The 72,089-nt window shown below is 32.9% G+C and overlaps 1 protein-coding gene and 1 pseudogene across 1 annotated transcript; one reads left to right on the top strand and one right to left on the bottom strand.

Moving 5' to 3' along the window:
- Positions 1–6,148: 6,148 nt before the first annotated feature.
- LOC130941359 (1-aminocyclopropane-1-carboxylate oxidase homolog 1-like) lies at positions 6,149–9,253 on the bottom strand. Its single transcript, XM_057869836.1, has 3 exons — positions 8,652–9,253; positions 7,446–7,773; positions 6,149–6,546 (listed from the first exon to the last, which is right to left on the bottom strand). The coding sequence occupies exons 1-3, from the start codon at positions 9,188–9,190 to the stop codon at positions 6,295–6,297; spliced, it is 1,119 nt and encodes a 372-aa protein (XP_057725819.1). The 5' UTR covers positions 9,191–9,253; the 3' UTR covers positions 6,149–6,294.
- A 27,139-nt stretch (positions 9,254–36,392) lies between these two features.
- LOC130941248 (myrcene synthase, chloroplastic-like) lies at positions 36,393–58,618 on the top strand (annotated as a pseudogene).
- The last annotated feature ends 13,471 nt before the right edge of the window (positions 58,619–72,089 follow it).

The raw sequence follows: 72,089 nt of genomic DNA, 5'->3' as shown, positions 1-72,089 counted from the left end.
AAGAGTTTTCAAGCATAATTTGAATATTAGTTCTGTCGAAGCAATAAACAAATTCAAGATGAGATTAGTATACCTTTAGATACTACTAATCCTTTATGGATGAAGAATGAATAACTCAATCATGAAATAAATTAATGTAATACTTTAAAATAAAAGAAAACTTAGATTAATAATCCATAGGAACATAAACAAAGCTCCTAACCCTTTGACAAAAGAACTAGTTACTCATAGAGTAAACAACAATGAAAAGAAACTGTGGAGAAAACTCGATGTCCTCTCTATGAATATCATTCATTTATTTATACCTAGGGTTTCTTGTAATTCAAATACAAAAACTAAATCTTATCTAAATCAAAATAAGATAACTTCTAATAATTCAAATCCTAGAATTAAATCAAATTCAAATCTAATTATAACAAAATCTTCTTCAATCCTCAAATGGGAATAAAAAATATGAGATTGGACTTTGTTGAAATCCTTATTGGCATTGCACTGGACTTGGTGGCATATAACTGGGCTAAATTCTTTGGGCGTAGGCATGTAACGCCAAGCAGTAGCATTACACACCACTTTCATTGGGTAGGCAGGGTGTTGCACACCTCATCAGTGGCATTACACGCCAGGCTTGGGCTGCTCTCAAGGATTTAGGTGTAACAGCCCAGACCATCCGCTAGCACGATATTGTCCGCTTTGGCACACAAGGCCTCACGGTTTTGCTTTTGATGATAGGGATGATAGCTGAAGCCCCCTCACACTCACTCGTCAAAACACGTCATGCTAGGGAGAGGTATCCACACCCTTATAAGACATGCTTCGTTCCCCTCTTCAACCGATGTGGGACCTTAATATCCACCCCCTAAGGGAGCCCAGTGCCCTCGCTGGCACATCGATCTGGGCTCCAACTCTGATACCATCTGTAACAGCCCAGACCACCCGCTAGCACGATATTGTCCGCTTTGGCACACAAGGCCTCACGATTTTGCCTTTGACGATAGAGATGATAGCCGAAGCCCCCCACACTCACTCGTCAAAACGCGTTATGCTAGGGAGAGGTATCCACACCCTTATAAGGCATGCTTCGTTCCCTCTCCAACCGATGTGGGATCTTACAATGTTACATTGGGTGTCCTCCAAGGCGTGGCAATCCCTTCATGGTGTGACAAGGCCATGCCTTAAATCGTCCAGGATGTTGCACGCCTTCCTTCCCGTGGCACACCAACACCGAAATGTTCCAGGGCGTGCCATTTCCTGCGTGGCATTGGACGCCCTCCTTGCTTCTCTCCAGGGTGTTGCACACGCTATGTATAGCGTTGTACGCCCCTGCTTCTTGCTCCAAGGCTTGCTTGGGCGTGCATTGGACGTTACACGCCAGCTGTGCAGCTAGTTTTCATGGCTTTTATCCTTACATGCTTTGATTGCATGCCTTTCCCTATGTCTTGCTCTTTGATTATACTTTTTTTGCTACTTAATTTTCCTCTCTTAATTATGTATTTCCTTGAAAAACACTTATAAAATACCTTAGTAGAAAATGATACTTAAAGATGATGAGAATAGAAGAAGAAACTATGATTAAACTTAAGAAAACAAGAAATTAAAGAAAGAAAAACTACTAAGATGTGAAAGCATCAAGTCACAAGGTCCCCATCAGAACCCATGTTGTTCTGAATAAAATTTGATACGGATGCTGAGTCAAAATTAATATCAAAAGTATATTCAGGACAATTGGTGGACCATGACACAAACTCCCCATCAGTGCATAAACCAGTCAGGGTAGATACCTCCATTAAAGTAAGACCCATCATTCTATAAGGGAAATACAAATTGTTGGTGGCAAGACACCAAAAATATAAGCTTTTCCCCAGTAAGGGAGCCATGTATGGTAGGTCAAAGATGGCAAGTTTCAAAGCAAAAATAATACCTAACGACTTCCATCCTGATTTATAGGTTTGAGCAAGTCGAGAGATCCAGGTTAAAAAAAGGAAACTTGACTCTCTAGAAGGAGTAATTCCAAAGAAACGACTAGTAAAATAAGAGATTTTGATATCTGCACAAAAAATTAAAGGCAGATGCTCAGAAAGTGATCAAAAGAAAGACGAAACTAAAGAAATTTGATCCTGAGTTCCTTCCCAGAGGTCCTAAAAATGTATAATATTCCATCAACTTTGAAGGTCAAGAATACCTGGCTTCTCCAAAACTCGGTAGTTGCCATGTCTGTATAAGGAGCCCGTAGAGTTCCATCCTCATTAAAAAACTGAGCCACATTAGTTACCAAAGGAGGAGGGGTTATAATCTGAACATCATCTTCTTCTTCACAAAGTTTTTCATAGGATTGAATCACCATATTCTGGACATGAGTAGTGCTAGAAATAGAAGCTGGGAGAGAGGAAAATAAAGCAGTAGTAGTGGTTGGCACAATAGTTATTGAAGAAGTGGTGGCTGCAATGGTTGTGGAAGATGAAGACACAGCAGTAATACTTGGAGTAGTACTAGAGTGGAGAACTGATTGAGAATCCATGAAAAATAATTGAAAGAAATTTCGAAGGAGAAAGAAATTGTTCTCATAAGAGAATGAGGAGTGATGAAAATGATTGAAATGAATCAGGTTAATAAAGTAATGGTACCTTTAAAGGGAGGTAAAAAGGTTTTAAATTGAAAGCCCATTAAAGCTCGAGGAAACATTACATATTCCTAGGAAAATATGCGAACCGTTTCAGAAACTGTGTAACTGTCTTTTCAAAATTCTTAATTTAAAATATGGCACATGACTAGCATGTGATCAAGTAAAACTGATAATTTCATTTTCTAAAAAATGAGTTTTAAAGGGAAATTTGTTAGTATAAAAGTTCGACTAATTTTAAAATTCAACTATGATAAAGTTAGGTGTCAACTGCACCATACATGATATGAGTCAAGTCGAGAAATTGCTAGGGTTAAAATGTGTTGATTGAACGAGGTGTAATTTGATAGAATGTAAAGCCTCAAGATCAAGGTAAACACCAGGACGTGGAGTGTTTACCTTAGAGAAAAAGATCCTTCACAGTCAAGGCAAGGTTGTGGGTCGTGTGGCCCTGAGAAAAAGGGGGAAGATAGATCGTGGGAAGAGATAAACATTCTACAAGTCTATCCTTGTGGTCTATAAATAAGAGAAGTTCAGAAGAAATCTGGGACTTCAATCTGAACACTTCATCATCACACAAAATTCTGTCCAAAAAATTCAAGTCACACTGACGCCAAGGAGAACTGATGAGCGGATAATTTATACGCTTTTTGGCATTGTTTTTAGTATGTTTTTAGTATGTTTTAATTAGTTTTTATTATATTTTCATTAGTTTTTAGTTAAAATTCACTTTTCTGGACTTTACTATGAGTTTGTGTGTTTTTCTGTGATTTCAGGTATTTTCTGGCTGAAATTGAGGGTCCTGAGCAAAAATCTGATTCAGAGGCTGAAAAGGACTGCAGATGCTGTTGGATTGTGACCTCCCTGCACTCAAAGTGGATTTTCTGGAGCTACAGAAGCCCAATTGGCGCGCTCTCAACGGCGTTGGAAAGTAGACATCCTGAGCTTTCCAGCAATGTATAATAGTCCATACTTTGCCCGAGATTTGATGGCCCAAACCGGCATTGCAAATCAGCTTCAGAATTTCCAGCGTTTAACGCTGGAACTGGCATAAAAATTGGAGTTAAACGCCCAAACTGGCATAAAAGCTGGCGTTTAACTCCAGAAAAAGTTTCTACACATGAAAGCTTCAATGCTCAGCCCAAGCACACACTAAGTGGACCCAGAAGTGGATTTTTACGTCATTTACTCATTTCTGTATACCCTAGGTTACTAGTTCACTATTAATAGGATCTTTTGACATTGTATCTACACCTCATGACACTTTACACGTTTCTCATTGTATATTCTACAGCATGAGTCTCTAAACCTCATGGTTGGGGGTGAGGAGCTCTGCTGTGTCTTGATGGATTAATGCAATTATTACTGTTTTTCATTCAATCATGCTTGCTTCCATTCTAAGATATCACTTGTTCTTAAACCTGATGAATGTGATGATCCGTGACACTCATCATCATTCTCAACTATGAACGTGTGTCTGACAACCACCTCCGTTCTACCATAGATTGAGTAGATATCTCTTGAATTCTTTAATCGGAATCTTCGTGGTATAAGCTAGAATTGATGGCGGCATTCAAGAGAATCCGGAAGGTCTAAACCTTGTCTGTGGTATTCTGAGTAGGATTCAAGGATTGAATGACTGTGACGAGCTTCAAACTCCTGAGGGCTGGGCGTTAGTAACAGACGCAAAAGAATCACTGGATTCTATTCCAACCCGATTGAGAACCGACAGATGATTAGCCGTACTGTGACAGAACGCGTTGAACATTTTCACTGAGAGGATGGGAGGTAGCCATTGACAACGGTGAAACCCTACATATAGCTTGCCATGGAAGGAGCCTTGCGTGCTTGAAGAAGAAGACAGTAGGAAAGCAGAGGTTCAGAAGATAGAGCATCTCCAAAACCTCAACCTGTTCTCCATTACTGCAAAATAAGTACATATTTCATGTTCTTTTGCTTTTCACAATCAAACCTGATAATTATTGATATCCTGACTAAGAGTTACAAGATAACCATAGCTTGCTTCAAGCCGACAATCTCCGTGGGATCGACCCTTACTCACGTAAGGTATTACTTGGACGACCCAGTGCACTTGCTGGTTAGTTGTGCGGGATTGCAAAAGTGTGATTGCAATTTCGTGCACCAAGAACCATGGAGTGCAAGTGCATGTGAGTGTCTAGAGCCCACTTTTCATTTATTTCCTTTACTTTCCTTTTATTTTCAATTTATTATTATTTCTTTTCTTTATTTTATATTTCCTTTTATTCCAATTCTTTATATTATTTACCACAGTTTAATACCATTGAGTATTTCGTACATGTTTTCGACACAAACACTAAGGAAATCACGAGTCGAGCCCACTCTTTTTTAGAAGAGTTGTACATATCTGTTCTTCAAACTGAGATCTTGATACAAACTTGATTCAACATTCTGTCAAAATTACCAAAAATCAAGTGAAACAATATGAAATAATGAAAACATAAAAATAAATAAAATATTAAAGAAAAGACATAGCCACTATTTTGACTATTTTTTTTGTGAAATATATATATATATATATATATATATATATATATATATATATATATATATATATGGATTAATCTCCATATACAAGCGTTTTTTTATACAAGTCTTTACAAGTCATTTGTATTAACGCGCTTCGAACCGTTACTGCACGTTTTCACTGCATCTTCTTCTTCTTCTTGCTGCACGTTCTTCTTCCTCTTCCTCTTCTTCTTCTTTTCTTTCATTTCTTGCCTTCTCTTTCTCCTTCTTCATTTACGTGCTTTTCTCTCTGTTTTCTTTCTTCGTTATTCTCAATTTCCATTGTTTTTTGACATCAAGCTATGAAATCATTTTTGAAGAAGAAGAAGCAGCAGAAGATGAGGAGGAGAAAGAGAAAGAGTTCTGAATTATGCATAAGGTGTACTTCAACGAATTTTGGGTGTATTTCTTAAATCCTTTGGGTGTAGTTTTGTAATCCTTTGGGTGTATTTCTGTAATCCTTTGGGTGTATTTCTATAATCGTTTGGATGAATTCTTGTAACCGTTTGGGTGTATTTCTATAATCCTTTGGGTGTATTTCTGAAGTTCTATTATCTTCAAATTTGGCAAGAAACTCGTTTTCATGGAAGAAGAAGAAGAAGAGTCGTTCATAATGCATGGTGAGTAGCGCGCTTTGGAAACAAGAAGTGGTTGAATAACATGCGTTTATTTACTCTTGAATGTGGGAGTGTAATGCGTGTGTTTTGTTGGGCTTGTGCCAACTTGTAAGACTTGTACGTGTAGTAGGCATATATATATATATATATATATATATCATATTAGGAATATATAAGAATAGTTATAATATATCTAAATGTTACTTGTTGGGATGGTGAGCAATAAAATCAAACTCTTTTATGCTTATGTAATAATTTATCAGACAAATATACAATGCTTATTATATTATATAATAACCAAGGAAATTTTCAACTAAAAATTATACCTCTAATAGAATAGATGTAGTTGTGAGATACGATAAATCTGTAGTCCAAGAACAGAATTCATATTCATATAATTTTTTGTTTTTTAAATATAATGAATACTTCCAACATATATATCAGTTTATTCAATTTCAATTACATTGCTAAGTGCTAACCAAACCAAGGCACCTCTATTAAAAAATTCTCAACTTAAATCCTAAAGTCTTCAAGAGGACTATTTCCAAGGCCTTTTGCCGTAAAATAGGCTGAATACTCTGCAATTGTGGTACTTTTAAATTTTGGAGGATTGTTTTTAGATAATAATTCTTTTATTGGGCTGACAAGCTTTGTTGATGCAGTGAGATTGTTGTAGCCAAAAAAACACGCAATTGATACTCTTGGACCACTTCTATTTGCCAGCACTCTATGTTGAACACTTTTAAATCTGTCATTCGTTAGTAGCTACAGTTGAAGGAAAATACCAATTAGCTTAAGTACTTGTGCAATAGCAAATTGTGCAAGTCTTTTCATGCATTTTGAGCTTTTAATTGGTATAAAGTAATAACTAATGTTAGAACTTAGAACTGGAATCATGGAGAGAATTGTTTATTGATAAATGCAAGACTAACATCAAGAATTAATTACTAACTCGGTATTTAAAAGATTTAGACATTAATAAAATAATATCTAAAAAAACGTTATTAATAAAAAGGATCTTAGATAATTTTAGAATCTGACAAAAAGTAATCAAATGTCAATTACTATCATTTCTATTAATAAAAAATATTAAAGTGGCTAACGAAATAGATGTCATTTGATTATTTTTGTCAGAATTTTTGTAAATAAGAATTTAGGGATCTTTTCATCAATAACTTCTTTGAAATTTTATTTTGTTAGCGTCTGAAACTTTTGAAGATCAATTTCGTAGTTAACTCTTAATAATAAATATAAGGGAAATATAAAGCACAAACAACACATACAAGTGCATTAAAATATCTTCTACGGTAGACATTCTTAGTTTAATACTATGTCTTAATAACAATGTTAATGCCTTTTTTCTACCATACATATGTAAGTAACGAGGCAATAAATGTAAACAGCATCCACAATAACTTTTACTTGAAGATGAAGCATGAACACACTAAATAGAGTATGATATTCGTATTTTTGAAACGAGTTCATTTTGAGAATTAACTTTTTTTTATCAGTCAAATTTTTTAATTTTAAATTTTAAATTTTAAATTTTATATTTCAAATTCTAATCCAAAATTTTACGCTAAATATCATATCGAATATATGTATTGGTTAATGTATTTTACGCTATAATTTATCATATGCAAAAATAACAACAAAAAACTTGCCTGTAGAAGATCACCAATATTAACCACTAAAGTTCCAGGTACAGGGCGTATATCGATCCATTTGTCATTATGAAGAATTTGGAGGCCACCAATATGGTCTTGGAGAAGCACAGTAATAAAAGTGCCATCAGAATGTTTGGTGGTTCCCATAGTGAGTTCTGGCTCAGGACAAGGAGGATAGTAATGGCCAGCACAAATAATTTGATCAGTACAACCCAATTCCATGTCTCTTAAATAGTTTGAATGTAGATTTAGAGATTCTGAGAGTAATTCAAAGAGTGTGATCCCCAATTTCATGACATTATTCCCATATTCTAGAAGTATATCCCTACAAAAAATTGACATGATCAATCAGCAAGTAAATAGATATAGGATTTAAATTGGTATCTTTGTTTCTGTGTAACTCTGCAACAGAATAAAATAGAACACTATAAATAAGACAAACGATAAACACATAAAAATTAATATTTTTGTATTTTATTTAATGATAAAATAAACATAAAAAAATAAATTAAAAAATTTTAATTTATTTTTATTATATTTAAAAAAAATATAATAATAAAAAATATAATTATAAAAATTTAATATAATAATGAAAAAAATAAAAAAATTGTATCCTTTATTAGTATCACTGTGTTCTCTCTGTCAATAAAACTATCAAAAAAATTATTTTAGTAATTATTTATTTTGCTTTTAGTGACAACAAAAATAGCTGTTAATATATTTAATGTTAATTAGACATTAGCCATCTTATACTTCATCCTTAAAAATTTTAGCGACAATTATATAATTATCGGTATACACTTTTTTAATGTCCGCAAAAAATATATAATTATCATTATAACATATAATAATAGCTGCAAATATATAATTGTCACAAAAACATAAGTTAAATAAGAGATATAATTGTGATTATGTTATTATATTATTACTACTAAAAATTTGTCAAATAAAATATTTTTTGTATTAGTACAAAAACACAAATATATCAATTCAATATCTGAAAACACAATTATCTATGTTTATATGTCTCCATCTCCGTATACTCTCACAGAACATATATATATGTTTGTATTGGATTCTATTGCTGTATGTATAACTTCATTTTTAGTTCCAAACACATCCTAATTAAACATACCAAGATCTCAAGGGTAAAAAATTTGAAACAGTATGCATATAAATTAAAGAATATGAACATAAATATACCTGCATACTTGTGGCAAGTCTTGAGGTTTGCCAATGAGAGGAACTAATTGGCATCCAAAAGTATCTCTCCAATTGAGTGCTGATGAACTATAAAGATCAAAATTACTATTATAAAAAAATGGCTTCGTATTATCACGGCTATATACCTCTTTCTTAACCTCAACATCTTGTTCAAAGAACCTTTTAATCCCCTCTTTCATCTCCTCAAGAACACTCCCAGGGATACCATGATTTACCACTTGGAAGAAACCCCATGTCTCAGATGCTTCCCTTATTCTTGAAACAATTTGTTGGCGTATGATTGGATCTTTGGCAACACCTTCAAGATCTATGACAGGAATCAGGCTGTGCTCTGTATTGGAGGAATTTGGGAATTTATCAAGTGGATGATAAAACATAGTTGGAATCTTTGTAACACCTCCATCAACAAGACCCTTAACACCGCCTTTTGTGTCATCAAATGCCTTCAGTTCACTCATCCTATCATCACAATTATTCATCATCTTCACTATTGTGCCTTCTGCTTCTTCACTCTCCATCTTCCTTAATGACCTATAATTTTTTTTTGGTGTCTTCTTAGTGGCATATAATGTTCAACATGTTATATATCCTGCTAGATAAGGTTATAAAAAATAATCAAGGAAATAATAATTTTTAAATAGTTATTTTACTAAGATATTAATTTCATATCAATTTTTTAGTTTATGTAAAGAAATTGATATGAGAATTTTAATTTTTTTAATATCTGGTGTTTTTATTAAATAATATTAAAATTAAAATTAATTTATTTAAATTTTTAAAAAAGATAAAAAATAGAGTTAATTTACCAAAAAAAATTAAAAAATAAAATCAATTTAATAATTATGAGAAATTAAAAACTGTTCGACTAAATTATTGTGTGGTGCATGTATAATGCATAAACTCATTAAGCTGACAAGTTTTCAATTATTGGTGGCGGCTCGTTTTTTTTTTTTTATGGTGGTCTTTTTTTGGCAGACCTCCCAATGTCACATCACTATACCGACTAAATTATTGTGTTGGATCATGGATGCATCATAAGGATAAACTACAAATATAATTAAAAAACTCAAAAGTGATACTATAAACTATCAATATAAATAAGTTTTGATTAGTCTTTTAATTACATAAAACTTAATTTTAAATTTACTTAATATATATAATATATAATATTAGATACTTTATTTATTATTACAAAATTTTAAACTCTCATATTCTACATACTGCTGTTTATCATTGAATTATTTGTTATACTTTTAATAATTAAATAGAATTTAATTTTAATATATTAAAAATTTAAAATATTTTGCATAATCATCTAATTATATTTATTATTTTAAATGATCATTCACGTGATTAATATAAAAGATACTTATTTTAATTATGTAGCATTATATAATTAAATGCAACGTATAAAATTATTTTACATTGTCAAAACATCAAAATTTAATTTTAATTAATTAAATTTATAATTATCCGAATCTCAAGGTTTTTAATAAAATTGCATTTAACTAGAATAACAAATAAAGTGTAATGAGTAATGGAGTATATTTTTCAAAATTTTCAAAGATAAACTTTTCGTGTTTTTTAACAGTGCATTTAATTTATATTATTACAATTGTTTATTTTTAAATTTTGTACTGATTTTTTAATATTATATAAATGAAATAAGTGACTATGGATATCTCAAAAGTACATGTTGTATACTCCATAGACTTTGCCTTTTGTAGAAATAATTTTTTATCTATATTTAAAATAGTAAAAGTAATGTTTATTTTTTATTTCTATTTTTTAAGAGTTTAAGTAAAGAAATAAAAAATATTTGTTTAAAATATAAAAAACAAAAAAAATCAACATTTTCATGTATTATATATCATATTTGAAATAAAATATATGTTTATAAATATTTGGATAAAATAATTTTTTATATAATAATATATTTTTTACAAAATTAACTACTACGATCTTTTTAATTTTTTTTAACGAATAATCTAAATATTTTTAAGTAATATAAAATAATTAAATTACTCATTTTATATTTTATAATAAAAATTAATACTGCATAACAAATTAATAACTAATATTAATAAATAAAAAATATTTTTGTATGTATTTATATATTTTATATTTATTTATTTTAAAGAAAGAAAATATAATTGTCATTATTTAAAATATATTTATTTATGTATGCACTAATATATTTTATATTTATAAAATTTATCAATATTCTTTTTTAATAATATTTTTTATTTTTAGTTAATAAAATCTAATGTTTATAAAGTCCGATTTGCGTACTGGAAGCCGCGCATCTTTTATGCAGCATTTTCCAGCCCCAGATTGTTGACCCTCCCTACTTGCATTGTATCTCCGTAATACACTCCTCCAGCCATCTCTTTCTTCTCACTTGTTGCTGCATAAATTCAGCATAGGAAAAAAAATCGCCACAATCAAAATTTCAACAATGTCAAAGAGATGGAAAATAAAAGAAATTAATTGTCTAAAATTTCACATTACTAATTATTTTTATCATCTTAATTGTGTAAATTTTTATTATCAAATATTTTAATTTAATAAAAATAATAATGATAATATTAGAGATTAGTAGAAATATTATAGTAATACTTATTAAGATTATATATATAATATTATTAATTGTTAGAAATAGTCAGTAAAATAAAATAAATTAAAAGATATTTGAAAAATTATTGAATTAATTATTATTATTATTATGAATATATTATTTAGATATTTAATTAAAGATTAATGACTTGTGGTTGTGTGTTGTTTGTTAAATATTTACTTAATATGTTTGTTTATTATGTTGTACTCGAAGTGGGAATTTTAAAATTGTTTAAATATAAATTCTTGATTCTTAGTTAGTGAATTAATTAAGGTATATTATTATTATTATTGTTATGGTACCATGAAAAATGAAAACCAAATAAATTTAGTGTAATTTAAGTAATGAATTATGTTAGTAACACTAAATTTTAAATATGAATTTAATAAATTATATATGATTATTGATAAATTTAGTGATATAAAATATATATATGTATAATAATAATATTGAGGTGTTTAATACTTTTTAAAATTATTCTAGTTATATAAATAGAAAATAACGAATAAGAATTATTATTATTATAAAATAAATAGGTTTTAGGCATTAGAAAATATAGTTTTAATGTATCTAATAATAATTAGATTTATATTTTACATTTATTTAAGGTTTATTAGTTATTATTAGAAGCTAATAAATATAAATATGGATATTTTATAAAATAGATTTAGTATATTTCGAGTAGTTAATAATATAGTTATTAATATGATTATGTTTCACTGGTCATGTAATAGTGAAAATGAGATATTATTAATTTAATTTGTTAATTAAATATAGTTATTTTGTTTAATGTGATATATGGCTACGTTTTGTAGGGTTTATAGATGTTGACATGTAACCACTTAATACCGCCGGATCTATACAGTCAAAGTGTAGATGGACATTTACAGGAGACTAATCTTTATCAGATTTTTCAGATTGGAGTAATTCAATGTCAGTCAGTATTAGTTAATGCTCTGATCGAGAGATGGCACCCTGAGACTCACACATTCTATTTTCCAGTTGGTGAGTGTACTGTGACATTAGAGGACGTAGCAATAATTCTTGGTCTTCCGACAAATGGTCTTCCAGTTACAGGACTGACCTTTAGTAATTATGAGGACTTAGAGGCTGAATGCTTGCACCAGTTCGGTGTTGCACCTAGGAAGACAGATTATAGAGGAAGCTTCATAAAGTTGACGTGGTTTTGAGGACTGAAAGATCGTTTAGTGTTGACTGATGATATTTACATTTAGAGGTACGTCAAGTGCCACATATTGTTATTTTTTTGGACCATTCTGTTTGGAGACAAGTCTGGAGCAGCGGTGCACTGAAAGTTTATGCTTTGCTCTGTGACTTCGCTGGGATCATACAATTTAGTTGGGGATCGGTATGCCTGGCACACCTGTATAGAGCATTGTGTAGGGGCATCTCGTGTTGATTGTAAAAAGATTGATGGTCCATTGACACTTTTGCTTACCTGGGCTTGGATCTGTCTACCATTTCTTACGCCTATTCCTAGCAATCCTCGTCTCTTTCCGATTGCAAATAGGTAAAATTAATTACTATCTGCTTTGAAAAAGTGTAGCACATTGTATTTTAAATTTGATCAATAAAATTTAATTAACGGATTGTTTAATGTCAGGTGGCATAACTGGGAGCGTACTTATCAGCTTTACAGATTTCATTCTCTTGCTCATCTTAGGAGGTCATTGGATGATTTGCAAGAAGGACAGATACGTTGTAATAAATAAGTATCTATTTTTGTTTATCCATATTATTATTTGATGTGTAATCCTTTTTTACTTTCAATGTATCCAGTTTATTTGGGAGGCTTATGCAATCATTCGTATTGAGCCAGACGTGATTCCTATTGACATCCATCAACATTCAGTTATATGAAGTGCCACGGTGCCGGTGATATCTTTCAAATGCGCTGAGTAGCATGTATTCGATAGATTGAAGAGACAATTTGGTTTAATCCAGGGCATTCCTCATCAAGAGCGGGATCTAAGTGAAGCACACGGCAAAGTACTGACAGGACCGAAGAATCAAGATTGGTCCAGAACCTATTCTTTTTGGGTGACGGAATGGATGAATATGTATAGTCATGTTCTTGCAAAGCCCCTAGTGCCTTTACAGCATCCTTTGGAAATTTACATGCATTGGTATCGAGGTACATATGATGCCCACTTGCATTTGTCAGACCTCGTATTTCAAGAGAATCAGGAGAGCAATCCAGTGCATAATTAGGAGAATCAACAAGAGCAACCACCGCCATTAGTGTGGGAATTCGAGATTCCCATAGCTTAACCGGCAAGTGCACCGGGTCATCCAAGTAATACCTCAGGTGAATAAGGGTTAATCCCATGAGAATTGTTGGACTGAGAAAACAATGGCTATCCAGTTGAACTTAGTTAGGCGAATAAAAAAGGGGTTTTGAAGGTTTCAATTCGCATGAAACAATAAATATGCAAATAGAGAAAGCAAATAAGGGTTTGGTGTGAAAACAGTATGAGAAAACAGTTAAAGTTTCGGAGTTATTTACTTTTTTGGATTAAAAGTTCTTACCAACTATTTTAACAATGTATGATTCATTCCATGGCAAATTGTAAATGTCTAAACCCTAATCTCTTAGTTATTTAGCCTCCTCTAACCTTCATTAACCACCACTCTCATGGTCACTTAATTTCGATTAGAGGGTTAAGTTCAAAAACTAGTTTATGGTCACAAAAACCCTAATTACCCAAAGCTAAAAAGATTATATGTCACATAATCCAATTAGTTCATGTAATTAGCAATTTAGGAGGAATTTGTTTTCAAGCTGTAGTTCAAGCGAGATAATTCTCTCAAGAATCACAAGAACTCATGTAAAATAAGGGTCATACTCTCGTTCCACCTAAATTCATAATATTAAGAACGAAAACAATCCTTGAAATTGATTCAGTACATTAATTGAAATAGGAGAATAATAGTTCTTAATCCATAGAAATAAACAGAGCTCCTAACCTTAACCAATAAGTTTAGTTTCTCATGACTTACAAAGAAACTTTGGTTTTGAAAACTGAGGAAGATTGATCCAAGATGCGATGCCCTCTAACGGGTGGATCTTATTCCTTATATACTAACCTAATTTGATTAGAAAATAAAATAAAATAATAAATCCTAACACTAAAAGATATTGTTTGTAATTAAAAATTACAAAAAATAAAATAAAATATAATATAATTAATAGATGCTAAATCCACTTGAGAAGCCCAATGAGAGAAAATTCCGACTGCTTGTTGGCGTTAGACACCATATTGGGCGTTTAACGCCGTAAGGGGAGTGATGGCGTGCATGCTGGTGCCCTTTGGGCGTTTAACACCCAGGGGGTGCTGCCAGCTTTTCTGTTTTTAGTTCCAAACCTACCATACTGCTTCGAATTTCACTGAAATCATATAAATACTAAAACAACTCAAAGTAGCATCAAAAGAGGATTTTTACACTAAAATCAAGTAAAACTAAACAAAATCTAACTAAAAACAACTAGAAAATGATAGGAAAAAGGGTACAAGATGCTCACTCATCACAACACCAAACTTAAACTATTGCTTGTCCTCAAGCAACCAAAAATAGTATAGGACCAAGAAGAGAAATTTCTCAAGACTTGAGTTGTCATTTAAGCTCAGGTCTAGTTACTGAATAGGGCTTATGACACTCTAATTTTGAATAGCTTCGGCATCTCACTATCCTTTGACGCTCAGAAATATTAGTCTCCTTCAAAACTAGAACTCGGAAGATATTATAGATTCTCTTCTTTAGGCTCTAATTGATTCTCGAACACAGCTCTTTTTCCCTTGGTGCCTTGCACTTTGAGCCTAGCCGTGACTCTAAGTGTTTTGTTTTCAAGCTTAATTGAAACAAGAACACCACAAGCACCTGAACTGGGAACTCCTTGGGTTTGAATGTTTCTTTTCTTTTTCTCCTATACAGTGGTGCTCAGAGCCTTAGCCATACTCAGTAACAACAATAGGTCACGACTTTAGGTGTTCAGTCTCAAGAGTTACTTGACACTTTCACACCACAAGCATATGGTTAGGAAAAACCACTCATTTGATCTTTAGATCAGTTTTTACCCTCCTAACCATTGATGCTCAAAGCCTTAGACCTTTTTCTTTTGATTTTTCTTTTCTTTTCAATTCTTTTTGCTGTTTGTTTTGCTTCAAGAATCAATCTTTTTCTTATTTCAGAGAATCAATAATACTTTTCTAAGTTTCTGTTCCTTAAGAACCAATATTCTTAACTCCAATATCAAATATGCACAGTTAATTCATACATTCAAAATTAAAGATAATGCCACCATATCAAAATACTAGAACATCCCAATATATAAAACTCAAAATCTCATGCATTTTACTGCTTCTTTTCCTTTTATTTTTGGTTAAGCTCAGTGCACAATATATGAGACATCTTCTTTTTTTTAAATGAACATAAAATACTAAAATAAACAACTAAACTAGAAAGCAAGAAAATCCTACTAGTGATCATACAAACTTAGATTAGAAAACAGAAAATAGATTGAATTACTGAAAAACAGAAATAAGATAAAGGAAGGGAGAATGAAACTCAACCACCTTAGTAATGGTGGCTGTTGCTTCCTCCGAAGAATCCTCTCTGGCACTTTAGCTCCTCTATGTCGCACCCCTGCCTTCTCTGCTCTTCTATCATCTGATGGAGGAGTGTAGTGTGATCCTAATGCTCTCTCCTCTTTGGGTCTCTCAAGTGGATTTAGCACTTATTAGCTTATTTTATTTTTATTTTGTAATTTATAATTAAAAAATTAATATCTTTTAGGTTTAGTCTTAGAGGTTTTTACTATAAATAAGAGACTTCCTTTCTCCTGAGGATCATGCCTTCCGAAAGGGGAGACATTCAGATCCAAGCAGATCTTCTTTATTTTTATTTTGTTTTCTATGTAAAGTATGAGTAACTAAACCTCCTGGTTAAGGTAAGGAGCTTTGCTTATTTCTATGGATTAATATTATTATTCTTCTATTTTAATATGTGTTTGATTCAGCTCTAAGGTGTGTTTTCATTCTTCATCTAAATGAAACTGGGTGGAACGGATGTATGACCCCTTTTTCTACATGAGTTCCTGTGATACTCTGACTAAGGTCGCTTGAGCTACAGCTTGAAACACTCCTCCTAAACTGCAATTTATCTGGGCTAATTAGATATGTGACATATAATCCGGTTAGCTTTGGGTAATTGAGGTTTCTGTGGCACTAAACTAGTTTTCTGAACTTCACACGCTAATTCGAAAGGACTACCCTTGTCTGTGGCATTTTAGTAGGATTGGAGGAAATTAAATCACTAGGGAAATAAGGTTTACTCACTTATAGTTTGCCATAGAATGAATCATTCATTGTTAAAGTAGTTAGTAAGAAATATTAATCCAGAAAGGTAAACATCTCCGAGACCTCAACGGTTTTCTTTATATTGATCTTACATCAACCTTTAATTGTTTTTTTTATTATCTTGTTTTATACGCTTTTAACAACTACTCTCTTTACTTTTCGCCTGACTAAGTCCAGCAAGATAACTATTACTTGCTCAATCCAACAATCCTCGTGTGATCAACCCTCACTCACCTGAGGTATTACTTGGACGACCTGGTGCACTTGCCGGTGAAGTTATGCGAGTTCAAAATTCGTGCACCAAGTAATATGCACTAAACCATGAATTGATTATTTAAAATACAAAGAATCATTAGCTTATGGACTGAAATTAAGAAGAAAAAATTACTAAAGATGCAGATGCATCAGAATGTCTACCGATTCTATTTTAATTTGTTAGGGAGGTGCATAAATTTGGTAGATCACACACCTGTTTAGCCCTACCATGTCTCAAGATTATTAACAGTTGGACATGAACCTCATTTATAGTGTCATTATGCCCCCTTATACAATTGGTGCGTGAAAATTGAACTCGCACAACTGAACCGACAAGTGCACCGGGGCATCCAAGTAATACCTCAGGTGAGTGAGGATCGATCCCACGAGGGTTGTTGGATTAAGCAAGTTGTGGTTATCTTGCAGATCTTAGTCAGGCAAATAGAAAAGGTAATTATTGTTGTAGGCGCACAAAATAAAGCAATAAAGAAAACAATACTGAATTTGTGTAAAAACAATGATGGGGAATCAGTTAAAGCCTTGGAGATGCTTGTTCTTATGGATTAATACTTCTTAATAACTACTTTAACAATGAGTGATTCATTTAATAGCAAGGTCGTAGGTGATTAAAGCCGAGGCTAGTGGTGATTAATCTCCTTTGATCCAGATCACACGCCAGTACTAATGGTCATCCAATCTGAACGAGGGTGAAGCTTACGCAATTTAGTCTCTGGTAATCCTACTTAAAACGTCACAGATAAGATCAGATCTTTTGGATCTTAGAATGATGCTCTATATTCTAGCCTTAACACTACAGAGACCTTAATTACCCATGACTATCAAGATTTTCTGTCACGTATCCCAATTAGCCCAGATACTCTCTTGAAACCTGTGATGTATTCTCAAGCTGTAGCTCAATACTATCCGGCTAAGGCTTCGCAAGAGCTCATGTAGAATAAGGGGTCATACTCTCGTTACACCCCAGATTCATAAAGATGAAGAACGAAAATACATCACAGAATGGAATCAAACAAGTATTAAAGTAGAAAAGTGAAAATATTAATCCATAGGAATGAGCAGAGCTCCTATCCTTAACTTAGAAGGTTTAGCTGCTTATACATTACAGAAATAATGTGTGATAAGTTCTAAGAGGTTGAAGATCCTAAACATGGGTGATCTTCTCCTATATATATTAATATGATCATTAAAAATTTCAAAAACGAGATAATCTAAGCAAAAGGTGCGAAAATCCACTTCTGGGTCCACTTGGTGAGTGTTTGGGATGAGCTTAGCGTTCAACTTGGATGAGTGGGTGTTGAATGCCCACTAGAGGGTGTCTACGCTGCCTTGTGCTTCCTTGGTGGAGTTTAATGCCAGTTTTGGGCGTTGAACACCAAAAAGGGGGTAAGTTGGGTGTTCAACGCCCGACAATCCTTTACAAATAAAAGTATAAACTAGTATATATAGATGGAAAGCTCTAGAAGTTAGCTTTTCAATGCTGTTGCGAGCGCGTCAATTGGACCTCTGTAGCCCAAGATATGCTCATTAGAATGCACAGAGGTCAAGATTTGACAGCGTCTAGTATCCTTTCTTTGCCTCTAAATCAGACTTTGCCATAATTTTCCATTTTCACCCAAAAATCACCTGAAATCATAATAAAAACACAAAAACTTAAACTAGCATCCAAAAGGTGAATTTTGCACTAAAACCTACTAAAACTTGATAAAATGTAACTGAAAACACTAAGAAAATGATACTAAAAAGGTATAAAATATCCACTCATCATAACAGCAAACTTAAACTATTGCTTGTCCTCAAGCAACCAAAAAAAAGATAGGAAAATAGAAAGAGAAAAATACAATAGGTCTCAGAGTTGTCAATGAAGCTCAGTTCCAAATATTGAATTGGGCTATTAGCTCTTTACTTCTGAATAGTTTTGGCATCTTACTTTTCTTTGAAGCTCAGCAATATTGACATCCCTTGGAACTAGAATCCGGATGATATTATTGATTCTCTTATTTTAGCTTTTCTTGATTCTTGAACACAAATTCTTTTGGTGCTTTGCACCTTTTTTTAGCCTAGCCGTAACTCTAAGCGTTTTGTTTTCAAGTATTACCACCGGATATATAGACGCCACATGCACTTAACTGGGGAAACTCTTTGGATTCGAATTTAGCTTTGCTTAAATTCCCAGACAGTGGTGCCCAGAGTTCTTAAGCATACTCTTTTATTGCTTTGGATCACGACTTTAACTGCTCAGTCTCAATCTTTTTACTTGACACCTTTACACCACAAGCATATAGTTAGGGATAGCAACTCATTTGTGCTTTTTAGGCCAATTTTGACCCTCCTAACTATTGATGCTCAAAGCCTTGGCCTTGCTCTTTTGATTTTTCTTTTGAGCTTTCTTTTTCTTTTTATATTTTTTTCTCTTTTTACTGCTTTTTCTTGATTCAAGAATCAATATTTTTTATTTTTCAGAGAACCAATAATACTTCTCTAAATTTACTGTTCTTCAAGAGCCAACATGCTTAACTTCAATGTCAATTATGCACAGTTAGTTCATACATTCAGAAAGTAAAAGCAAGGCCATCACATCAAAGTAATTGGAATAACTCATGATATAACTCAAGATCTTATGTATTTTGCTACTTCTTTTTCAAAAATTTTCTTTTTAAGCTTTAGTGAGTAATGCATGAAACATCTTCTATCCATAAATTTTTTTAAAAATTTTCAAAATTGAACTACTAGACTAGAAAGCAAATGAAATCCAAATAGTGATCATGCAAAAGCTAGAATTGAAATAAAAAATAGAATAAAATACTGAAAAATAGACAGAAAGGGTAGATAAAACTCAACCACCTTAGTGCTGATGGTTACTTAGGCTGTGCACTTTTGTGAAGATGAGTCACCTCCCTTTGGTGCCATTGATGATAATATACACCTAGAGCTTGCTCTTGCAACACCAAACTTAAAAAGTTTGTTTATGGGCATTGAACGCCCAGCCTTGCTCCATTACTAGCGTTCAACACCAGTGCATGCTCCTTATTGGGTGTTAAATGCCCAAAGGGGACCGGGGAATAGTCCTTCTCAGCTTCTTAATGGGCGTTGAACGCCCAAATTACTCCTATTCTGGCGTTCAACGCTAGTGATGCTCTCTCCTTGTTGGGCTTTGAACGCCTAGCTTTCTCCTTGTCTGGCATTCAACACCAACAAGGGGCTCTTCCCAGGGTGTTCTCTTTTTCATCTCAAGCGTCTCTGTCTCTGTTTTAAGTGTTGCACATGATCACAAACATTAAAAAGCAAGAAAAAACTATGGAAATCAACTAAAATGAAAGCAAATGGAGAAAAACAAAAGAAATAAAAATAATAGTACTCTACTGATGGTTGCGTGAAATTTGAACTCGCACAACTGAACCGGAAAGTATACCGGGTCGTACAAGTAATACCTCAGGTGAGTGATGGTCGATCCCACGAGGATTGTTGGATTGAGCAAGCTGTGGTTATCTTGCAGATCTTAGTCAGGCGAATAGAAAATGTAATTGTTGTTGTGGGCGAATAAAATAAAGCAATAAAGAAAACAATACTGAATTGGTGTAGAAACAATGATGGGGAATCAGTTAAGGCTTTGGAGATGCTTGTCCTTCTGGATTAATACTTCTTACCAACTACTTTAACAATGAGTGGTTCATTTAATGGCAAGGTTGTAAGTGATTAAAGCTAAGGCTAGTGGTCATTAATCTCCTCTTATCTAGATCACATGCCGGTGCTAATGGTCATCCAATCTGAAAAAGGGTGAAGCTTACACAATTCAATCTCTGGTGATCCTACTCAAAATACCACAGACAAGGTCAGATCTTCCGAATCAGAGAATGATCCTCTGTATTCTAGCCTTAATGCCACAGAGACCTCAATTACCCATGACTAACAAGATTTCAAGTCACGTATCCCAATTAGCCCAAATATTCTCTTGGAACCTGTCATGTATTCTCAAGCTGTAGCTCAATACTATCCGGCTAAGGTTTCGCAAGAGCTCATGTAGAATAAGGGATCATACTCTCGTTCCATCCTAGATTCATAAAGATGAAGAACGAAAATACATCATAGAATAGAATTAAACATGTATTAAAGTAGAAAATTAATAATATAAATTCGTAGGAATGAGCAGAACTCCTATCCTTAACTCAGAAGGTTTAGCTGCTCATACGATACAGAAATAATGTGATAAGTTTTGAGAGGATAAAGATCCTAAACATGGGTGATCTTCTCCTATAGAAACTAATTTAATAATTAAAAATTACAAAAATGAGATAATCTAAGCAAAAGGTGCAAAAATTTACTTCTGAGCCCACTTGGTGAGTGTTTGGGCTGAGCTTGGTGTCCAACTTGGATGAGTGGGCATTGAACGCCCACTAGGGGGTGTCCACACTACCATGTGCTCTCTTGGTGGCGTTGAATGCCAGTTTTGGGTGTTCAACACTGGCCTTGGTCCTTCTTGGGCATTGAACGCCAGAAAGGGGGTAAGTTGGGCGTTTAATGCCCGTTTTGGGTAGTCTTTTCCAAAGAAAGTATGGACTATTATATATTTCTGAAAATCTCTGGAAGTTAGCTTTCCAATGCCATTGAGAGTGTGCCAATTGGACCTTTATAGCCTAAGATATGCTTGTTGGAATGCACGAAGGTGAGGATTTAACAGCATCTGCTATCCTTTCTTTGTCTCTGAATCAGACTTTGTCATAACTTTCCATTTTCACCCAAAAATCACCTAAAACCATAATAAAAACACAAAAACTCAAAGTACCATCCAAAAGGTTAATTTTGCTCTAAAATCTACTAAAACTTATTAAAATGTAACTAAAAACACATAGAAAATGATACTAAAAAAGGTATAAAATATCATCTCATCGACAATCCAGTCCATCAGTTACTATCCCTATTCTACAAGGTGTAGTTAGGCAAATCTATCACTTCAAACTTTCATACAGAAAAAGTTTGGAATGTGAAGCAAAAAAAATCGGGCAGATTGATAGTGTTTAGAAGGAGTCATATAATAAGGTGTTCAGGTTGCTGCAAGCATTGCAGAGTTGTTGTCCCATAACGATATATGATTTCAATGCAGTACCGTACTATGATTGGCACTTGTTAGTCAGTGACTACAGCCAATTTGATAAGATATTCTGTGCTTTTTCTTTGTGTGTTGAGGATTTCGAGCATTGCAAGCCCCTTGTCTATGTCGATGGCACGTACCTATATGGAAAATATGGTAGTGTGTTACTAATTGTAGTGGCATAAGATGGTAATAGTAACATCCTCCTTGTGGCTTTTATAATTGTAGAGTCTGAGGCTATAGAGTCCTAGCCATTTTTTCTTACCAATCTAAGACGATATGTGACACCGCAAGAAGGGATTCTGATTATATCTAATAGATCCCAGGAGATTTGGTTTGGCTTTGGTAGATTGGAGCTTGGTGAAAGCTTGTTGGAATTAAGTTTTAGTGTTTGAGCATATTGAGAATCGGCCAAGGTATGGTTTCAATTTTCTTTATGTAATATGTAATGTTTCGTGAAACATAGGTTAGTTGACCTTAAGATAGGATTGAATTGAATAAATGGTTGATTGGACTATGTATGTGACATTGTGACGAGTTTGTATGAGATGCATGTGGTTAGATGTGAGGATGATAATTGTGATATGATGATTGTGGCATTATGATTGTGATATGATAATGATTGATGAATTATAATGATAAATGGTGTTAATTATGATTTGTTGATGTTGATGATTAATTATGTGGAAGAAAATTGATGGTATTCATGAATGATTAATGATGAGTATTGATGATATGTTAGGATTGATATGGATTGAGGATAATGGGATTAATTGGATGAAAATTGATGGTATTCATGAATGATTAATGATGAGTATTGATGATATGTTAGGATTGATATGGATTGATATGGATTGAGGATAATGGGATTTGATACATGTAATATTGATGATTGTTGGAGATATCGAATGGTAATATTATAGAGCTTTACTATGTTTTAGGTTGAATTTTGAGTTGGTTGAGGTATTTATTAAATGGTGTAAATGATTGAATGATTGAAAAAAAGGTTGGAGAGTTCACATTATGGATTTTGGGTTGTTTTGATGTATATTTAAGTTGGTTTGGTTTTAAGTTTTAGGAAAATAGAGAACCTTGTGAAATTTAGTAAGCTTTTTTTGACCAACTTCAATGGATTATAACATGAGCCTTGAACTTTGAAATTTAATGATTTTTTTAAAATTAAAGATGACTTTAAGGGCTTCAAAATAATATAAAGTTTGAGGAAAATGGAGTTTTGTAGAGGAAGTTATAAATGTTGGAAGTTAGGGCCAAAAATTTGATTTCTGAAGTTTTAAAATTTTCTAAGCCTAATACAGCATGCGTACACAAACCAGTGCACGCAACGCGAGCATTCTTTTCTGCTTGGGGTATCTCGCATACGCGGGCACTAGCATTCGTACGCGATCATGTGTTTTGAGGCATGCGCACGCGAGTTTTTAACACGCGATGCGACTATTCCATTCTGTTTTGGATATTTGCGTACACGAGATCGCTGTTTTGCTGAAAGCTTGTTTTCTTCATTTTTAAAGGCTCCTCTAGCTTTCCAACCTTTCTTAACTTTTAATTAAGACTCTTAGCTAATAATTAGACCCTAAGACTAGTAAAGATAGGTTAGTGATTGAGATTGGTGATTTCTGTATGAGTTAGAAGTCGGAGACTTAGGTTTCTGAAGTTATGGATGGACTGACGAAGTGCTTTATTGGTGATAGTTTTGAGAACTTGAGAGTGATAATAACTTATGAAATTAAGAACTGATGATGGATATGGTGAGTGTGGAACTCAGAGATGAATGAGGGACTTGTTGGTTATTGAAAGAGTGTGAAGGGCAATATATCCCTATCGTGGCAGTTTGCTTATGTGCTTATTTTCTTTGATTACTTGCAGCAGTTTTCCTAAATGTATAATATGCCTACTTGCTTCTTAAATTACTTGCTATACATGATATTACCTGTGTATTACTTGTTTGCATATACTTGTGATTGTCTGGTGCTGAAGAGGTCAGGTAGGTGGCGGCAATGGGATCGCGTGGATGGTAAGTTGGCGAAGGCTGGGGGATGCAGCAGTGTGATTGGTATTAGTTAGAAATCTCCTAAGATAGATTAACCTTGTTATGGTTTAAGTCATATATTTTATTAAGCTTGAATAATTGTATCGACGTGAAGTTCTAGGATTGCCTTTAGCATCCTGGAACCTTATATCTTACATATTGGGCACTGTTATCATACTGAGAACCTCCGATTCTTATACCATATGTTGTTGTTGTTTATCAGCTACAGGTCGCAACCCACCTCGGTAAGTTTGCAGAATGGTGCCAGAGCAAAGGATTATTTGATATCTTTTATATTTTGTTTATTTCAATGTAATTATTCTCTCATCTTTTGTATATCTATAACTTTGTTGCCTTAGAGGCCTTGCTTTAAACTTTGAGATATAGGAAGTAAACCTTTTGTAAAACTCTGTTGTATATCTTGACTAGTCGACCTAAATTTCGCAGGTTGTGACTAGTTCCTTCTGTATATCATATATATTTACTTTGTTTATCTACTAGCTACTACCTTGTATATTGGGGCTTTAATGCAAGGTTGTATATCTAAATGTTATGTTCTTATCTTGCATACACGTTTAGTTATCGTGTGTGAACACTTCAGATTTTGTAATTCCGCTTTATGTAACTTTGAGCTTATTTCCTTTATCAAGCTTCTAGTTATATAAATTCTTGAAAATATATTTCATAATAAGAGCTTTGAAACTGTCGTGGCACTTTGTTATCCTTTACTTTACCGCATGAGGTAAGGCTTACGGTAATAGAGTGTTACATGATCTCTCTCCATTATTTTTCTTAGCACAAAGCACAAAACCGAATCAAATATACCATGTGGTAAAAAGAGAGGAAAAGAAGATAGAATAAAAATAAATATTATTTATTTTTTTACTTTTTTCATTTTTTGTGTGTGAAGAGAAAACAGAAAAAAGAAAAAGTGTCTAATCTAGGTAATCAATCAACAGGTAGTTTGTTAATCACAATTAATCCCCGACAATGGCGCCAAAAACTTGGTGTGGAATTTATAATCCACACCTTACTGGCAAGTGCTCAGGTCATACCAAGTAATAAAGTCAGGTTTCTGAGTACGATCCCATGAGGAATAACGAATTAAGCAAACAATGGTTAATTGATTATTCTAGTCAGACAATCAAAATTTAGTGTTTCAATAGTAAAGAGCATGAAAACAGAGAAATAAATAAAAACAAACTAAATTTGATTAAGAAAATAATATGATAAAGATAGTTAAGGTGTCAGAGATATTTAAATTTCTAGATTAACATTCAAAGTCAATTGCCTTGATCATACAAAGAAATAGTTCATGGAAATCCTAGGTGATTGAATTCCTATTCTTAGACAATTCAATCTCTTCTAATCCAATCAACCATCAATTCCTTGACCAATCAATTGTATTAGAGGATTAATTTTAAATTCTGATTTATAAGCCACACAAACCCTATGAACCCAAAAACATGATGCAGTTATATGTCACGTACCATATTAAGCCCAGATAATTAAGGAGTTGTGGAAAATTGGTTTCAAGTTGTAATTCTAATAATATAACTTTTTCAAAATTCAAATAGAATTCAAGTGAGATTAGAGTTATTTTCCAATAATCACTAATCTTTGGGATGAGAACGAAACCAATTCTTAGACTATAATCAAAGCATTAATCAAGAGTAGAAGAACAAATAATTATTAATACATCAAAGTAAATAGAGCTCCTAACCTTAACAATGGAGGATTAGTTGCCCATAGTGCATAAAATTCCAAATCCTAATCTAATTTAAAACCTAAAACTAATGAAGAATAAAAGACAGAAGAGAGAATGAGTCGTCCCCCTTGATGTCTGTGGACTAGGACTCCTTAAAAATCTTTAGAATTCAAATTCAAACTAAATTAAAACAAAATCTAATCTAATCAAATAAAATCTTTTCTCAATGACTCTTTGACTAACTAATGATCTTCCTTGTAATTTAAGCTTGGTGTCTTTAAATCTTCATTAATTATGAAGACTTCTCTGATCCATGGTTGTTGTAGGCATTCGGCACCACTTTGGTGGCGTTTGGCACCGCTTTTTACGCAATTATGTACTTCCTAGCTACCTGTCTAGGGCGTTTAGCACCAGGAATCCCGAGAAGAATTGATGTTGGACACGATTTGGCGCTAAATGCCAATGTCGCAGCATTTAATGCCATGATGTTAGAGAAAAAATATTAACTATTATATAAGGTTGGAAAGCTCTGAAAATTGGTTTTCTAATACCGTGAAAACCACTCAATTGGACCTCTATAGCTCAAGTTATGCCCGTTGGAGTGTGAGGAGGTCAACGTTGATAACATCCATGAATTATCTTTGCACTTGTCTTCATGTCTTGGTTCCTCCTTGTTCTTTTGCTTCTCTTTTCCTAACATTTCCCTACAAAGAACCATGAAACCAAAGAAATTAAAGTACTAATAGTATAGCCTTGAAAATCATATAATTATTAAGCAAAAGTCACAACTTTTCTATAAAAAATGTTAATGAAAAGTGCTTAAGATGCTCACGCATCAAATAGTAGTAGAAACTTCTTCATATTATGGTGAAATTTTCAACAGATCAATATGATCTTCCTTCTCCAAACATTGAATCATGAGAAAAGAACTGTACTTCCATCTTATATAATTGTGTTCTTCGAGTTTGTCTTGGATTGATACCAGTGCATTTTTGAAAGTGATTGATGAATTTGCAAGAGCTAAGACCATTGTGTTCAAGGAAGAAGAAATGAATGAACAAAAGAAAGAAAGAAAGAAAGAAAATGGTGAATCAAGAATTGGCTCTAGATTCCATATTAGAGTCTTGGATTCTTAAGAGAAGAGAAAGCCAAGAAAAAAGGTCACGAACTCAGAGAAGACAAAGTGTATTGTATTGAAATGTATCAGTCATATGTACAATAAGAATCCAATATATATAAAAGTTATACACTTAGACTAAGTTAGCAATAACAAAAAATATCTTAGCTACCTAACTGACTTACTAACAATCATTAACTAACTTCTAGCAGACTTACACTTTAACAAGTGTAAACGAGATATGCTCAATCTCAATTCATTTATACTATAAATGAGATAAGTAAGGTTTGTGCCTATATAAGAAAGTCGTTTACAGCGTGATTATTGTCACTTTAACACCATTTTTTACTCCCTCTCTCCGTTATTTGGATACTTTTGTTGATATTATTGAGATACTCATACATTATGGCTCATGCAGATGCACGAGATGATGACATTAACTGCCTGAAAGCGACGTGGCATATCGCTAGAGCGATCGACTTCCAAGTTAGCGTTGTTGTTTTTCTCATTTAGTTAAATAAACATATAATTATAATTAGGGTACCTTTATAGATTTAGTATCTGTTATAAACGACTGTAATGGATGTTGTTTTAGTAACACAAAATAGGTTGGTTGGCATGTTATTAGCATTTGTTAGGTAGTGAAATGTATTCTTAATAAATGTTAATTAATTAATTTAATTTATTTAGTAAATGTTTATTACATTTTCTTATTTTTTAATTCAAATTTTATATTTTTAATTTTAATTTTGAATATGATAGATAACTTGTTTTACTGAATATTTGTTGCAATGTTGTTGGATAAATTTTTTAAATATTTAATTTTTAAAGTTAATTATTCTGAATCCAACTAAATTATGAAATGTAAAATAATTGTTTATTATCATTTTTATCTATTTATTTCGAAATATAAATTTTTACTTTTAAAATAGATTTGTTATTGAAATATTTTATATTTTAACAGGGGTTTCACCTACTACTCCCTAGGCGAGTGAGTCACACTCTCGCATCACCGGACGGCATTCTCCTTACTTGAGGGAGGTTGGGTTTGGACTTTGGCGACATGGTACAGCTCAAGAACTTTGTGTTTGACAATCCCTTATTACTGCATTTGTGGAACGTTGGTGTCCAGAAACCCACACTTTTCACCTGACTTGGGATGAATGAACCATTACCTTGTAGAATATTGCATACCATCTTGGGTTACGCACGCATGGAGAGTTAGTGGGTGGGTTATTACGTGACTTTCAGATCTTTTGCTACTCCATCCAGACCTTTCTGTATGAGGGTTTGAAGTGATAGTTTTGTCTAACTGTACCTTGTAGAAGAGGGATAGTAACTGATGAGTTGGACTATATGAGGGGCAGGATGACACTACAAATAAGGTTGTTGTCCAACTATCAATGGTCCTAAGACATGGTAGGGAGTAAACAGGTGTGCGGACTGCCGAATTTACGCACCTCCTTAATGAATTAAAATATAATCAGTAGGCATTCAAAACCAAAATAGTCATGATAAATAAAAATATACATTACAATAGAAAGTAAGGCTTACCAATATTTAATATTCTGTCTGAAGACAACACGGAGATTCCAAAAATATCCTGCTGCAAATTGCCTGCAATGCACATGGTACTTTGATTGATCCGATTCCACAAATCGGCACTCAGCACTTCTCCGAATACTGTAATTTTTCACACCTTGCATGATTGCCTCTTTATTTTTGAATATGTGATCAATGCGAAACTCCACACCACCGTCTATATTGTAATAGTCCCCACATATATTGAAAAATAGAGTTTTCTCTTGCATTCCATCCAGATCCAATGTATGATAGTGATTGGGTACAGCTGATAACTCTGGATATAGTTGCGGGACAAGGAGAAAATACCGAACTGAAGCACTGATCGGAGTCCCTGGTACAAACTCCTCCTTGTCATCATCCTCAAAAGAACCACAGTCGTTGCTATCAGCAATATACTCTTCATCGGACTCCTCACTATCTACGTCCATGTCTACCACTGGACTAGCACAATGCAGTAGTAGTGATGCAAGAGGTGGGTCATCCTAGACAAAATTCGACTGGCTAGAACCACCACCACCAACATCACTAACCTCCGCAGAAAACTTCATCACTTGTTCCACCATGATTCTCCCGTGCACATCAAACATGAGGCATACATGCTCATTTCCTGATGAGCAGATATTTTATACGCTTTTTGACATCATTTTCATATAGTTTTTAGTGTGTTTTATTTAGTTTTTATTATATTTTTATAGGTTTTAGTGTTAAAATTACATTTTTGGATTCTACTATGAGTTTTTGTATTTTTGTACAATTTCAGGTAATTTCTGGCTGTAATTGAGGAGTTGGAGCAAAAGTCTAATTCAGAGACAGAGAAAGCACTGCAGATGTTGTCCGGATCTGACCTGCATGCACTCAGAAGAGCTTTTCTGGAGCTACAGAAGACCAAATAGAGCACTCTCAACCGATATGAAAATCTAACTTCCAGAGCTTTCCAGCACGTGGATCTTATCAAAACTCAGTCCAAATACTCACCAAGTGGACTCCAGAAGTGGATTTTAACACTAAATAGACTATTTTACCCTTACTAGTAATCTGTTTAGTATTTAAGGGATTAAATTTATGTAATTCAGACCTTTAATCATCATCTTCGCACATCATTGTCGTCAGGCCAAAATAGACAAAACTGAAATACTCTATTTTTCATCGATACTAGCAGCCTATACCCAACTCTTTCAACCTCTTTTATCGTGTTAACATTGAGGTTCGTCAATATTAGAATCTTTAAATCAAACAAAAAATTTACTCTCCGAGTGTGCAATAGAATAGGATTATCACACTCAAATATAACTATAGTGCCATTATTTCTCATATGACAATTGGGATACACATTTACAACATCATATCTACTACCACTAGACATTTTTACTACATTTATTGAAGAAACGGAGGAGAAGAAGAAGTAAAATATTTGTAGAGAATACAAATAATTGCAGATCTTTTTATAAATGTTCAAAATTTGTTATACTTTATCTCATTTATAGTGCAAATGAGTTAATTTCTCTAATATCTCGTTTATACTGTAAATGAATTGAGGTTGAGCATATTTTGTTTACAGTGTAAACAAGATACGTGTTGGTCGCTCTTTTCCATGTATCACGTGTGCAAACGTGATACATGTAACGTAAAATGTATCTTATTTCGTTTACTTAATCTCAATTTGTTTACACCATAAACGAAATAAGTAAAAACATAAAAATTCGTATATACGCTACAAATTATCTATATCCGTAAATAAAATATTTAAATTATTTATTTAAAAAGTTCCAACATTAACTACTATAATATTTTTTTCTTTTTTAACGAATAATCTAATTATTTTCAAGTAATATAAAATAATTGAATTAATTATTTGTATTTTATAATTAAAAAAATAATGCATAATAATTAATATTAATGAATAAAAATATTTTTATATGTATTTATATACTTTTTATTTATTTATTTATTTAAAAAAAATATACTTGTTATTTTAAAATATTATGTATTAAAATGTATTTATTTATGTATGCACTAATATGTTTTATATTTATAAAGTCTATCAATACTTTTTTTTATAACATCTTTGATTTTTATTTAATAAAATCTAATAATTCATATAAAGTATAATTAAGTAATGAATTAGATACATATAAAATTGTTAGGCTCATCTTAGACGCTTTTTATTTTTATTATTGGGCTTACAACGGTGTTTTCAAATAATGTGGACAATTTATGTATTTTTTTTTATGTGGAGATAATAAATTTAAAGGTTAGATTTGTGACTTTCAAATTTTTTTTAAAGGTTAAATTACATAGTTAGTCTCTACATTTTCAGTAAAATTACAAATTGGTTCCTATAGTTTAAAAATTTGTAATTGGGTCCCTGAAGTAAATTAAAATTTGTAATTGGGTCCTTACCATTCAAACTCTGTTTGATTTAACGGAATATTCGACAGCATATTCGCCCTTGAGCATGTGAGTTGCACATGCAGAAGCTGGACTGAGAAAAGGCTCGTTATTTCTTAGTTCCAAATTTTTGTAATGACCAAAAACCCCACTAAGACCCTTCATTATCGTTACGCTTCATCTCCAGTAGAATTTGTCTCTGCTCATGCTTCCCTTCCATCGTTGGAATTGATCGTCGAGTGTGGTTCGGACTATGTGGAGTTGCTTTCTGCTTGATATTGTTGGCAGCTGAAGAGTGAAGTGTGCAAGAGAGCAACACTAAATCAGGTAAGAGTTCATAACCTTTAGTCCCTTCACAGCTGTGACTTGAATGTTATGGTTTGGTTTGGTTTTTTTTTCAGTGGAGGTTAGAGTATCTAATGTAGTTAGGGTTTCTCTAATGAACTTATTTTTTTTTGTTTTTTTTTTGTAGTGATGGAAGATTCTATGTTTACCCTTGATCTCTACCATGGTGGTCAGATGGTTAGCAGGAAAGGAGAAAAAGAATACCTTGGTGGAATGGTAGTGGAAGGGTTGTAGTTTGAGTTAGATGAGTGGTCGTTACAAGAAATTGTTGCAGCGCTGAAAGAAGTTGGATACACAGGCAATGCTAAAATCTGGTGGAACGAACCTGGAGTTGTATTGAAGGATGGTCTTAGGAAGTTGAAGTCTGATATAGATGCAATGAGAATGGGTAAGCATGTAGTGGAACAAGAGATTAAACACTGCCATGTGTATGCAGTTAGTGGATGTAGACAAGGAAATGGTGTTGAGATAACCTCAAATGATGAGGACTATATACCCTCTGATGGTGAGTACAGTGGTAATGATTTAGTTGAAGTAGAAGTGGTAAGTCAATCAAAGTCTTCAAGTGAAGATAACAGATTTGATGACAGTGCTGACGATGGTGATCATGAGGATCATTTTGGCTTTAATGTTGAAGAAGAAAACCAACAAGGTCAGCATCCAAATGCCTTCGGAGGTAACAGTGGCTCATTACGAACAGATGATAATAATGTTGATGTGGGAGTTGGTGTTGAAAATAACACAGGAAGGGTGACTAAAGATGGAGCAGAAATTGATGTTGGAGATATTTCTTCGGGTTATGATACAGAGTCATTGGACAGCTATGATGGAGATTCTAATGAGCTCGTAAAAAGAAAGAGGTATCCTAGATATAATGAAACTGGGGACTGTAATTCAAACAATTCAAGATAAATACATGGAAAATATATCTGTGTGGAAGGCTTATTGGACAAGAAGAAAGGCAAGGAAGGTGGTGCATGGGAAGGCAGTTCAGCAATATGGGAGGATCAGAGACTACTGTGCAGAGGTCTTAAGAGCAAACCCAGGATCGACATTGAAGCTGAAGTTGGATAGACCTGTCTAACAATCCAACCAAGATTTGTACGAATGTACATGTATCTCGATGCTGTGAAGAAAGGATTCATGGTTGCTTGTAGGCCTATTATTGGACTCGATGGTTGCCATCTGAAGGGTGATCATGGACAACAATTGTTGGTTGCTGTGGGCAGAGATCCTAATGATAACTATTTTTTTCCTAGCAGTTGCAGCAGTAGAGGCAGAGACTAAAGATTCATGGGCCTGGTTTTTGGAGTTGCTACTTCAAGACATTGGAGACTTCACAAATAAGAAATTGGTCTTTATGTCAGACCAGCAAAAGGCAAGATATTAATTTTAGTTTTCTATGAACTCATATTTATAATTTTCTGTGAATTTCATTCTTACTTCAGCTGACCATTGATCATTTGGCAGGGGCTGCTTCAAGTATTTCATGAAATGCTTTTGGGAGTGGAGCATCGGTTTTTCCTTCGACATCTCTATGCCAACTATAAGAAGGCTTTTGGTGGGGGAACAGTTTTAAGGGACTTGATACTTTCTACTGCTAAAGCAACTTATGTTGAGGAGTGGAATAGAAAGATGGATCGGTTGAAAGAGGTAAATAAAGAGTGTTATGACAAGCTGGTAGCCCTGGATCCTAAGGTATGGACTAAATCTCACTTCACTCCATATGCCAAGAGTGATATGCTAATGAACAACATATCTGAGACTTTTAATGGACGAATTTTGGAAGCTCGCGATAAGCCCATTTTGACCATGTTTGAGTGGATTAGATGTTATTGGATGGGGAGATTTTCTGAGAAGAAGAAAAAGGGAGCTAAGTTCATGGAAAAAATACTGCCCAAGCCTAGAAAGAGGTTAGACATCATATGTAGAAGGTCCATGGAATGGCAACCTAGATGGACTGGGGATTTAAAGTATGAGGTTTCACATAAAAATAAGATTATTCAAGAGAGGTTTGTTGTAGATTTGCTAGCCGGTTCATGTAGTTGTAGGTTCTGGGGGCTGGCTGGCATGCCTTGTATGCATGCTTGTTCTGCAATATTCATGAAAGGAGACAACCCTGAGGACAACTGCAGTAACTATTACACACCAGCAGCATATCTGGCATGCTATGGGACAACACTCAATCCAATTAATGGTGAAAATATGTGGCCAAAGGTCAAACTTGAGACAATTAGACCTCCAATTTTTAGAGTCAAGCCTGGAAGACCTAGGAGAGTAAGAATTAAAGAGCACAATGATGATAGATCACAAACAAAACTAAGGAGAAGTGGAAACATTAGTTACCTGCAGCAACTGTGGCCAATATGGACACAATAGGAGACATTGTCCCAATACAGACATAATAGGTATCTACCTTTATATCTTGGCTTCCTTATAGTTTGGTAGTTTTGTACTCTATCACTAAGCCTGTGTGTTTTTGTCTTCAGGAAACAACCCTGGATTTGAAACTGTTGCTCCTCAGGGTAGTGCTCCTGCACCTGCTCCTCATGGTAGTGCCCCTGCTCCTACTACTACTGAAACTTCCACCACTAAATCTGCCACTGTTAGCCAAATAGGAAGAGGAAGGGGACGTGGCAGAGGAGGATATAGACCTGGAAAATATAGATCTACTACTCCTGCTACTGCTGTTTCTCAGCCTGCACCTGCACCACCTGCATCAGCTACAACTGCTCCACCAGTGACTGCACCGGCTCCACCACTGCCTCCACCAGTAACTGCACCAACTTCACCAGTGACTGCACCAACTCCACTACTGCCTCCACCATATCCAAGAAGTTCCACAGCTCCACCAGTGCCTCTTCCAGCAGATCCACCACAATCTGCACCAGCTCCAACAAGGTCTACGGCTCCACCACTGCCTAAGACAAAAAATTTTGGTGTAAGACGCAGTGGAAGACTTAAGATAGGTGTGAGAAAGACAAAAGCTGGACCAACTGAAATCGTAGACCTCACAGCAAATTAGTTTTTTTAAGTAATTAGGACTTAGTGGTATTAGTTTTTTGGTTGTGGCTGTGAACTTTATTATATCCTATGTCCATGTACTGTCAGTGGCTTATAAACCACTTTTGTCGAACACTATTTAGGATGCTTGTTTTGTTTTGTTACTTTTGTTATATTGGGCATGTGGCTAACTGTTTTGGAGGGACCACTTTGACCATTAATTAATATGAATATTAACTATTTTACTCTATATTATGTCTACTAGAGCTTTCTGCAATGGGACCAAATGAATGTAAATAATTTTTCAGAATCACTTGTCATTGATATAAAAAGGTGATTACATTCAACACTAAACACTATTCAAATACACTGCAGATACACTTTTTCTCCTATCTCATCAAACTTAGTTAAACCAATACATTGCAAATATTACAACCAACACACAACTCAATATCATCTTCTGCAATTGTTTCTGCTTCTTCATGTCACTCTCCACTCTGCCAATTTGTTGTTGGAGCAATGTAAAATCAGAATGCAATCTTCCTACACTTGCTTCCATGCGTCCTATCTCTATATTTAATCTATCTATCTTTCTTTCTTGTTCCTTTAGTAGTGCAAGCATTCATAGATTCATCCAACCTTACGAAATCTCCACCATGTTTTGAGCATTCCTCCGTTTGAGATCTGTGTTGGGTGCATTAAGATTGAGCCCCAGCCATGTCTTCTTCATCAATCCATTCAAAAAACTTGCATCTTCTACTAGGACAGGAGATAAATCTTCTATTTGGGTTCATCACAGTACTAGAGGTTCGGAGTGTCAGCAGATCTCCACAAAAGCAGTGAGTCCTTCTCTCCTTTTCCATCACCTCTTCCTCTCTATCAATCCACTCAAAAAATTATACTTTGGTAATTTACAACAAGCAACAAATCTCCTACTTGGGCTGTTCATAGACGACGACGACGACAGCACCACCATCTCTTCCCCACAGAAGCATCGATGTCTTCTCTTGTTCATACTCCTAGATGTTGAGCTTCCTTCGGACAATTGGGTTGAGTCCATCACAGTTTGAAAAAAACCTTCAACTCTAACAAAGGGACACAGATACTGGAGGAACACTGTGAGAGATCGTTATCTTCTCTTTCAATGTGACTCTTTAGAACGTTATGAGAGATAAGGGCATTCTAGTAAAATAAAAACATTTAACGTCTCTATTCACGCTAAACGTTAGTGGAGACACAATTACAAATTTTAATTTACTTCAGAGACCCAATTACAAACTTTTAAACTATAGAGACCAATTTACAATTTTACCGAAAGTATAGGAACTAATTGTGTAATTTAACCTTTTTTAAAATACCCAAATATGAGGGTTGGATTTGAGTTTTTTATTTTAAATTTTTTTAAATATACAAATCTAACTCTTAGATTTGTATTTTAATATTTAAAAATTTTAAATGTTTAAATTGGACATTTCGATTTGTGCACTATAAAATCTTACCATTAGATTTCTCTACTTCTCTAAATCTGAAAATCTGATTTGTTATTTAAAATTTAAAAAAATTTAATTCATATTAAAAAAAAACACACCAATCATTCATGATGATAAATTACAACACAATCTTCTTCCATATAAAAAAAAAATTAGCCTCATCTTAGACACAATTAAACATACGTTAACATTTTTTTTTCGTCTGGAAACATATGTTTTCGTTTTCGGATAAGGTCTGGAAACATTGGTTAACATTATGTAAGCATTGGTCTGGAACTGGGCCAGCTAGCAGGGCCATAGTTACCAAACATGTTTTTGGACGTTTATATTGAGATGACGCATGAAGCCACCACCACCACATGTTCAATTCTCCTCAATGGATTGCTCAGAGATTCTCTCATAAGTTTGACATTTCACGCATGCTTTTCATTTAAAATGCTGCACATTAAACTAAACTTGCCCCTTTTTTTTTCCTTCCTTTGCAAAATTGGAAATTGTGAAACATCCATGCATGTAAATGATCAGGATTGAAAATAATTGAAGCATAATTTATTATTTAATTTACAGTATGTTTGGTGTGTCCTTTTCTTGCAAAAAAAAAAAAAAAAAAAAACCACATCTATGGACTAATGCTCTTGGAAATCTATATAAAGGCTAGGATTCATTATTACATTGTGTCATTGTGTGTTCACAGAAAAACAAACTTCACACAAAGCCAACAATAGCTTCCAAAGTAGCGAGGTCTTAGTCTTTTATATCCGTCAATGGCTGCTGAACGAGGATTTGGAGATTTGCAACCTTCTATTTGGAAGTATGAATATATTCAATCACTGAGAAGTGAATATAAGGTTTAGTATGATGATGATGATGAATATATCCAATCATGCAATTATAAATAGATTCAATAAATGTTTATATACTTTGTTGGATAGTTCCTTTATTTCTTAAGGATAATGCATTGTACAAAATTACGATAATATTAGAAACATAATAATTAAAATTATTTTGTTTTACTTAATATTTATATTTTTATGTATATATTATTTATAATTATATATTTATTATATATAAAATTACATAATTATTTTAATAATAATTAATAAATATTAAATAAAATAATTTTAAATTATTTGAATTAATTTTTTTATTATCTCTTAATTATTATTGCAAATTTAATGCAGGAAGAATCATACATAAAGAAAAGGGAAGTGTTAAAGGAAGAAGTAAGAATGATGCTTTGCAGAGTGAAACATCATGTTCATCAACTTGAGCTGATTGATATTTTACAAAGACTTGGAGTAGCTTATCATTTTAAAAATGAAATAAAGAGCATCTTGGATAATATTTACAACATGGAAACATTCAACACGAAGAAGACTTTGTATGCTACAGCACTTGAATTCAGGATCTTAAGGCAGCATGGATATGATATATCTGCAGGTTTTCATTAAACCCTTATAATCTGATCCCTTTTTAAACATGAACATTTTTTAGAATCACTAAAAAAATATATTTAGTAGACCATTTTTTATGTTTATTCATTTTTTTAATATATATATATATATATATATATATATATATATATATATATAAGTATTTTTGACAGTTATTGCTGGTTGTTAAAATAAATATCTAAAAATATTTTTTTTACACTTTTTATCAAAAGTTTTAATAATTTTAAATTAGAGGACATGCCATAAATATGCGGATCTAAATAATAAAAGGAAAAGATTGGAAATTAATTTCTTTTCAATAATCAATAATATTTTCTTCAAAAAAAATTCCTTTTTCCCTAATTTTTACTTATTTATTACTTTGTTCACTGAATATTGTTAGTTAAAGAAAAGAGTAATGATATATGACCAACAAAATTTATTTATTTTTATTAATATTTGATTAATTTTAAATAATAAATTTTAATAGTATAAAAATAAGATATTAGTCTAAAATATTGATTAATATTAATAAAAATAATGATCCCTAATATTCAAAAAAAAAATTATTAATAAAAATATAATAAAATAAGTGAATAATATATAGCAAGTTCTTTGCAATAATAGTGATGGCATGTATAGTTGTACACTTGTACTTATGCACCGAGACAAAAAATAAATAAATAAATAAAGCATGGCAAGTAGTTAGTACAAGTGTTAATTTGTGATCCACAAAAGTACAAAACTATTGTTGGATGGGGGGCATCTAGTGTACAGATGCACTTGTAAAGACTTTTGTCTTTTATGGTTTTGAAAGCGTGTCACTAAAAGTGTTACTTAAAGAAAAAGTGTTACCCTTAATCGTTAACTTGGCTCTGATACCAATTTTTTAATATCTTTTTCAGAATTTCCATTAACTCTTTTCAAAATTTCCATTAACTTTTCATATGAGTTTATAATTTGTATAAATTGGTTGGTGATACTTTATAGTTTACAATTTCATAATCAAAAGTATTAACCATTTCTATTATTACTAATTCTGATTTCATTTTTATAGTTTTTCAATCTTGTTTTAGTTTATAATATTCTTTTTTGCATGGATTAAAATCTTTTATCTGTTTGTCTTTTTCTTTAATATAATTTTTTAAATCCTCAAAAACTTCTTTTATTTCTACATTTTCTGTTGTTTCTAAATATCTTTTTAATTTTTCAACTTCATTCTCCATTTTTTCTTTTAACAACTTTAATTCTTTTAAGTCATAATATGGTTTTTCATGCATTTATAAATTTTTTAAGTTTAGCTCCAACTTGTTTATATTTGTTCTTATTTCTATCCTTTTTATTATAAGGTCATTAATTTCGAACTGAAGATTATTTAATTCTCTCTTATACTCCTTTATTTTACTTTTTAATTTTTTCGCCCTTTTTCTTTTATTTTGTTTCTGGTCTTTCAATCTTTGTATACTTCATTATTTATCTTAGTATTTCTGCAAATTCTATCATCGATTCATCACTATTTTCTAGAGATTCTATTAATTTTTCTAACTCTTCAACTTCTCTTTTCAATTTGTCATAGATTATTTTTAGAGCTTTAAATGCTCCTTGATTTATTTCAGAAAACTGTAAATAATTCAACCGATTTTCTCTTTCAAAGAGCTCTTGTTTCTTGTCTTGATAGGTTACATATATTTTTTCTTTATTTATTGTCATAACTTAGTGTTTAGGGTTTCATTTAATTTTTTGACCTTTTTTGTTAATTCTTTTATTTCAGAATTTTCTTCTTTAGACTTTAACTTAGATAAACTTAAAGGGCTATTAATTTTGGATTCTCTTATTTGAAAATTCGATGAAACTAATTTTCCTGATGGTTCTTTTAGTAAAAGAACTGGGTTTTCAATAGCTTTATATTTTGGTATTTCTGTTTTTTACAATTTTCTGAAATAATTCATCAACATAAATTCTTTCTCTGTTTTTAAATATTATACTATGATGACTATTTGTTAAAGCATAATTTATTGCATATGTAATTGAAAATGGTTCATCATCTTGTTCCATTAGATTCTTTCTGTGAAATTTATAAGCCAAACTTATAGATCTTCCAAGATTTTCAGTTGACAAAGGTATAGCATATCCAAGATGGGCATTGAATTTAACATTTACGTTTGCCAAGTTTCCATGAACAATTCCAATTATTTGATCTATTGGGTCATCAGTAATTCTTTTGTCATAGATAGCTAAGCTTATTGGTGAATTAATTCCTTTCATATATGTGGATTTGATTAAGACTTGTATAGTACTAATATGAATTCATCCAATTTTAGATCTTTTTTGTTGATCCTTAATTTTCTCAATCTGTTTACTCAATTCTTCATCATTTATCAAAGCTATTTCAAGTTCTCCATTGGCAGATTTTATCTTTATAGGGGCTTCAAGTTGAATTTTTCCATAGTATATTATATTTTTTCTATTAAAAACTTCTTTTAAAAGATTTTGTTTATTAAAATTTTCATTTGATTTGAGATTTAATTCTGTTTTTAGAACAGCCTGTTTTTCATTATCTAATAATGCAGATAATCTATAATAGTTAGATTCTTCCGTTAATTCTAAACTTTCTAAATAATTCATAACTAAGAGATTAGGATAAAGGCGTACCTTTCTGGAGAAAAACTTCTTTTATTTAGAATATTTTACATAAGATGTTTTTTATCTCCAGATGGGAGATTGTAGATACTAACTTGAGAGGGGAGTTTAGAATTGGTTTTTCCTAAGGGAATTCTTCTTCAAACTATAGAATCGCCTCGGCAGCTTCCTCTTTGCTCTCCTAGCATATGAGTGCTCTTAGCCTCCTGCTTTCTATGGTTTGATGCTCTCTACAATTGCCTAAGCAACCTATTTATAATGGTTGGGTCTGATGGACAATTCTCATCCTTACCCTTCTTATGACGTCATTGCTTACGTCATTGTTTATTATCTTGCACCAGCTACATTGTTGGTGCTCTATGACCTAAGCGCTTACGTCATTATGCAATAATGTTGAGAGATGCTTCAGATGTGCTGTCCTCTTCTTTCATTATGTGGCCTTCAGATGCGTTGTCTCCTTCCTTTATCATGTGGGTTGATTCCGTTTCATTATTGCTTTCTTCAGATAACTCTGAGACACATAGCTGGCACTTGTGGTCTTCTCTGTCTTTTATCAAATAGCAGAGATTCCTTTTTATCCCTTCGAGGAGCTTTTCTAAGAGCCCAGATAAGTTGTAGAATGCTGATTCAAATTCCACTAAGAGTCTCATCTCTCTTTCTTCAATTTCATTCTTTTTACTGGATACAAGCAAAGTATTTCTGCTTTTATAATTGATTCTTGTGTGAGATTCCCTTGTTATCCTTTGAGTTCTTTCGAAGACCCTTGCTAGTGTGCTGGCTAGTCTTCCTTCATGACTGTAGATTGTTAAATCTTGAACTTGATCAATTGGTTGAAAATTTCCTGGGAAGACGGACATGAAGATTACTTGATGTGCTGGAACCAAGCATTCTTCTTCTTCATTAAAAATAGGTTGACTATTCGTAAATTTTAGGGATATATCCCTTGGATTTACGTTGTCAATCATATTTTTAAATCTCTTTACTGCATCAACAAATCCTGCAGGAAACTCACTAATAATTTTTAAATCATTAAAAATTAAAATTGTATCAATTAATCCATACTGGAAAAACTGATAGGTGTCAGATGGGGAAGCATCTGGAAATATAACCAGCTTTGTTAGCTGTTCTTTGGCAATAGGATAATATCCCAAGATTGCCCTTTTTTCTTCAGTCCAATTTAGGACTATGTTAAGGGTTTCTCTGAGATTTGATCTACAGACCCTTTTCTTTTCCTTGATTTCAACCCTTGTAGGAATGTTTCTTATTATCCCTGTTCTCTGGGTTTGAATTGGAGCTTTATCTACTCTTTTTAGGGTTTGCTCTGGATGAAGAGCTTCATATTCCCTGAAGGATTCTTTTGCTTCTTCCAGTGTTAAAAACCCTCCTTTATGAATTATCCTTGATTGATGTGTAAATGGTGCTGCTTTTTCCCAGGCATCATATACTCCTTTCATGGGGCCATTATAAATTACATAATATTTTTTATCTTGGGTGGATTTTTTGATAATTTCAGCAATTGTTTTGTTTTTTGGAATTTTTTCTTCACCTGATTTGTCCACCACGCTTAGCTGGCTGAACTCTGATGGTTTTGGTTGTTGTGTTGATTTCATTGCTTCGATGCCCTTCTTGAGGGATTGGATCTGTATCCTTATTTGCTGACAATGCTTGCATTTTTCGAGTTCTTGTTCGTATTTTTGAATTTCTTGATCTAATGCGTTGTAGACGAACTCCATTCTCTTGTTAATGTATCTGCAATAACATTTTTGTCACCCTTAATATATTCAATTTTTATTGGATATTGTAACAAAAATAATTGCCATCTTACCAATCGTCCATGATTATAATCAACTTTTAAATTATATCGTATAAAACCTGTTAGGTAACTTGAATCTGTCCTTAATGTAAATTCTTTGGGTAGTAAATCGATTTTCCATTTCTTAAGAGATTTAATTACTGCCAGAGTTTCCTTTTCATGAGTGGTATATCTCTGTTCTGTTGGAGTAAAAGTTCCTGAAATATACCTGCAAAGTAATTCCTTTGGGGGATATTTAGAATCTAGTGATTCTTTTTCTTGTTCTAAGCTTTTTATAGCTTTCTTAGCTTTTAGACATCCTGACCAGGTTATGTCTGAGGCATCTGTTTCTACTATTAAGTAGTCATTTTCTTCTGGAATATAAAGTTCTGGAAGTTTTTCACATAATTCTTTAATTCTTTGAATTTGCATACTATCTTTTTCATCCCATTTCCATTCTTTTTTAGTACTTATTTTTGGAAATAAGCTTTTAGTGTATTCTGTTATATTCTTTAAAAATCCTTGATCAGAAATATAATTTATACACCCTAAAAATCTTTGTAATTGTTTTCTATCTTCTATTTTATTAGAAAATAAATTTACTTTTTCTAAAATATTTGGTTGTAGTTTTAGCTTTCCTTCAGTGGATAAAATTAATCCAAGAAACTCTATTTCTTGTTTTGCTATTCTTGCTTTCTTTTTGCTAAGAACTAATCCTTTTTCTTTACATCTTTCTAAAACTATTAATAATTTTTGAAGATGATCTTCTTTATCCTGTTTTGTAAAGATTAGTATATCATCAATGTACACTAAAACAAATTCATTTAACTCCTTTAGATTTTCTTCCATAAATCTTTGATAAATACCTGGGGCTTGTTTTAATCTGAATGGTAATACATTCCATTCATAGAGCAACACACTTGTTGATTCTTTTGTTGGGCAAGTAAAAGCAGTTAATTTCTTTGTTTCTTCGTCTAAACGAAGTTGCCAATATCCTAATTTTGCATCAAGAGATGAAAACCAAGTTGCTCCTTTGATTTTTTCTAAAATAGAATCTTTTCTTGGAAGTTTATGAGCATCACCAATAGTTGCTTCATTCATTTTTTTATAGTTTATTACCATTCTTCGTTTTCCCCTTTTAATTATTGTTTTCAACGTAAAAAGCTGGAGCCACATGAGGACTTTTACTTAATCTTATAATTCCTTTTTCCAAAAGATCTTTACATTCTAGTGAGAACTCTTCTCTATCTCTTGCGGAATAAGGAATTTTATTTGGAACATTTATCTCTTTTGTGGGTTCTTTTAATTTAATGCTTACTAATTCGTTATTTGTATTTTTAATATCTAAAGGATTTTCAGCACAAATTTCATTCAAAAGTTCTTCTATCTTTATTTCAAGATTATTTTTTGGAATATTTATCTGAAAGTATAGATTTAAATAACATGTTTCTAATATAGAAAATATTTTAAATTTTAAGATCTTATCTATAGTAGTAGTTGGTATTTTTATACGTTTTGATTTTTGATTTATTGAAGAATCGTGCGGAGCTTTTAAAACTATATATGTTAATTCTTGAATGAATGGATGATATAGCTTTAAAAAGTTATTTCCTATGATAAAATCCATTCCAGAATCTAACATATATATAGATGGAACAATGAATCTATAATTTTGAATAAAAATTTCAACCATCTCTGCTTTTTGGTCAATTTTATGTATTGATTTATCAGCTATTCTAACTCTTAATGGTTTCTTTAATTTTTTCCAATCAAGTTTTATATTTGAACTAGCAAAGCATTGTGTTGCTCCAGAATCTATGAAAGCATTTATAAATTTTTTTGTTATTTTTATAGTAATAAATGTAGCATTATTACTCAGTCTCTGAGTCTGTTTCTGAGACATATTCAAAAATATAGTCTAAGTTATCATCAGATTCTTCTAATGGTTCCATGAGACAAGACTTAGCAATTTCTATTTGTTTAGTAAGATCCTTTTTATCCTTCTTTTTTGGGCATTCATTTGCGTAGTGTCCTTCTTCTTGGCAATACCAACATTTACAATTTTCTTTTTTATTCGGACAATAGTTATTTCTTTGTCTTTTGTTTTTATTGTTATTTTCTTTCCTAAAATATCTCTTTTTTCTCCAGTTTGGATAGTATTTTCTTCTTCTAAATTGATATTTTCTTTTTCTTTGAAAATTTTTATTAAGACCATATTTTTGAGGTATCTCTTCATTATCCTGACAGCAAATTCTAATTATATTGCAAATCTTTTTTGAGTTGCTTCTTGCATACAACGTTCTTTATTTCCTCTCTTATTGCAGAGGTTGCTCCACCAAAATTATTTTCAATTGTTCCTCTATTTATTTCTCTTATAAATCTTCCCATTATAAATTCATTGGCAGGATATGGAAGTTTTGTTATATACATACTGAGATAATGATTTTTATCTTCTTCTTTTAATTTGTAATAATGTATTCTATATTCACATATATAGACTCCACATTACATAAATCATATATCTGAATATTAGCTAAATGGTTTTTTGCTTCTTGATATTCTTTATTATAGACTTCTTGTCTATGATCTATAATATTTTTTCCAAAATATTCTTTATAGAATCATCATTATATATAATATCTTATCATAAGCTGTTGTTTTTGTTTCTAATTCTTCTATTATTTGGTTTTCTATTGATGTCATATAATCTCTTATAGTTCCTTTAGTATGAAATCCTATGTAATTCCAAATGTCTCTTCCAGACAATTCACTAAGTTTTGGATTAGTAAAGGCTTCTAATAAGAAGGAATTCAACCAGTTTTCGAAAATTTCTTTTTCGTTCTTTTTGCAGTCTAAATCGAGCATTCTTTCTCCTTCCATTTCCTGGATTTTAGGAATGTATTTTGATGGTATTTTTGTATATTTTGAATCTTTATTTATAAATCCTTTTTTAAAAGCATAATTATCAAAACCTGTTTCTCATTTAAATTGAGATTGATTATCCTTAGATGTTCCAGCTTCATTTTTTACTTGTATTGGTATTGCTGGTTCTTCGTCACTTGAATAGTCTAGAATGTGTTCTTCATTTTCTATATTTTCATCATTTACTAATTCTTCTTCTATTTGAAAACCATGTTCCATAATATTATTTTCTTGAGCCATTTTTAATTGTTTAAAAAGCATTGTAACTTCTTCTAATTTTTCTTCAATATTCATAATTTCAATGGTGGTTTTACTTTTAACTCTGTTATGTTGATTATATTTTGAAAATTTTCTTCTTTGGGATTCTTTTTCCTTATTTCTTTGAAATTTTATAGATACTAATATTTCTTCAAGCATATCTACTATAGAATTTAATTGTGGGTTAAAAGTATGATGAAGATGTGGGGAATCATTTCCATGGTAGCATTTTTTAGAAATTCCATGTGAAAAATAAGTTTTTTCAGGTTTTTGAAGTCCCTCAATAAAGCTTATAGTAAAATAAAGATTTTGAGAAAAATCATTTTGTATTGATTTTAAGAATTCAGTGTCATTACAATTAACATTGGTTAAAATCATTAATTTTTGATCTATTAGTTTTGATAATTTAATTATTTCTTCTCTTAAATCTTCTAATTTACTTTTTTCCATTAGGTGACGCTTTTCTTTGTAAAGGGCTATAGTTTTAAGTTAAAAGTGTGGTTTTAGAATGTGTGGTTTAGATTTTGCCACATAAGCACATCTTTAAAACAACATCTTTACCATATATTTCACCTTGTTGGATAGTAGGGATGGCAACGGCCTCCATAGGGCGGGAACATATTCCCATCCCCGCCTCCATTACCTGTCCCGTCCTTATCCCATTCCCCCGACGGATAATGCGGATTCCATATTCGTCAGGGATATAGATATCCATGAATTTAAAAAAAAATTAAAAAAATAGATAAAAAATTTGAGAAATATAATAAAAAATAATAATAATCAGAAATATAATTAGGGCCAACAGAATCAAAATTACAGCAAATAATTAATATAATCAGTATCACAACAATCAGAATCAGAAATATAAATTAGGATTAATAGAATCAAAATTAGACCAAATAATTAACATAATCAGTACCACAGCAATCAAAACATAATCAAAATCACAACAATCAGAATCAGAAATATAAATTAGGGCTAACAGAATCAAAATCACTTTAAAGAGACTCTGACGCAAAGAAGTTGACGATCTTGTTGGACCACGAACAGGCTTTGATGGCGAGGAGGCCCTGGCGCAAAGATGACAAAACGTGAAGAGGATCTGATGCAGCGCTGCTGCCTCGATGACCAGTGACCTCGAGAGTAAGAAGCAGGAATTTTGGCGGTGAGGGGTAGGAGGTGGCAGATGATGAGAAGACGCGGCGAGGCTCCGATGCGAAGAGGCTTTGACACGAAGACGCACTCCCTGCTGCGGTGAGTGGTGCGGTATTTTACAACCCACACTACTAACCGGCAAGTGTACCGGGTCGTACCAAGTAATACCTTACGTGAATAAGGGTCGATCCCACGAGAATTGATGGATCAAGCAACAATGATTGATTGATTGGCTTAGTTAGGCAAGTAGAAAAGGGTTTTGAGATATTCAAAAGGTTTAAATTCGAATTCAGAATATAAAAAGGAAAAATAAAAAAGTTGGGAATAAAATATTGAGAAAACAGTTAAGGTTTCAGAGTTATCTATTTTTCCGGATTAACTTTTCTTACTAACTAATTTAATTATGCAGGATTTAATTTATGGCAAACTATATGTGACTAGACCCTAATTCCTTAGACCTTCCGAGTCTCCTCTAAAATTCATCAATTGCCAATTCCTTGATCAATTAATTCCAATTAGGGGGTGATGATCAATTTCTAGTTTATATGCCAAAAGAATCCTAATTATCCACAAATAAGGGGATTATATGTCACGTATCCCATTAAATACAAACAATTAAAAATTTAGTATAATATGTTTTCAAGCTGTTGTTCAAGTAAAGAGCTTTTCCAAGTTTTACAAGAACTCAATTAGAACATGGGTCGTACTTCCGTTCCACCCAGTGTTCATAGAATAAAGAACGAAAATAATTATTGAAATATAAATCAAGACATGAATTAAATTAAAAAGATCAAACGAATCAATCCATGAAAATAGACAGAGCTTCTAACCTTAATAATAGAGGATTAGTTGCTCATGGTTTAGAGAAGAAAAATAAGGGTTCTGGTAACAAGAGTATCTCCCTTGTCTAAATGTACAGAATTCCTATTTATAACTAATCCTAATAAATTTAAAATCTAGTTATCTAAAACTAAAAATAATATCTTTTCCTAAAAATAAGATTTGAATTTAAATTCGAATTAATTAACAAGTCTTCAGCTGATGGGTGGGGACCACTTGATTTGTCCATTCTGCAGCTTCTAATATGTGTTTTCTGGGCTGAAAACTGAGTTAAAACGCGGCCCAAAATCCACACCAGCGATTTTTGTAAATTCTGCAGATCGCGCACGTCACGCGTACGCGTCGCTGGTCTTCTTCGCAAGTCACGCATAAAATATAAGTGCAAATTCACTAGAAAAAGATAGCAAGATGCTCACGCATCACAACACCAAACTTAAACTATTGCTTGTCCTCAAGCAACCAAAACTCATATAAGCTTATGATGTGAATTTGCATGAGAATGAGAGTTCGATTAAGCTCATGTCTTTTCTTATAGTGGGGTTTACAACTGTAATCCTGAATAGGTTTGGCATCTCACTCTCCTTTGAACCAGGAGGATGTCATTGTCATTCGGAATTAGAATCCGGATACTATTATGAATTCTCTGATCTTTACATTTCAGTTTAATCCTTGAACACAGCAAAATTGACTTTAATTTATTTTTTTTCTTTGGTGCTTTGCACCTTGAGCTTAGCCATGACTTTAAATATTTTGTCTCAAGGATTACTTGACACAAAAACACCACAAGCACTTAACTGGGAGACTCTCTTTGAGTCCTGATTTTTCTTTCAGTTACTCCCAGACAGTGGTGCTCAAAGCCTTTGACATACTTTGTTAAACGCACTTGGTCTCGACTCTAAGTATTTTGTCTCAAGGATTACTTGACACAATCACACCACGAGTATATGACTAGGGAAACAACTCTTTGAGCTTTTAATCATATCTGACCTCCCTAGTCATTGATGCTCAGAGCCTTGGACCTTGCTTTTATTTATTAATTATTATCTTTTTTTTTCTTTTGCTGTTTCTTTTGCTTCAAGGATTAAATTTTTGTTTATTTCAGAGAAGTCGTAATAATTTTCTAAATTCCTGTTCCTTATACATCAACATCCCTTTATTCAAATTCAAATATGCACTGTTCATATCATGCATTCAGAATTACCATAATACCACCATATTTAAGTAAATAAGACTATTTAAAATTAACTTAATTTCTCATGCAATACATCATTTAATAAAAAAAAATTTTATTTGAATTCAAGCTTAGTGAGTAATACATGAGACATCTTTTCAGCATTAAAGCAATTAAGGGAAAACTAAACTAGAACTAGAATTTCTCACTAATAAAGGATCATGGAACAAACAATGCAAAATAGTAGAAAACCGGAACATAACATAAAAAAAGAGGGGAGGAATAAAAAATATGAAAGGAACTCAACCACCTTAGTTATCCTAGCGGTCGCTTTATTCTTCAGGTTGTGCTCCTCTGTGAAGATGATTCGCCTCCCTTTTGTGCTAGAAAACCTATAAGCGCAGCGTCAACACCAAACTTAAAGGTTTGCTTGTTCTCAAGCAAAGAAGAACTGAAAATAGAAGAGACAAATATTATGAGGAGAGAAAAATAAAAGGATAAAAGAATAAGAGAGAATAAAGATTGGGAGAGAGAGAAAGAAAAGTGAAAATGGTGCGGCGACGGCGACGCGTACGCGTGCAGCATGCATACGCGTGAGTCGCAAATTTTTTAGAGGGACACATAAGCGTCAGGCACGCGTCTGCGTGCCCTTGATTTTGTGCGATTTGCGTGAAGCCAGCCGCGTGCCCGCGCGACTCTCTTTTCAAATGGCTTGGGAGCCAATTATTCATACGACGCGTTCGCGTCATGCACGTGCTCGCGTGGAAGGCCATATGTGCAACTGACGCGAACAAGTCAATCACACGTCCGCGTGCTCTAACTTGTGCTTTTAGCACACTTTCTGCCCTAAGCCAGCACAACTCTCTGTCAAATTTGTTTTTCACGCACACATGATTGACGCATTCGCGTCAGTAATGCTTGCGCGTCGTGTTCATTTTTTTTTTTAGTTTGAGGTGTTCGGTTCCTGTAATAAAATAGCTGCATGATCAGAAAATTAGTAAGAACTCAGTAAAAATAAATAAAAAAACTACTACTACAAAAAATAAAAATAGCTAAGGATACGAAATTATCGGGTTGCCTCCCGACAAGCGCTTCTTTATCGTCACTAGCTTGACGGTCAACTCCTCTAAGGAGGAGGATCATAGGGGCTCAGCTCTTCACCCCTTACTTTGAACTTCTTTCCTGTGTCTCCATAATGTAGCTCAATATGCTCTAGAGAGAGGATTCTGATTACTGTATAAACCCATGCTGGATTGCTGGTCAACACCACCTTCATTCTTGGGGAGAAACCTTCAGTGGGGATCTTTTTGTTTCTCCATCCTCTGGGTACTTTCTTCTTTTTGGGAACCTCCTCCTTGGTAGATGATGTATTCCCAACACCAAACTTAGGTTTGATGTCATGAGGAATTTTATTGATTGTTGCCAAGGGAGGTTTAAGCTGTAGATTCTTCTGTGCATCATCAGGGGGTTTTTGAAGGTTTGGATCAATAAGCTCAGCCTGCATGCACCTCTCTTCTTCACCTGTTGGCTGTATATCTTTGAAGACATGAAAGACCAGTTACTCATTATGCACTCTAAGCGCCAATTCACCCACTTCTACATCAATCAGAGCTCTTCCAGTGGCTAGGAATGGTCTTCCTAGAATTATAGAGGCATTCTCATCCTCCCCTGTGTCAAGAATCACAAAGTCTGCTGGGAGGAAGAACTTACCCACTTTGACCAAGATATTCTCCACTAATCCGTATGCAGGCTTCATAGATTTATTTGCCATCTACAAGCTATCTTTATGGGTTGTGCCTCTTGGATTTGTAGCTTCTTCATCACAGACAAGGGCATTAGATTTATGCTTGCCCCCAGATCATAGGGCTTTCTCAAAGGTTATGCTCCCAATGGTGCATGGAATTTGAAAGCTCCCTGGATCTGGCATCTTCCTTGGCAAGTTATTTTGAATTACAGCACTACATTCCTTAGTCAGGACTACTGTCTCATCTCCCTTTAAATGCTTTTTCTTTGACAACAGCTCCTTCATGAATTTGTCATAGATATGCATTTTCTCCAAAACCTCAGCAAAAGGAATATTGATTTGTAACTTTCTGAAGATTTCCAAGAACTTTGAGAACTGCTTGTCCTTGGTCTCCTTTTGAAGTCTTTGAGGATATGGCATCTTAGGCTTGTACTCAGGAGCCTTTGGCAAAGTAGGATAAGTGTCAAGAGAGTCTGGGAATGGGTTGTCCTCACGCTTTGGAGGGGCGTGCTCTACTTCTTCCTTCTTCTCTTCTGGAGCTTCTTTTTCAACTAACTCTTCATTCACCTTGGTCTCAGAGCCAGCTACTTTACCACTTCTCAATTGAATAACCTTGCAATCTTCTCCTGGGTTCACCACTGTATCACCTTGAAACGTACTTGCAGACCTCTCAAGTATTTGCTTGCTCAGTTGGTCCACTAGCATCTCTAAATTTCTAATAGAGGCTCTGGTTTCCTGCATAATTTGTGCTTCCGTACTTGCCACTTGTCCACTTATCACGGAGATAGCCTTGCATTCCTCTCTTGGATTTGGAATTGTGTTACTAGGAAGGCTAATAGTGGTCCTCTGATCAATTTCATTAACTCTGGTGGCTATTTGACCCATTTGAATCTCCAGGTTCTTGATGGATGCTCTGGTTTCCTATCTAAAACCTGTCAATATTACTTCCAAATCATTGTTCTATTGGAAACCGCCCTGAGAATTATTGTTGAAGTTCTGAGGTCTCTGAGGTTGATCCCTCCATCTAAAATTTGGGTGATTTCTCCATCCATGGTTGTATGTCTTAGAATATGGGTCATTGTTGGGATTCCTAGGACCATTTCCCATGTAATTCACCTGTTCAAAAGAAGGTTGAGCACAATCATAATTATCATTTTGCACAAAATTACCTGCCATGTCATAGTAGACTTCCTGTGGTGGATTTTGGGTGTTGATAGCTGAGACTTGCATGCCACCCATTTGTTGAGTAAGTGGATTTATTTGCTGAGGCATCAGCTTGTTCTGAGCAAGAAGAGCATTAACAGCATTTACTTCCAACACGTCTCTCTTCTGAGGAGTTTCAGAATTCACAAAATTTCTATTAGATGAGTATAAATATTGGTTGCTAGCAACCAATTCAATAAGCTCAATAGTCTCCTCCGGTGTCTTCTTCTTGTGCAATGAACCTCCTGTAGAATTGTCTAGGCACATCTTGGATATTTCACCCAAGTCTTCATAAAAGATGTCTAGTTGAGTCCATTTGAAGAACATGTTTGGAAAGCATTGCCTAATCAGTAGCTTGTATCTCTCCCAAGCTTCATACAGAGTCTCACCATCCTTCTGCCTGAAGGTCTGAACCTCCATCCTAAACTTAGTCAACTTCTTTGGTGGGAAAAATTTTGTGAGGAACTCAGAAACCACCTTGTTCCAAGTATCCAAACTTTCCTTAGGTTGGGAATCTAGCCATAGCTTTGCTCCATCCTTCAGAGCAAACGGGAAGAGCATGAGTTTGTACACATCAGGGTTTACTCCATTTGTCTTTACAGTATCACAAATTTGCAGAAAACTAGAGATAAATTGATTTGGGTCTTCGTGGGAAAGACCGTGATACTGGCAGTTTTGTTGCACTAGAGTGACCAGTTGAGGCTTTAACTCAAAGTTGTTCGCAGTAATAGAAGGCACCACAATGCTCTTTCCATACATATATGCAGTAGGAGCAGAGAAAGAGCCAAGTACTCTTCTTTGTTCATTCCCATTCGGGTTCGCCGCATTGGTATTCTCAGTATTAGTCAGATCCATAGTGGATTCTGCAGCCTTATAAAGTCTTGCTTGTTGTAAACGCCGCCTGAAAGTCCTTTCAGGTTCAGGATCAAAGCCTAAGAGATGTTCTTTGTCTCTGTTCCTGTGCATAAATAAACAGAAAACAAGAAAGAATGGGAATCTCTACGTCAGAGTGCAGAGAATTTCCAGTGAGGTAACCTGTGTAAAGAGATAAAAATATTGAATAAAATAAATAGAAGAAAAATAATAAATAGTCAACACCAAACAGAATTTCAGAAATTAAGAAAAATATTGGTGCTGTTTATTTATAAAAAAAATTTTTCTTTTTATTTTTTGAAATTTTTTTTAATAAAAGAAAAAAACAAAAAGAAGAAAGAAGGAAAACGTGACAGGGGAGGGGGAACAAAAGAGAAAAAAAAGGAAGTGTAAAAAGAAAAAATATTAACGTAAAAAAAAGTTTTTTTTTTCGAAAAATAATAAAACAATATTTAAATAAAAATTAAAACTAACACGCCTAATCTAAGCAATCAAACAACTAATATTTGTTAATCACTATCAATCCCCGTCAACAGCGCCAAAAATTTGTTGCGGTATTTTACAACCCACACTACTAACCGGCAAGTGCACCAGGTCATACCAAGTAATACCTTACGTGAGTAAGGGTCGATCCCACGAGGATTGATGGATCAAGCAACAATGATTGATTGATTGGCTTAGTTAGGCAAGCAGAAAAGGGTTTTGAGATATTCAAAAGGTTTAAATTCGAATTCAGAATATAAAAAGGAAAAATAAAAAAGTTGGGAATAAAATATTGAGAAAACAGTTAAGGCTTCAGAGTTATCTATTTTTTCCGGATTAACTTTTCTTACTAACTAATTTAATTATGCAGGATTTAATTTATGGCAAACTATATGTGACTAGACCCTAATTCCTTAGACCTTCCTAGTCTCCTCTAAAATTCATTAATTGCCAATTCCTTGATCAATTAATTTCAATTAGGGGGTGATGATCAATTTCTAGTTTATATGCCAAAAGAATCCTAATTATCCACAAATAAGGGGATTATATGTCATGTATCCCATTAAATACAAACAATTAAAAATTCAGTATAATATGTTTTCAAGCTGTTGTTCAAGTAAAGAGTTTTTCCAAGTTTTACAAGAACTCAATTAGAACATGGGTCGTACTTCCGTTCCACTCAGTGTTCATAGAATAAAGAATGAAAACAACTATTGAAATATAAATCAAGACATGAATTAAATTAAAAAGATCAAACGAATCAATCCATGAAAATAGACAGAGCTCCTAACCTTAACAATGGAGGATTAGTTGCTCATGGTTCAGAGAAGAAAAATAAGGGTTCTGGTAACAAGAGTATCTCCCTTGTCTAAATGTACATAGTTCTTATTTATAACTAATCCTAATAAATTTAAAATCTAATTATCTAAAACTAAAAATAATATCTTTTCCTAAAAATAAGATTTGAATTTAAATTTGAATTAATTAGCAAGTCTTCAGCTGATGGGTGGGGACCACTTGATTTGTCCATTCTGCAGCTTCTAATCTGTGTTTTCTGGGCTGAAAACTGAGTTAAAACGCGGCCCAAAATCCACCCCAGCGATTTCTGTAAATTCTGCAGATCGCGCACGTCACGCATACGCGTCGCTGGTCTTCTTCGCAAGTCACGCGGACGCGTCGGTCACGTGGACACGTCGCTAAGCAAATCTTCAATTCACGCGTGCGCGTCAGTCACGCACACGTGTCGCCGTGGAAACTTCCAGATCACGCGCACGCGTCAGGCACGCGTGTGCATCGCTCCTCGCAGCCATCTCCTTTGATTCTTGTGCTGCAGAAACTTCATAAAATTCTGCCGAATGCTACCTGAAATAAATAAAATTGCACAAAACTCAAAATAGCATCTATAGTGGCTAAAATATAATTAATTCTTAATTAAACTCAGCAATTTAAGTGAAAATTCACTAGGAAAAGATAGACAAGATGCTCATGCATCAGTGAGCGACGAGGAGAAGAACAACGACTGGCGACGATGCGACGTGGAGAAGACGAGGTGAGCGGTGAACTCAGGAGGTGATAGGAGCGTGACGGACTGACGGTGCGGTGAGCGATTGAGCCACTGAGCGCGTGGAAGGTGGCGGTCGGCAGTGTTCAAGAGAGGAGAGAGTGAGGATTTGATGAGGAGAGGAGAGGAGAGGAGAAGAGACTCTCTGAAGCAGTAAAGTGGAAGCACTAAAGCTTTGAATTTTTTATTGCTAAGGTTCTTCTTCAATGAGTCATATATATTATATATATTAGGGGTATTTTGGTCTTTTTATATAAACGGATGAAATGGGTCTCCACGGGACGAAGACCTCTACCCTCGTCCCGTTCCATTTATTATACAAAATCTCATTTCCACAGGTAGAAAATAGTTCCCCATACCTGTTTTCGGCGGGGTAAATTTCCACAAATACCCGTCTCGCCGAAAATTTTTGCCATGCCTATTGCATAGGGGATATACAATAGACATGTGATGTGACTGCTCATCATCTATATATAATAAAGGGTCATAGAGACAATAACAAATTAAAAATGAGTCTAAAACATGTTAAGATTATTTCATTTTATATTTTTTAGTTATTATTTATTTTATTTTATATTTTTAAATATTATTAAAATAATTATGTAATATTAAATATAATAAGTATGTAATTATTTTACACGTGGTAAACATTGCAACTTTCACTTTCTAAATCATTTTACATGGCATCAAAGATTTTTCACTAAAATATAAACTCTTGTTAACAAATGGCAATATGTAGAAGTTTCTTACATGAAATTTATAGGAGTTTCTTACATGAAACATTTATTATATATGTCACACTTTATTAGTAATTTTTAATTATGTTAATGATGGACTAATATTGAGTGATTCAAATGAAACGTTTGGGACACCAATAGAATAAAAAATAGTTTGAGACAAGATTACTATATAGTATATACTCCTAATAACATTTGGTGGAATATAAGTAATAGTTTATCCTTTTCTGTTTTTCTTTTTGTTTTCCTCACTTCTATTTTTTATCTATTTTTTCACAATATCTTCCTCACATTTCTCAGTATAGTTATCAATTTTTTCAAAAATTGACACATTTCCCTTTTAAACTACCATATTATTTTTCCTCAAAATTTTTAAAATTTTTAAATTAAAAGGGCATGCATAAATCTTTAAATATAAATGGTAACAAAAAATCTAGAGATTGGAAATGAATTGTTTTCGGAGAATAATTAACAATATTTTTTCTTGTAATTTTCTTTTCTCCTCTTATTCTTCTCATTTATTACTTTATTGATTAATTATTAGTTAAAGAAAAGTTGGTTTATTAGTAAAACAGGTAAAAGAATAAGTGTATATAGAGTAAGTTCTTTGCAATAGCTTACATAGTTGTACAAGCTTATGCAAAAAAAAAAAAAAATACCAAATGAGTCATCTATATATATAAAATATATATTAAAATATAAAATATATTAAAAATAAATTAAATAATACATATATTTATATACAAATATAAAATAATTAATTTAATAACTAATTTTTAATATTTACATATAGTATTTTTGTAATAAGTAGTACCCGTGTTAATTTGTGGTCCACAAAATTATGGCTTATACGTGTTGCTGCACATCGGCTATATATAATTTTCTTTTCTTTTAGTTTTAACTTTATGAACTCCAATTACGACTGTACATTCAAAAGATATTTAAAAGCAAGTATGTAACTATATAAGTATTAACCTTAATTAAATTACTTTTTCTTTTTATTGTTGTAGATGTGTTTGATTTCTTTATCAAAGAAACAAACAATTTCAACGAACATCAATCTTCAATTGGCATTGAGGGAGTTTTATCACTATATGAAGCCTCATTTCATTTAGTAGAAGAAGAAACTATATTAGATGATGCAAAAAAATATAGTTCAAAGATTCTCAAAGAATATGTAAAAAGAAATTATGGTAGCTACATATCCCTCTTAATCAATCATTCATTGGAGTATCCATTACATTGGAGGGTAACAAGATGGGAGGGCCATTGGTTCATCAACACATATGAAAAAAGTCACGATTTGAATCCTACATTTCTTCAGTTTGCTAAATTGGATTTCAACATTGTTCAAAGCATTCACCAAGAAGAGTTGAAGGATATGTCAAGGTAATAACAAGATATCATGAATTTAGTAAAACACTTGAATACTATTTTATTTATATTTCTATTATTATATATTTTTTAAAATTGTTATTATTTGTTATCATATATAAAATTTTAAAACTTAAGGATTAATTTGTCATTTTCTCTTAATTGAAAACAAATAAGTCCTTGACCTTTTGATTCACAGACATTTAAATTTTCGAAAATTTTTAAAATATATTTAAGTCGTTGACCTTTTTAAAATCTAGACATTGATCTCTAGATCTCATATTCACTTGGATTTGTCAGACTTAACGGAAAAATCAAACGTGATTCCCGTTGTATTGACTTGGTTGATACGGATGCCCACGTGAGAAAATTTTTAAAATTAAAAAAATTAAACTTAGGGATCAATATGTCCAGATTTTGAAGAGGTCAAGGACTTAAATATTTTTTTAAAACCTCAGAGACTTAAATATCTGCAGATCGAAAAGTCAGAAATCGATTTATCATTTTTTCTTCATTTTATTATTTCTCAAGTATAACAATTGGTATATGATATTGTGTACTTATTTTTTATTGTATCTTAATTAGGTGGTGGAAAAAAACCTACTTAGCAGAGAAGTTAAGTTTTGCAAGAGATAGGTTGATGGAAAACTTCTTTTGGACCGTGGGAATAAATTTTAATCCAGAATTTGGTTTTTCTAGAAGAGCTATAACAAAGGTCAATTGCTTCATAAATACAATAGATGATATGTAATTATGTATGATACCTTTGGCACTTTAGAAGATTTAGAGCTATTTACCAAAGCTATTGAAAAGTAAGCATTATTATTGTTATTATTGCTATATGATATTTATTTATTTTATACAAAATTTTTATTAATTCATAAATTTTCGTTCATGAATTCTAGATGGGATCTAAGTTTTGGTATGGACAATCTTCCATACTACATGAAAATTTGCTTCCTTGCACTCAATAACTTTGTTAATGAAGTAGCTTTTGAAAGCCTACAAAATAATGAAGTTTATGTTGTTCCTTTTCTTAGACAATCGGTAAGTAATTATTTAATTTTTGCACAGTAATTACTATTATATCGTTAACAAAAGATGTAATAAGTCATGCCTGTCATGCAAACTTTTTTACAAATTGAATAACTTTTTTAATTATTCCAATTGTTGAATCGCCTATATATTATCTTAACTATTATTAGGCATATATGTATGTAATAATTTCATAAAATTTGAACATTATCAATAGGATTGTAACCCAATATTTTAAAACCAAATCCTCAATCAAAATGAAGTTTTATGATGAAATAGCAAATTACTTTCAAGTTTTGTTAAAATTTATACAATTTATTTATATGGTGAAATTTCTTAATTCAACGGTTGGATTAGCGAAATTCTAAATCTATTAAATGAAGAAAAAAGCTCAATAAATAATTATGACATACATACTTCTATTTTGCAAGTTCTTAATTAAAAATCAACTTAATATCATTTTGAACTCACTTTTGCAATTTTTTTCCGCTTTTAATTTTTTTCAGTGGACAGATTTATGTAAGGCATATTTTGTTGAGGCAAAGTGGTACTATAGTGGTTATATACCAACTCTTGAAGAGTACTTGGAGAATGGTTGGAGATCTTCAGGCTCACATGTTATTTTTCTTCATGCTTATTTCACAATTCCAAATGTGTTAAAAATGGAGCAATTGGATTCCTTAAAAGAATATCCCAACATATTTCGTCTTACATCAATATTTTGCCGCCTTGTTAATGACCTTGGTACATATAAGGTACGGAAACAAAAATATATACTTCTATTGATATGTGACAACTTATATATTCTCTTCTTCTTTTCTCCTTAATTATTAAAGATGATTATTCATTGGAACAAAAGAATTATTTCTTAAAAAAACAAAATTATCTTCTATTTTACTTGTTAAACTTTTTTTGGTTTTGAAATTTCTTAAGATTTATTTTAGAAGTTTAATGTAATTTATTAATAATTTAAAATTTTTTACCACACAATCATTCATTTATATATGTTCTTTTACATTATTATTTATATAATGTATATAAAAAAATAATTATTCTTTGTCAATATGACAATATATAATTAAATAATACAAAATTTTTTTTATAATAATTAATTATATATTGAAATTAAATTTCTAACTTAAATAATATATTAATAATTGATAATATAAAATATTTTACGCTATTCTTCGATAATATACGTTCATGCCCAGCATTCCATTCACTTAAATGATAATTTAAATCCTTGAATTTAATTTGTTAGTAACCTAAAATTGCTTAACAATGTTAGTGCATATTAATTAAATTGTATTTTCATCGTTAATATTTTAGCGTGAGAAAAAGACTGGAGATGCTCTTTCATCAATTCAATGCTACATGAACAAAAGTGGAGCTTCAGAGGCAGAGGCATGTGAGCACGTTAGATCAATTATAAATACACTCTGGAAGAACATAAACAAAGAAGCTCATCATTCTTCTCTTTCTCAAGATTTTATAGACACTATTTTAGGCCTTACAAAAATGGTATTAGCCATGTATGATCATGGAGATTACCATACTTTTCAAGATTCTGAAGCTAAGAGGGGTATATTGTCGTTAATCATTCAACCAATTCCTCTTACATGTTAATGTCTATTGTTCATGAACTACTAAAATATAGTAAATTATTTGCAAATTTTTACCTGCGAATTATTTTCACATGAATCTATAGGTGATTTTTTCTGTCAGGGAAAAATATTAGTTGTTGATTTTAACGTGAAAAAATTATAAGTAAAAATAAAATTCAAATGAAAAAAAAGCAAGTAATATATCAGTACGTTTTGTTGTAAAATAAATAAATAAGAAAGATATAAATATAAAATATAGAAATATAAAATCATAATATTAATGTTCACCAATATAATTATTTTGATATATATATATATATATATATATATATATATATATATAAAGTAACATCGTATGTAAAGAGAGAGAAGAGTATAAAGAGAGAGAATATTGTTATTGATTATTATTGCTGTGTGTGAGACTTCATCTATTTATACAGGTGACAAGCCTTTGTTTTCAACTTTCATTAACTTTTAATTTGTCTGAAAAGTTATTCCTTCGGTATAGGAAAGATTAGCCGCCCAATTTCATAAATGAGCATTCAATTCATTCTTATCACAACACTCCTCCTTGGATGCCTATTTAGGATTATTGCTTCGTTAAAACCATACTAAAGAAAAATCCAATGGAAAAAGACTTTAGTGAAGGAAAAAGAGTACAATATCCTTTGTGATGGGGACTGCCTCATTAAAAACCTTGTCAAGAAAAATTCAATGGAAAAAAAAACCTGACCAAGGAAAAAAGAGTATAGTCTCCCACTCTTGTCGACATCATTTAATATCTCGAAATCGGCGCATCCCAATCTCATGTGCTAGTCTTTCAAAGGAGGATTTTGGGAGTGACTTTGTGAATAAATCTACCAGATTGTCACTTGAGCGGATTTGTTGAACATCAATTGTCTCTTGATTTTGAAGATCGTGAGTGAAGAAGAATTTGGGAGAAATATGCTTTGTTCTATCACCTTTGATGTATCCGCCTTTAAGTTGAGCAATGCATGCTGTATTATCTTCAAACAGGACAGTTAGAGCTATTTTATGATCAATCAGTCCACATGATGACATAATATATTGGATCAAACTCTTGAACCAAAAACACTCGCGACTAGCTTCATGTATCGCTAGTATTTCAACATGATTAGAGGATGTTACAGCAATCGTCTGTTTCGTGGACCTCCATGATATAACTGTTCCACCATATGTAAATAGGTATCTTATTTGAGATCTCCCTTCATGTGGATTAGACAAGTATCCAGCATCTGCATAGCCAACTAATTGTGACTTGGATTCATATGGATAAAACAATCCCATATCAACCGTTCCATGAAGATATCGAAAGATTTGTTTGATTCCACTCCAATGTCTTCTGGTTGGAGAGGAACTATATCTTGCTAGTAAATTCATGCAAATGATATATCAGATCGTGTATTATTAGCAAGATACATTAGTGCTCCAATAGCACTAAGATATGGTACTTCAGGACCAAGGATATTTTCATTCTCTTCTTTAGGACGGTATTGATCCTTTTCCACGTCCAAAGATCTTACGATCATTGGGGTACTCAAGGGATGTGACTTATCCATATAAAATATCTTCAAGATCTTCTCTGTGTATGTTGTTTGATGAAAAAATATCCCATTTTTTATATGCTCGATCTGCAGGCCGAGACAAAATTTAGTCCTTCCAAGATCTTTCATCTCAAACTCTTCTTTTAGTGTTTTTATAATTGTTGGAATCTCTTCAGGAGTTCCAATGATATTTAAATCATCAACGTACACAGCAATTATAATGAATCCAGATGCAGATTTCTTTATGAAAACACATGGACAGATATCATCATTCTTGAATCCATTTTTGGCCAGATACTCAGTAAGACGATTATCCCACATTCGTCCAGATTGCTTTAGACCATATAAAGATCTTTGCAATTTGACTGAGTATAACCCTTGCAAATATTCATTGGATGGTTTAGATATCTTTAGTCCTTTAGGGACTTTCATATAGATATCCCAATCTAATGAGCCATATAAATAGGCTGTTACCACATCCATTAAATGCATATGCAGTTTACGATATGCAGATAAACTGACCAAATAACGCAATGTTATCGCATCCACTACAGGGGAATACATTTCTTCATAATCTATACTGGGCCTTTGTGAAAAACATTGTGCCACAAGTCGGGCTTTGTAGCACACAACTTCATTTTTCTCATTTCGTTTTCTCACAAATACCCATCGGTATCCAACACGTTTTACATATTCAGGTGTACGGACTACAGGTCTAAAGACTTCATGTTTTGCAAGTGAGTCTAATTCAGCCTTCATGGCTTATTCCCATTTTGGTCAATCATTTCTTTGTCGACATTCTTCAACTGATCTTGGCTCAAGATCCTTATTTTCATGCATGATATTTAATGCCACATTATATGAAAATATTTCATTGACAATTGTCTTATTTCGGTCCCATTTCTCTCTTGTAAAGATATAATTTATCGAGATCTCGTCATTTTCACAATTTTCAGGTACCTGAACGTCTTCTGTCGTTAAATATATATCAGAATTTTGGATAACTGCAGGTGTCCTTACTATGTATTTTTCAACAGGAATAGTATTTACCTCATTTCTCTTTCGAGGATTTTTGTCTTTGGAACCGACAGGCCTGCCACGCTTCTGGCATGTATTTGCTTCGGTGGCAATTTGTCTAACTGGGACATCAATTCGAATTGGGACATTTTTTGCTAGAATATACAACTTGGTTATTCTCTTTGTATCGGAAAATGCATCAGGCAATTCATTTGCTATTCTTTGCATATGTATAATCTTTTGAACTTCTAGTTCACATTGCCCTGATCGAGGATCTAAATGCATCAAGGATGATGCATTCCAATTAAGTTCCTTTTCAGGAAGCTTATTCTCTCCCCCCTAATGTTGAAAATTTTGATTCATCAAAATGACAATCCGTAAACCGGGCTTTAAATACATCTCCAGTTTGTATCTTAATATACCTCACTATAGAGGGAGAATCATATCCAACATATATCCCCAATTTTTTTGGGATCCCATTTTGGTGCGATTAGGTGGTGCAATAGGAACATATATCGCACATCCGAATATTTTTAAATGGGGAATATTTGGCTGCTGGCCAAATGCTAATTGCATAGGAGAGAACTGATGGTAACTCGTTGGCCTCAAACGAATAAGTGCTGCGACATGTAAAATAGAATGTCCCAAACCGAGGTTGGGAGATTTGTTCTCATAAGCAAAGGTCTAGCAATTAATTGGAGGCGTTTAATAAGTGATTCTACTAACCCATTTTGTGTGTGAACAGAAGCTATTGGATGTTCAACACTTATTCCATTAGCCATACAATAAGCAGCAAAAGCTTGGGAAGTAAATTCACTGGCATTATCAAGGCGAATTGCTTTGATTGGATTTTCTGAAAATTGTGCTTTTAATCGAATAATTTGAGCTAGTAATCTCGCAAACGCTAGGTTGCGAGAAGACAATAAGCACACTTGTGACCATCTCGAAGATGCGTCTATTAGGACCATAAAATATCTAAAAGATCTACATGGTGGATGAATAGGTCCACATATATCTCCTTGAATCCTTTCTAGAAATTCAGGGGACTCAAATCCAATCTTTACTGGTGATGGCCTTAAAATTAATTTTTCCTGAGAACATGCAGCACAACAAAATTCACTAGATTTAAGAATCTTCTAGTTCTTTAGTGAATATCCATGGAAGTTTTCAATAATTCTCTGCATCATGGTTGTTCCCGGATGACCCAATCAGTTGTGCCAAGTTATGAATTCATTTGGGCTAGTAAACTTCTAGTTTACAGTGGCATGTGATTCAATTGCACTAATCTTGGTATAATATAACCCAGATGAAAGTGAGAGCAACTTTTCTAATATAACCTTTTTATTTGAATAATGAGTTGTAATACATAAGTACTCATAATTTTTCTCATTCGTAGTCTCAATATGATATCCATTTCGGCGAATATCTTTAAAGCTTAACAAGTTTCTTAGAGACTTGGTAGACAATAATGCATTATTTATTATGAATTTTGTTCCTCTGGAAAACAAAATTATAGCTCTTCTGGAGCCTTCAATCACATTGCCTTAGCCAATAATAGTATTAACATATTCTTCTTTTAGCACAATATAGGTAAAATATATATCATTTTTGAGAATGGTGTGCGAACTTGCACTATCTGCAAGGCATTGTAATACATAAGTACTCATTATTTTTCTCATTCGTAGTCTCAATATGATATCCATTTCGGCGAATATCTTTAAAGCTTAACAAGTTTCTTAGAGACTTGGTAGACAATAGTGCATTATTTATTATGAATTTTGTTCCTCCGGAAAACAAAATTATAGCTCTTCTGGAGCCTTCAATCACATTGCCTTAGCCAATAATAGTATTAACATATTCTTCTTTTAGCACAATATGGGTAAAATATATATCACTTTTGAGAATGCTGTGCGAACTTGCACTATCCGCAAGGCATACATCTTCATTATATATCCTTGCCATTTTCTTCAAAGATAATTAATAATAAAATGAGTAGTAGTACATGCACAGTCAAATTGAATTCTTGATTAGAATTATTTTTCTAAGAAACATTGTTCATAAAAATAATGTCATATACTTAAATTTTATTTTAAAACTTGACACATTTAATGATATAAATATTAATATTTCATTATATATATACATCATATTTGAAACTTAAATACATAGAAAATAAAATTTAACAATAAGTTCTTTACATTATTTATTTACATGGATACTCAACAATCCCACATATTAAACTATTCCATCATTGATCAAATGACCAATATTTCCTTCAAGATCCTCAAAGAAATTAGATACATCATAATGAGTAGTGGAATTTTCAGCATCATTTGAAACAAAATTTGTTTCCTTTCCTTTCTCATCCTTTTTCAAAGATGTCTGGTAAAGATGGACTAGGTGCCTGGGGTACGACAGGTACATGACCAATGGCCCTTTCCACCACAATGGAAATACTTATCCTCTATTGATTTATTTTGCCCAATATTTCTTTCTTTATCCCACTTATGGTGAGATCCTCTCTTTTGAACATAATTCCTTTTCCTTCCATAATTTTTCTTATTGCCAAAACCTTGCCATTCACCTCTTCTGGGGTAATAATGATTTGCCGCATTTACTTCAGGAAATGGGGCGGCGCCGGATGGGCGCACTTCGTGATTCTTTAAGAGCAACTCATTGTTGCGTTCAGCAATAAGAAGGCAAGAAATTAGCTCAGAATATTTTTTAAATCCCTTTTCTTGATACTGCTGCTGCAGGAGCACATTCGATGCATGGAAGGTCGAGAAAGTTTTCTCTAACTTATCATTATCAGATATCTTTTCCACACATAATTTCATTCGTGAGGTGATTAAAAACATTGCCGAATTATATTCATTTATGGATTTAAAATCCTGTAAACGCAAGTGCGTCTATTCATATCGGGCTTGAGGAAGTATCACCGTCTTTTGATGATTATACCTTTCTTCAAGGTATTTCCAAAGATCTGCAGGATCTTTTAATGTAAGATATTCATTTTTCAATCCCTCGTCAAGATGACAACGAAGAAAAAATCATGGCTTTGACTTTATCCTTCTGGGATACATTATTTTTATCCTTAATGGTATCTCAAAGATCCATTGAATTAAGATGGATTTCAGCATCTAATATCCATGATAAATAATTATTTTCAAATATATCAAGAGCATTGAATTCAAGATGAGAAAGTTTTGACATAATGAAAATTTGTTACTTGAGTCTTCCTAAAAATTTGATGAGAGTCTCATGCTGATAATGTGTTGTAAAATAAATAAATAAGGACGATATAAATATAAGATAGAGAAATATAAAATCCTAATATTAATGTTCACCAATATAATTATTTTGATATAATAGAAGTGATATATATATATATATATATATATATATATATATATATATATATATATATACTAATATAAGTAGTATCGTATGTAAAGAGAGAGAAGAGTATAAAGAGAGAGAGAATATTGTTATTGATTATTATTGCTGTGTGTAAATACAAGCGAGACTTCATCTATTTATACAGGTGACAAGCCTTTGTTTTCAACCTTCATTAACTTTTAATTTGTCTTGAAAAGTTATTCCTTCAGTATAGGAAAGATTAGCCGCCCAATTTCATAAATGGGCATTCAATTCATTCTTATCACAACACGTTTCACCAACTCATATAATCCACAGCAAAATGTTTGAGAGGTATGCTTATAATATTTCTATTGTTAAATGTGTGAGCGTTTAACATTTGAATAAGACAAGATATAAAGGTACAAATAAAAGCACATGAAAATTAGATGCATGAATGGTGGATGGTGGCAAGAAAGATTCCATTTGAAGACTTGCTTCATAAGGTGTTGTCGCTTTGTTTATCTTTATAATCTATGGTCTTTTTGTATTTTGCATTTAGTTTTTTCATCATCTGTTGTATTGTGGCTTGTGTTCTATCATTGTTAGTGTATCTATTGCAATACCTACTTTATGATAAAGATGTATGTTGCTATTACTTACTAGACTATACTAGGTAACCAATGACTTTCTCTAACAACATAAACAATCACCAATCAAATAAAAACTCACTACACCTTCAAATTATCCACCTAAATCTTAATATTAGAATAACTATCCATACATCTAGTTAAATGAACATCCGATATATCTATTATTCACATTGTTTAGCATTTTTATTGTCTACCTATATTTTTCCTTACTAAATTAATATTTACTAAAATTTCATAATTTACTTGACTCAATCTAATTAATGATTCTAATAATTCATTTATACAACACAAAGTCAAAATCCTTGCTTTTTTTTTCAGAAAAACCTTACTCCATTTTATAAATATTTACAAAACTAAAGGAAATAACCTCATTAGAAAAAGTTAGAAAAAGATAAATGAAAAAAGTTATCATGCTAAATTAGGATCGACAATACAATTTGTATTTCTGATATCTAATTCACTTTAATATAGTTGAAACAGGTTGATAACTCAATCAGTAGTGAGTAGGGTTGAGTTTGAATGCTAAGCCAACTTTACTCTCTCAATCTATATCCTTAATATATAATGTGAATATTCATAAAAATATATATGTAGAAGCATGTATGAGTTCATAAAAAATTGTTAGAAGAGTCGGTTACTTTCCCTTCTTCTTGAGTTAGTTATTTTTTCCTTTTCTGTTATGCTGAGCTGACAAAAGTTGTTAGTGCCTCACTAACTCCGCTCACATATATAAACCTGTAACAACAACTGCCTAAGGTGCTTTTCAATATAGTAGTAGAGTCACTTACCTGTAACAACGAAGAGATTTTTGATTAATTAGTCACAGACTTTAAAACAGCAAATTATATAGAAATTTGAGGTTTGGGGATAAGAAAGTAAGTCTGGAGGTCATGCTCGGAGTTGAGCTGTGATTAGTGATAATTGGCTTGACAGAGAGAGAGGATAGTAATGGAGTATGATTAAGGTATGATGATGATTTTTTGTTGATTATAGTGATGTGGGATGATGACTATGATTAATGATGATGGTAATATTATTAATGACATGATTTGAGATTTAATAAGATGCGAGTTGATGAGATGACGAAAGTAACGAACGAGACTGTTGGTCGGCGTTGGACAAATGATCGAGACCCTCGGAGATAGAGGAATCAGAGCGCGACAACGGAAGCGCACAGAGTAAAAAGACGTTGGAACTACTATGCGTTAGATATAAAGGCAGACTACGCTCACGTACTCGTGGTGGCGGATGAAATTTTCGAGGGCAAAAATTTCTATTAGTGGGGTAGAATGTAAAATCCGGTCAAATCGTAATTAATTAAATAATAAATTAAATAGGAGCGAATATGGTTAGAAAACTTAGCAATCGGAATTTGATAAATGAAATATGATATTTGGATTTAGTGAATTTTTCTAAGTCTGAAAACATAGTTTTCTGCCTAAAAACGCGCACTGGAATTTTAACCGGCAGTACCAGCTGAGATCTATCCGGTACTACAGCTAAATAAATTAATTATAAGTGAATAATTTTAAGAAATAAGAATTTATAATTTGGGAAGATAGAAATATTTAAAATACAATTTAAAACTCTAATCTTAAAGGTTTTGGCCCAAAATTAGGCCAACGAGCTAAACTAAGTCAACCGAGTCCAAGTGGGCCCAAGACCCAATATATATAAACATTAGTTATGAGCGTTTCAGCTCATTAATCATAAAGAAAGAGGGTAGGGGCGCCGAAATGGAAGAGAGGTGAGAGGTGAGGGTTCCAACTTCAATTTCAATCTTCAAATCACCATAACTTTTGATCCGAAACTCCGATTGACAAGATGTTTGTGGCCACGCATCGCTCTTCTCATCCTCTACAATACTGTCTAAGATTTGTGGTGAGTAATCCACTTTCCTCTTCCCAGTTTTCGTTTTTCTCTTTAAATTTGAATTTGGTTTGGGTTTTGAGGAAATCTAGTGATTTTGGTTGTTTAGGGGTGCTCTAGTATGAGCCATGGGTGATATTCATCACAAACTTCAGTGAGTTAAGGTAAGAAACTCTCCAACCCTTGTGATTTATCATATTCATGAACCCTAGGTTGATTATAAGTGTGAAAATTGATTATGTTAGAGTATTGGGTGATTTTGGTGCACAATTGGAAGATTGAAATTACTTATAGGGCCTTGGTGAGGCTTGGAGCTAAGGGTTGGTGGAGACTTCCAAGAAGAAGCTCAATTATTTTGGCTATAAGAGGTACGGTTTAAGTTTCATTTAAGTACCGTGTGGTGTGATGAGAATTCCTAGGCTATATGCCCCTAGAATTAAGTTTGGATTGTGTAAATAGTTGATACTAATATGCGTAGTTGATATGTAATATAAATTAATGATTGGGTTGAGAATTGTATGAATGATATGTTTGGTGTGTTGAGAATTTAATAAATTGGATAACAAACATTGGTTTGTGGAATATGCATTTAAATTGTGAATTTAGGCCAGAGGCCGTGAATCTTGGGCCGGTGGCCGGAAAGAGGTAAGGAAGGTAAGTTGATGTGTGTATTGTATGATGATATAAGAGATTAGATGGACTTTTGATATTGAATGTGTGAATAATTGGTTTGATTATTGAATAATAAGGTTTGAGGAATTGAGGTGTGAAATTTGATAGTTTTAGGTGAAATTGTGCAGATGAGGTAGGTTTGGTTTTGGTTGAGTATAATTATATAAATGTGGTTGGGTTGTGGTCATTTGGATGAGTGAAAATGAATTTTGCTTGTGAACATTGGAAAATGTTGGAGCTTATTGGAAGTCCAAGCGTTGGTGGAAGTTTCAAGATGAGTTCAAGCACAAGCCACCATGACAAGGAGCTCACCAAATGTCCAACTTAATGACTTTAACTAAAAGTGCTAGGTAGGAGACACCCCACCATGGTAAATTTTTCCTATTTTCTCTTTTGTTTACATTGGTAATCAGTTAAATTTTCATTTTTAGTTATATTTATTTTGTTTAAATTGTGGTTTCACTTGCTTAATCATGTTTGGCATTGCTTTGGTAGCCTGTTATTTCTCAATAAGCTTTAAAAAAAATTTTGGGTCTTACGCGTGCGCGTGACCGACGCGCATGCGTCATATGCGATGCTGCAACCTCCAGAGAGTTGTGCTGGAACCGCGCTGGTGGGGTGCTAGGCGCACAACCCAACCCACGCATGCGCGTCGCTGACACGTACGCGTCAATTGCATTTCTGGCATCCCACGCGTGGGCGTGGGCGTGGGCGACGCTTACACGTCGTTCATTCATGCCATCTTTGGAACATCGAACAGAGAGTTGCGCTGCCACCGTGCGAGTACTATGCAAGGAGCACAATTCACACCCACACCTAAGCGTGACCTACACGTACGCGTCACCTCCTTATTCTGCAACCCACGCGTATGCGTGGGCGACGCTTACGCGTCGCTTCCTGTTTTCCATTCTTCTTCCTTCTTCTTTCCTTTCTTATTCTTTCTTCTTCCTTTCTTACTTTCTTCTTCTTCTTCTTCGTTTCTCCTCCCTTCTCATCCTTATTCTCTTTCATTTTCTTTTACTTATTGCATTTGCATATCTTAATTCATTGCATTTTAATTTGTGTATGTTTTTATTTTCTTTTCTAAGTTACTATTTTTTCATTGGCGTTGCATTTTCTTAATCACCTGTTGAATTTTTCTTCCATTGTTTTAGCGCTTAGTGACTTCTTTTCTTCCATTGACCTTATATTGTCTTTCATGACCCATGTTCTCTCCCTCATTGTTATAATTCTTGCACTATTGATATGCCATTCACCTATATTACTTTCTCACTTGCATGTTGTAGCTACCATGTAGTTGAGAACCTCATTATTATTTGACATTAGCCCATCGATATTTTATTTGTTTACATATCTTTGTTTGTGGGTTACTCTTCTTTTTTTTTTCTCTTCTTTCAGGATGGCCATCAAGAAGGGAAACGGAAAACTTTTAAATGGGGCGAACAACAAGTCACTTTGCACAGGCTTTTGAAGGAACTCCGCAGTTGTAGTGGCCCGTCCACTTGCACATCTTTGCATGCACCACGGACGGTGCAATCTTTAAGTGTGCGGAGGTCGATACCGACTTTCATGGGTTAGTTACTTTCTTTCCCACTCCAATTTCTCATTTTTTCCGTAATTAATTGTTGTATTGCATGATAGATTGCATGTGTAATTAGTTACTTGCATTTAGGTATTACTTGGTTGAAGTGATGAATTCTTTTCCAAGAAACTATTTTAGAGCATTTCACTAATTTGAATTAAAATTTTTGTTGAACTTGCCTGAAGAAATTTAATTTGGAACATGGTTTAGAGCTCGAACACACAAAACCAGTGAGATTTTGAACCTATTTGATTGGTTGCATTTTATCAACCAATGTTTTATTTTGGTGTGTATTGTTCTCTCTAAAATTGTGATCTTTGTCTTGCTTAATTCTATATTTCCATTATTTGATGTATGCATATACTTATGTGATTGAGGCCTTGTTTCACAAAGCTCACATATCCATATGGCCTTATCCTTTCATTATCCTTTGCAAACTAATGTTAAGCCTATTTCACTCCTTTTGTTCTTTACTTTAGCACATCATTAACTCTAAGCGAAAAACAATAATGTCCTTAATTTGAATCCTTGGTTAGCTTAGACTAGTGAGAGTACTCATGAATTAAGTGTGGGAAAATTGGGTTGGGAACATTCGGTTTGAGAATTGGGTGTTGTATACTTTTTGTAAAAATGTGCAAAGAATGTTGAGGACATGTTCATGCATTCAATACCTTAATCATATGATTGAGAAAGAAATAATAAAAATAAAAAAATAAAAAAAGAATAAAAATAAAAAAGAAAAAATAATAATAAAAAGAGGACAAAATGCCCCGAAGTAAGTGGCGATAGCAATGTATATGAGTTGTATTCAAATTTGGGATGCATGAATATGTGGAAAACATAGTTAATGGGTAGTTAGATTTTATATTCTGATTACATAGATTGTCTTAAGTTAGGTGAGAAGTTTAGGTTAATCAAGAATGCAGATTTTAGTCCACTTAACCAAATACAATCCTACCTTGACCCTAACCCCATTACAACCCTTGAAAAGACCTCTTGATATGTGTATTTGTACATTAAATTTTTGTTGATTGGTAGAAAAAGAGTAAGGCTTAGAAAGCAAGATTATACACTACAACAAATAAGGGTTTTCGCAATGGTCAAAAACCGTTGTCGTAGATTGAAAAACCGTTCCTAAAACTTTAAGCAACGCTTTGACAACGGTTTTTGACCTGTGGTTTATGCGGCCGTTGCCAATGATCAAAGGCAACGGTTTTTTACCTAAGGCAACGGTAACAAAAAAACCGTTGCCAAAGTTACTGGCATAGACAACGGTTTTGAAAGAAAATTTTAAACAACGGTTTCGAACCGTTACTCGATAAGAAACGGTTTTAAACTGTTCTCTTTCATGATCCAACAGTTTAAAACCATAATTGAATAGGCAATAGTTTTAAACTGTTGTAGTTTTATTATTCACAAAGCCAACGGTTTTAAAGCGTTACCGTTGGTGTCATTTTTTGGCAACGGTTTTAATATCATTGCCATTTTATAGTCTTCTAAGACAACGGTTTTAAAGCGTTACCATTGGTGTCGTTTTTTGCAACGGTTTTAATTTCAATTTTTTTAATTATTTAATGTCAATAAATAATCTAGACTATTTGAATAAAGTCACTAAAGAAAAATAATTGAACATTTCCATCAAATTTGACTTATAAAAATTGTTGTAAGATCCACAATCACATATTATTTGCTAATAAGAATAAAATGTGTACATTTCCTTAAGTTTCTAAAAGAAACAAGACTAATATTCTCACTTGAACATATTCCCAAATAGCTTCTTTATCTTTAATCCCCTTCCAGTTTGTGAAAATTAATGGACAAACATCTGAATTTCTTGCCACTATGTTCAATTTGCTCAAGTTGTTTACAGCTTCATCAGCAGGACCAATTCCCTCTCCTTTAATATTTAGAGTAATTTCTTCTCTATCTTCCAACTATCTTTCATGAATCTTCAACCATTGTGTAGGTCCTCATGTTTTCTTCACGGTTGTCTCTATACAAAGAAATTAATTAAAATTACCATAATATATTCAAAGAGACTAAAACATTAATATTTTTTGCATTATATACCATCCCTCTTATCGATTTATATATATTTAATTGAAAAAAAATAGCTTCATCCATTTAGCCAGATGAATAAAATTCTATAATTTCACTATTGCTAATGATTTAATCCAGCTGCGTAGAGAGAGAGTTATTTATAGAAAAATCACAGCAATTACAACTCAATGACATAGAGAGAGAGAGAGAGAGTTATTTATAGCCTAGTACACCAAGTAAAAGTCACAGACTCTCACAACTGCTATAAGAAAACTAACTATTTAACACTTGAGTCTTGATTTTCTTGTTCGGGTTTTGCTATTTAACTTGAGTCTTGATTTTATTGAAAGCCTAGCTCAAATTAATCAATTCAAGTAAATTAATCGTGCTTATTAATGAAAATAACAAAAAGTCATGTCCTCACATACAACCATTTTCATCATCATGCTCACCGAACACTCTTTTTCAACCCCCGTCCTGCCGCCCCAACCAATTAATAGATCCAATAAATTATTTATTAAAATATATTCCTATTATACAAAGAAGTCATCATATATAAATCTTTCACAGTAGTAAATTTAAAGAGAAATGATGTCATAAAATATTTTTAAGGAGACCAAAAATTTACCTTTCACAGTATTGTCTATGACCTCAGCCTTAGTTGGATTAATATAATTCTCTTCTATATTATCTCCTTCATTCTCATCCAATTGTTCTTTACCTGAAGTGTAATTCAATTGTAGAAGATTTAAATTTTGGATTCATTGTGATTCAATATGATTAAAAAAAAGTTCAAAT

The sequence above is a fragment of the Arachis stenosperma genome, chromosome 7, assembly GCF_014773155.1.
Source record: "Arachis stenosperma cultivar V10309 chromosome 7, arast.V10309.gnm1.PFL2, whole genome shotgun sequence".
Lineage (NCBI taxonomy): Eukaryota > Viridiplantae > Streptophyta > Magnoliopsida > Fabales > Fabaceae > Arachis > Arachis stenosperma.
The sequence above is the reverse complement of the archived record's forward strand: the minus strand, read 5'-3'. Positions and strand labels throughout refer to the sequence as shown.

Excerpts from the sequence above, each read along its gene's own strand:
- LOC130941359 (XM_057869836.1), bottom strand. The coding sequence starts at position 9,190 with ATGGAGAGTGAAGAAGCAGAAGGCACAATAGTGAAGATGATGAATAAT. Across the intron at positions 7,774-8,651 it reads GACTTGCCACAAGTATGCAG|GGATATACTTCTAGAATATG; the intron begins GTATATTTATGT and ends AATTTTTTGTAG. Across the intron at positions 6,547-7,445 it reads ATATTGGTGATCTTCTACAG|CTACTAACGAATGACAGATT; the intron begins GCAAGTTTTTTG and ends CTTCAACTGTAG.